Below are 72,089 nucleotides of genomic sequence, written 5' to 3' on the forward strand. Positions count from 1 at the left end.
TGTGCATATTTACTGATAATTGACTGTAGAATTGTGCATATTTACTAATAATAGTGGACTGTAGAATTGTGCATATTTACTGATAATTGTGGACTGTAGAATTGTGCATATTTACTGATAATGATGGACTGTAGAAGTCTGAGTAGACTTTTATGATGGAAATGTTCTGAACTGGGCAGTTTTGTCATTATGGGTGCATGCGTTTTGTTTCATTGTTTACTGGAAAATGTTCAAAAATTTAAAACGCCCTCTAACAACTGTATTGTATTGTACAAGGAATATAATTTAGTACAATCAGGAAGGTGTATCAAAGAGCACATGTATGTTTCATATGCAAGGGGCCTATGATTTGAAAACAGCCCAAAATTAATCTTTATCTGCCACTGGCAAAATGTATTTTCTTTGAATATGGGTTTCAATGCTGTTTCAATGAATGTGAGTTTCAAGGGCAGAGAAGTTTTTAATGTTAAGTCTGTTTTCGTTGTGAGACTGCATTGCTTTGTTTAGCAGATGTCTTAGTGTTTGTGCTGTAAAACGCAAAATAAAACTTTCAAATAAAGTCCAAATCATCATAGAAGTAAAGCAGTATGCACATTAGTGTTTATGGTAAATGGAGTGAAATAGCCAAGTAATGGATCATTGAAAAGGCTGCAGAGGCTCCATTCAACCATAATTTTGTGAGGGGGAAGGGCGGCAAACTCAGACAGGCCCAGCTGAAATATACCTCCCAACTGTCCAGATTTTCAAAAAATGAATAGATTTTTGCTTCTTATTTTTGGTTTGTTCCTCATAAAATTTGTAGTTTTCTGGCAAATCATTTAGGAATTAAGTCATTAAATAATGATACACTGAGGTTCAGACTTCATAACCTTCAAAAAAATGCATGCTAAAAGTAAGACCTGTTATTCTATCAACTGTCTCAGTTTATACAAGAGCAATTTTTAGTACTGTTTATATGTTACCCCAATATATTTGGCCTTGTCCAGATTTATTGCATTAACAGGTTGAGAGGTACATGCAAATAAATTGCTTTATAGAATTAGGCATAGCCAACCTCTCAACTGTCCCCGATTTTGGCTCAAAATGTTGCTCTTCCCCCTAATAATCCCTCCGCAAAATAGCAATTTTGGAAGAAAACATGGAGGGTTTACAATTAAGAAATAACTGTAATAAAGTTATAGATTACTTGAAATGCATGTAGATTCTTTTATTTTGTCAGCTGCTCAAGTTAGCAATACTAATATTAAAGTGTCCCTTCTTTGACAGGTTCCCAGCTGTCAGCACTAAAAATTAAAAGCACTACACCCTCACTCCCCACTGGCCCTTGTTTTCAATTATTAAGGAATTCCCAATATTATTCTAGCATGTCCAAAGGTCAGTTGTCAATCTCCTCTTCGGTCCAGCTGGTGAATCTGGGAATCTTGAGGCAATGTTACAACTGCCTCATGTACACAGACAACCCTCTCCTCCTCCCAACAAATTCCAACACATGTGAGAGATGCAACCATATAGCCAAACTGGAGGCTAAGCTCTCTCAACTCAGTACTGGCATAACCAGTCAGGAGGAGAAGGAAACCACACTCACTACAATTCCAGTCTCACATAGACCTACCATGACAGCAAACCAAACACATAATCACACAAAAACATACTTGGAGGCTCTAAATAAAGATCTGCCAAAGCAGCAGAGACCTCCAAAGCAGACACCCAAGCAACCGCTACCCCAAAACAAAACACGTGCAACACATATCTCACAAAGCCAGTGTGCCGAACAGTCACAGCCCTTAAGACTAAACAACACACCTGATACACTTGTAATAGGTGACTATCGTCAGGCACACTGACGTCCTGCTCACCAGGCTGAACAAGGAGAGGGTCACGGTGAGCAGCCTGTCGGGCGCTAGGATCCGCCACATATCACAAGCACTCAGGTCACTCCAAGGCAAGTACAAATATGACTCAGTTATTGTCCATGCTGGTGTGAATGACCTGAGATGTACCTCCCTGGACTACATGAAAAGAGACATAAAGGAGCTCTCTGAGCATGTAGCCCAGGCCGGTATGACCCTGACCTTGAGTAGCATCTTACCCTCACCAAGAATGATGCCACAATATGAAGACAAGATGATCAATTTCAACAATTGGCTTAAGTACTGGTGTCATTCAAAGGGGATCCAATGCCTGTCAGCTTGGGATGATATGCTCGACAAGCCACGATGCTTCGCTAGGGACGGCTTGCACCCGTCACCCCTGGGCTTTCGGATATTGGCAAAGGCTCTTGCTACCCCCATAGTGCCTTTTTTAGGCAAGGCTCAAAAGACAAACCCACCTCCATAGGTATCACAAGGGATAAGAAACTAAGAGTAATGCTACTCAATGCCAGAAGTCTAAACCTCAAGATGCACGCACTCGAAACTCTCCTTAGCACGGAGAACGTCGATATCTGTGCAGTAACAGAAACCTGGTTCAGGGCTCCCAAGAGCACCCCAGCACTACCAGGTTATACCTCATATCATGCTTTTCGGCCCCAAAACTTTGACCGAACCACAAAAGGAGGGGGAGTATCGATATTCATCAAAGATACCCACACCTCCAGGTTGGTGGCAAAGCACGAAGCATCAGAGACTATCCATGTGCAACTAACAGTGGGTAAAACTGCCTTCCAGTTTATAGCCTGCTACAGACCACCCTCCCAAACCCAGGAACCCCACTCGGCCTTTCTGAGAACACTGGAAAATATGAAGGTCTCTCCAAACACCATTATATTGGGCGACTTCAACTACCCAAACATAGACTGGGAGCATTACTCTAGCTCCAACACCCTAGCCCAAAGGTTCCTAGAATTTATAAACTCAAATGCTATGGAACAACTTGTTACCACTCCCACAAGAGGGGAAAACATACTGGACCTGATCATCACCAACATGGGGACTCTATGCTCCAGACCAGAAGTGTACCCCTCACTGGTAAGATCAGACCATAAACTAATCTCACTGGATATTCACATCCTGACCCCACCCCCTGCCCAGAAAACCACAGTGAAAAACTTCTCTAAAGCAAATTTCACACTCCTCAAAACTGAGGTGGAATCCTTCAAAGCCCCCGGGCCTGTGGAAAATACGCCCAGACCACAGAATCCTTTATAAACGCATTCTATGAACACCTTCAGGAATGCATGGATCATGCGATCCCAAATAAAACCAAGACCCAATCCTCCAAAGGCAGACGTCCTGTCTGGTGGGCCCCAGCCATAAACAAACTATACAATAGAAGGAGGAAGCTACTAAATGATAGAGCAAAATTCCAAAAGGGAAGGCATCACTGATCAGTATTAGCAAAACCTACGGGCACTCATAAAATTGTCTAAGGCCAGCTTCGAGAGAAAAATTGCACAGGACACTAAGGATAATCACAAGGCTTTCTTTAGTTATGTTAGGAACCTGGGTGGTAATTCCCAGATATGCTCAGAATTAGTCCAAAATGACAAAAAATACACTGAACCCACAGACATTGCCAACATCCTAGCTGACAGGTTCAGCGCAAACCCCCACCAAAGGGCAAATATCTATCCCAGCAGAGTGCTGCCCCCCTGACATCTCAGATGCTCAGGTAAGAGCCGCCCTCTCCAAAGCAAAAAACACAGCATCAATGGGACCAGACAGTGTCCCGAGCTGCGTCCTACATGAACTCCAAGAAGAGCTAAACCCAAACATAAAACTACTGTTCAATCTCAGCCTTACTACAGGATATGTGCCCAAAGAGTGGCGTACAGCATCAGTGGTCCCTCTCCATAAAGGTGGTGCCTCAACGGATCCTGGAAACTATCGCCCCATAAGCCTGACTAGCTTGGTCTGCAAAGCTATGGAAAGGATCATCATGGACCTCATAAATAAAGATATTGGGGACCTACAGACACTGGATCCTACCCAGTTCGGCTTTGTTAAGGGCAGATCCTGCCTCTTAAACCTGGTTGATTTCTTTGAAACAGTCACCAAGGCCATTGACGAGGGGAAGGTGGTCCACACAGCCTAGCTGGACCTCACAAAAGCCTTCGATACAATACCCCACTCGGGCATTATAAATAAGCTCACCAGCTTAAATATAAACCTCTATGTCACTAGATGGATTGCAAACTGGCTCAAGGACAGAACCCACATGGTTAGAATTGCTGGAGCCATGTCAGACTCCAAACCAGTTACAAGTGGTGTCCCACAAGGCTCAGTTCTGGGACCTCTCTTGTTCGGTATATATTTCTCGGAGGTACAGGCCAACACGGAAGGACTGTGGCTGACCAAGTTCGCAGATGACTGCAAACTGGGCGCCATAATCGACTCTCCAGCCGACACAAGCATCCTCCAAAAGGGCCTCATATAAACAGACAACTGGTGCCAGAGCCATGGCCTCAAGCTAAATGCCAAAAAGTGTATAGTCATCCCCTTTGGCAAAACAAAGTGCCCACAAATTACCACATAGGTGGTAATCCATTAAGTACAGAAGAAGTAATTAGGGACCTGGGGACCCAAGTTGATAGCAATCTCTCATTTGACAACCACGTGGCCAAAGTGGTTAGAAAAACATTTTATATAGCCCACATAATCATGAAGGGATTCACATCTAGATCAGGGGAGGTCATCGTGCCTCTTTACTCATCCCTCATCAGGCCCATAATTGAGTACAATGCCCTTTTTGGGATGTACCTTACCAGACACCTGCAGCAACTGGAAAGACCCCAAAAGTACCTCACCAAGAGGATCAAAGGGCTCAAACAGATGCCATATGCTGCCCGGTTAAAGAAACTCCAGCTCTACTCAGTGGCATACCGCCTGTTCAGAGGCGATCTGTGCCTGACGTATAAAGCCATGTCCAACCCGGAATTAATGGTCATGCTGCACCTCAGAAAATCCAAATCCCATCGAGCTACGCGCTCGAGAGACTTGAACCTCAGCACTGAAATAAATAGGACATGCTGGAGGGACAGATTCATAACCCAGAGGCTCCCTTTACTCTGGAATAAAATCCCACTTCAGGTTAGGCAGAGTCCCTCATTGACTCTCTTCAAGAAGAATCTTGATGAGTGGATGGGAGATCGTAGGTTTAACACGGGTATCACTTCTGTGTCACTGTTAGACAGAGGCACAGTATACTAACCTCGAAAAAGGGCATAGCAAAATAAATTTAAAATGGGTGGCGAAAGCCAAACACATTCTGGCTAGGCTTATAAATGCCCTAGGGCAGATAGCCTAGTATGAACCTATGAACCTATGTATTGTGTGGCTATTTTATATTTTTGCATCACATTTTTGGTCCATTTTTCATAAAATTGTGTTTTATTTGGCAAATTAGTGACAAATCATTAAAGACTGAAGTTAGAAAATAATGACAGACATTTGAGTTTCAGATTTCATACCCTTCAGAAACTTCATACTAATGCAAGACCTGTTCTATTACCTTTCTAAGTTTATAAGAGCAATATTTAAAATCTGTCCTTATTTTTGGGCCTTTGTCCCACTTCTATGTATGGCTTTGTCCAGATTTCTTGCTCTGAGGTTAAGGGGTATGACAAATGTGTCAGGGCCATCACAGTCAGCCAGAGACATTTCAAATTGTGACATACTTGTTGCATCCCACTCCCCCATGTAGTCACTCTAGATGTGTCCAAGCAAGGCAAGGAGCAGTTATGCAGTGTAAATGTGCAGAGTGTCCCCCCATCCAAGGTAGACACAAGTATTACAGTGGATTTTCATCTGTCATTGATTTTACAGAATGGTCTGGTTTCTGTCATATTTTTGTACTGTTGATTTATGCTTATTACTCAGAAAGTGCCTGTTGCTCTGTGTTTAAGTAGCAATGCTTTAATGACCATAAGGTAAGCTTGTCTGAGATCGTAAGATACAAGTAAGCATACTGTTAAAGAATTGGCAACATTGAAAGCCTTTCTGTTGTTGCCATGCAGAGAATACTTAACTAGATAATGTATAAGCCTTGGGTATTGAAGGACAGGATTACATTATTTTAAAAAGCTCATTACACTTGTTGGAGACTTCCAGTCATCTCTACAGGCTTTACCCGTAAACTAAACAGAATGCCAATCATGTGTGGTCCATAACCTGTACAGTAATCCTTTAAGCAATGTATCTTGAGCTTGTTTCTTGTTTGCTTTTCATTTTTTACTTTGATCATGTTTTCCCCATGAAACAAGTAGATAGTTGTCAGGCAGCAGGTCTTTTTTGGATAAAAAACATTTTTACAAGTGGGGGCATCACAGAGATTTCTACTTTCAGCATGTTACTTGGTACTTTAATAAAGCTGAATATAAATTATAATTAGAACTGCAGTCAAGGAGAAGTGGTTCGAGTGGAGTGCTGCTTGTTTTTCTTATACTTGATTTTGACTGGCATTCCAGTAATGTATTTAAAAAGTAATCTATTTTTTCATGCCTCACAACCTTTTGTTTCCATCTAGATATTAAGTAAGCTGTCATGCAGCCAATGCATTGAAATATTTTTATTCTTCTACACTTATTTTTGTCTCAATTGGACTCTCATAATGACGGTTTGGCACACAGAGCAGCGTATTTAATTAAAGTTAGTTTTTGTGGCTTTGAGCATAGCTCCTCCCCTTTCTAGTTGACCACACCCCTTCCCATTGACCCCACCCATTCAGCTGTCTCCTGCAAGCCCCCCTTTGATTTGAAGTCACCAGCCGCCACTGCTTTACACCCTCTCACCTTTCTTAATTACATTGTTGTGCTTATGAAAAGAACACAAAATGTGTGGTTTTCTGGTAAATTACTGAACATGGAAGTCACTAAATAATGACACAGTTTAGTTTCGGACTTTACATTCTTCTGAAATGCAGGCTAAGCTAACATTAAAACCGCAACTGTTAAGTTTATAAAGGCAGTACTTAAATTCTCTCCCTCCCTATATTTGGGAGTTTACCCCCATTATATTAGGCTTTGTTCAGATTTTGTGCGTTAACACATTGAGAGGTATGTGTCACTGTTAACAACTGTACGCTAAACGTTACGGTTCTAGGTTTGTACCTGTCTTAGCTTAGTGACCGCAATCCACTGTCTCCCGAAAAGCAGACATTACAAATAAAAATAAATCACATTTTGAAAAATACATATCTGCAGACCATGCAAAAACATTACCTTAATCGAAATAAGGCGTAACTACAGATACTCACACCAAACCCCTTACCTTAAGAATACTATTCAACAGTAAGGACTCATTTAGAAACGGCATCACAAATACATACTGGATCTGAAACAGCAATAATCAAAACCAAATGCAAGTAAAGAGATCTGCCACGTGTGCTCCTGCAGAGGACTATAAATACTTTAGGTGTATTCGTTTCCTTTGTCCGAAAAAAGAACACCCCATGAGCGGTCCTCTCCTTAATAAGACTGGATCGACTTTGCTACTTCGAGTGAATAAACCACATCCATATCTTTCAGGGCATTTTTCTGAACACCCTCAGAATAAGTAGTGCGTTTAAATTACGCTTCTTCGTTACTTACATCCTGTAAAAAGGCAGTTAAACAGCCTCCAATTACTTTGTAGGTACAGACTTTATACCACAATCAAAATAGTACACTGCATTCAACCCGTGCACCTGAATCTTTGAAAGAAACTACATAATTTATAGTTTCTAAAGGGACGTAGTCTTAAATTTTAACAATGATGTGACTTGATATAATATTTGTACCTAACAGAAAAGTCTAAGAGCACTTTAATACGTGTTTCGGGTGAGGTTACTATTGCCTTTAAAGCAAATAAGCGAACAAAGGAAGAAAAGGAAAAAAAAAAAAACACTACACCCAGAAGATCTTCAGAGAACCCAGTTATAGAAACGGAAGTGGAAATGACGCCTCTTCATGCCGTGTCAAAGGTTATTAGCTGCCCTTATACTTCCTTTATTGTTGGTGACGGCCATTGAATACTATCGGTGAGGCCAGTTCTTAAGTATTTATCTATTTACATCCGTTGTGGTAGTGTTTATGCGGTATTTCCCGAGTTATAACTTTGTCAGCAAGTTGTACCTGCTGTCAGTAGCAACCATTATTAACTCCCCGTTGCCCTTTTTTCGTATTTTATTTGCTTCCCAAAGTTTAGCTGAGACTGGGTCTAGTAGGAGTGATGGTTAATTTAGGCAGATAGTGCTTGGGTGGATTAGTTTTGTAGGCACTTTTTACAGGATTAGCTGTACTGCATTTGCACTATAATCTAACCAACATTAGGACTGGTGAGACTGATGTTTGGCATGCATCACGAGGGTGTATCATTTGATAAGGTACATAATGTTTTATAGCCCTACCTGAGCTTGCCGTTGTAAGTTCGGGAAGTAGTGAGCTCTTTTGGCGGTTCATAGTTAAAAACCTCCAGTAATATTCAGTGGTACGTTTCCTTTGTCCGAAAAAAGAACACCCCATGAGCGGTCCTCTCCTTAATAAGACTGGATCGATTTTACTTTGTGTTTTAAATCCCGAGCAGCGTAGTTGAACCTGTTTTTTACTGACATTTTGAACTGGTTTAGCTAAGTAATTCGTTTTTGTTGTAGTAGAGGACAATAACTAACTTTTTTTTCAAACTCATTGGTGTCCAATTTTTATGTTTTGCAGTAGTTTTGTGTGGTCTGTAATGCTTACTGATAGCTTTGGGTAGAGGAAAGGTTAGCTAGAAGCAGACCGAGGTAAAGAAACGTGTGCAGTTGGCAAGAATATGGTTAAAAATGGTCATACATGTATGTGAAGTACAAACCCACTGGCCCACGCAGTTACAAAAAAATGCATTACTTAACTTCTAAAACGTCAACATCTACGAATTGTATGTTTTAAGCTTCAGATAGATTTTGGGTGTATGGGTAGAATGTGGTGTACTTGTAGGTGTAATATAAAGACATATATTAAAAGTGGCTGTGGAGGTACTTAATGGATGGAATGTCTAGACCACTCATTATGTAAATTACATAAAGATCCGTTCAAAATGCATTGCTAGCCCATGTTGGTGGGTACCCTCCGCCCATCCAGTATTTGAAATTATGTTTAATGTATTTATTCCAAAAATGTTCCAAAGTATATTGCTGTGATGCACTCCTGCAAAGTATGTGGACAAGTGTGGGGTTTTCATATATAATTTTGAAGGTTTCTTTTATAGTAATGTTTCTGTCCCCAGTTGCTTCGTGTGACAAACTGGTCACTCAGTGGTGAAACCAGTAAAAGTAATTAAACCAGTTCATTTGATTTGTAATGATCTTTGTTAATAATAATGTCTTTATGTTTTGTAACTTTATTGTATGAATGCCATTTAAAGTTTCCCTATGGAACTGATGCACTTTGATTATGCTGATAATGTGGAGAAACACTGGTGCTATCTTTTTACAGTCTATACTAAATGGTTATTTTCTGCATTCAACACTACAGTACCTTGTCTGGACCCTCACTTGTCTCTTCCAAATCTTGCTGAAACTGCTGAATTGTACCATATTAATAGCAGTATAGTGTAACTGTACAGTAAAAAATGTAAACTTGTAGCCTGTATGAATGGCCTGTCTAAATTGCAGTAGCAGTTACTGTACAGGCTATTACAAGCCTAGCCACCAACCAGAGGTCAAAATCAAACCCTGTATCTTGTACCAGTGAAGTAAAGACCTTTGCTGTTAGGCCAACACCTCCCAGAATTTAATAACTGCTTAATAATGGCTTCTTTTTAATGTTTTGCTTTCTTTAAGTGCATTTATCATATTTTCTTGCCCCTTAGAAATGGGAAAGTTTATGAAAGCAGGGAAGGTGGTTTTGGTACTGGCAGGACGATATGCTGGACGTAAGGCTGTCATCGTGAAGGTAAAGAAAATGGTTCATTTTAAGATTGCATAAACAACTAAGAAATTTATTTCAAGATTTTTTTTTTTCTGTTAATTATTGCAGTAGCTATAGCTTTTAACAACTGGAATGCCTGCCATTTGTTTCTTTTTTCTGTATTCACTTGTTGGTTTTGCCTTTGCTACCTTTATAGTAGGTGTGCCACATCCTTACTTGGCATACCTTCTATGCTTTTCATTTGTGATGAAGATAGACTATCCAGAGTGGTTAAAAGGTTTGTCATAAATACATTTGTTTATTGTAGCCCTTTTCCAGTAATCCTCCCACCCCCAAAACACCAATAACATTTTCACTACTATCATTCGCCTGTCATGATTTCCATCAACAGTTTCTCATCTTGTACTGTTCTGCCTTTGTCATCGTGTGGCAGATGCCTTGATTTCTGCTGTGTTTTTGGTGTATTCTTTCATCTCAGTTTGCCTGTTGCTGCTTTAGCATTATTTGCAGTGTTTGTTCTCCTAAGGTTTTCTTAACTGTCTGTGGTACTTATATATATATATATAGAGAGAGAGTTTATTATGCAGTTCTGTTTTCTATTGTTTAAGCAGGAAGTGCTTTTAAAATAACTACTCATAATGCACTGAAGTATGATTGTGTGTGACTGGAATTGTAAAGTTTAGTAATTTTGCTTGAAAATGTCTGCTGTTAAGTAGCTTTAGTTTTGCAACTATTTTTGTGTGTCCTCTTCTCAGACTATTAATTCTGTTTTTCACTGTATCCTGACTGAATAGCAGAAATGGTAAATGCAGGAGCTAACAGTGCACAGTTATGCAATGCTGGTGCTCTCTGTTGACTGCATATCACACTTCTGCACAATTCCTTAAGGGCTAGTTTGTAGCGTACCTTGAAACTATGATTTTCACAGAATGTCCAGATTTTTGCCTCATAGTTTTGGTCTGTTCCTCTTTTTTGACAAAGCACTGGGATGATCTGAGGATTGAAGTCCTTAAATGACATGGCATTTGAGTATCAGACTTCATGTCCTTCAGAAAATGTATGCTAACACAAATCTTAATTTTAACAGTTTTCTAATTATAAGAGCAATATTTAAAATGTGTCCTTGTTTCTCCCCCCCCCCCCCCCATTATGTTAGGCTTTGTCCAGATTTTTTTAGGCTGAGGTTGAGAGGTGGCATGGTATGCAGTGGTGGATTGACGTACACAGTAATGTTCTTGAAGATGTTTAGGTTCGTGGCTATTATTCAGCTTTTGCTCTGCAGCATAATCAGAGATTTACAGACCTGGGAATCGCTGATTGTTGTGTGGTATAGCAACAGAAGACTAAAAAGGTATATCTGCAGACAACCTATGCAAAAAAAAAAAAAATCCATGTACACAGGGTCCAAGAAACGGTGTGCTGTCATAATGCAGCTAAGCAAGGCACGCTATGGTGTATTAGAATAGAGAAACTACAATTTCCAGCTATTTCCTGTGGTGCATACAAGCACATTTGCACAACCACATCCTGTCCACACGTGTTCCTGAGCCAGTAAGAGCAGAAGTCTATACCAAATTTCTTTATTAGTGTAGTATGCTAATGATCCTATTAGGAATCGGCTCTTGATATGTCTGTTGCTCAGTGTGCAGTATAGGAGTGTCACTCCTGCTGGGCTTTTGGGGTGGACAGGTGGTTCACAAATGTGGTGTGTTTGTATTCTTTGCCCTTATTTCTGATCTAAGTGAAGGCCTCTGGACCTTGCAGGATGCAAGTTGTACATGGCATGTACATAATAGGCTTACAGCTTCCCATGCTATTTGTTCAACTTGGCTATTTATTTGAAATGCATTATTTAATGGACATTAGCCAACTTGCATTTACTCTGACTTTTGAGTGATCTAGTCCTTCAAGTTTGGTTTTTAAAGGATTGTAAAGTCTGGTATTACACTTTAAAGAGAGTCATTCTGCTATATTTTAATAATTTTGTGGTCTAAAAATTATCTGTCGTACTACAAGTAATTTTTTATCCTTATGTTAAGCTTCTGGAGAGCTAGAGGTTTGTGATGTGCAGGATATTATTGGATTTGTAATGTAGTATAAACCAGTTTAAATGCAGAAGTTTAGTACCCTTGGTATTGCATGCAAGAACCTGTTGCACGTAGTACTTCTGCATCTACTGTGTTCTCTCTGCTGTTCAGGGAGGCAGTGTGACAGTACGTCTCCAACGCAATTTGTCAATTACAAAACTGCCTGCAAAGCATAGTATCTCAGGAGATGTATTTTTTTCCCCATGTGGTTCTTAGTTTTGGAGGTGTGTGCTAGGTTAATGGCCAGTGTGGCCTTTTTAAGCCTACTTATGCATCCCAAATCTCTGACAAGTTCTGATACCCTTGGCAGTGTAAGCGGTGTCCTGAGAGGTAAACCATTTAAGACTGCCTATTTCCATTAAAGACATAGGTGCCAAACCAGGGATGAATTTCTGGTTCCCCATCTAGCTGTCCAGGCTACTTAAATTGGGTTACGGAAGAACACTGCTTCACAAGGATGGCGGGCCTGTTCCAGAAAAGGGGTAGTTTCTGGGGTATGTACCCTTCTCCCCAGTAGGTCCTGTTTAATCACATGCAAGGTTTGTCTGTAGAACGGATACCTTTGGTGACATTTGTTTTACAGATGTGCAGGAGTTCCATCTGAGTGAAAATACCTTGTATGCCAAGCATAGATCTCTCCTGAACAGCCTGTAGGAGACAGAAGAGAGGGATGGGGCTTTGAGGCATTCTGCATAGGATTGTCACAGGAAAGCCATAACCAGACGCACTCCATTCAACCAAGTGTTATACTCCTGGGGGTTTTATTTACTTCTCTTTAGAATGGGAATCAACACGACCCAAATTTGCAGTCATAGAGATTCTTGGACTTTGTAAAACAAACACCCTAGATGAGAGACTGCATACACCCAGTAGAGAGAAAAGCTTTTTGGACCTGGTACTCACAAATGTAGGAGAATGTTGCTCCCTATCCAGTGTCATGTCCTCTCTGGTGATGTCAGATCACAAAGCTGTGTCCTTTGAAATAAAATTCTGCAATGTCAGATCACAAAGCTGTGTCCTTTGAAATAAAATTCTGCAATGTCAGATCACAAAGCTGTGTCCTTTGAAATAAAATTCTGCAACCCCAGTAAACTCAGTTAACAGTTAGGAACTATTCCAGGGCAAGCTACCTCTTATTATGCGATAATCTCTCAAAATTCCAAACACTTCCAAACCCAGTTAACACAGCAGCCTATGCAGAATTGTTTACAGAAACTCTGTACAGCCATGTCAGTGGTAGAGTAGAGGCTGCTGTACCTCCCAGAAGTAAGCCCAAAAAATAAGCTAAAAACAAACCACCCTTGTGGAATACAAAATTTAAACAAGATTTACAACAAACGAAAAAGTTACAGTTAAATTAGGAATTGTAATACCCAAAAAGATTATCTAGAATAGACAACTAAAATGACTAAATCCAAGAAAGCAAATTTTGAGGTAAAGATAGCTTCACAGGCCAAGGACAGCCATAAGGCTTTTTTTTTCAGTTATGTCAGAAGCCTGAAAGGCAGCACACAACAGTGTGCCAAACTGGTTGTAAATGAAGCCACATTCACAAAGCTGGGATTTACAAAAAGTCTACTGGCTGGCATATTTGGCTCCACCCCAGCCACCTCCCAGAAAATGACATCTAATATGCTCCCAACTATTGGTTGAGGTGGAGGGAGGTAAGTCGTAGCTGCATTCTCTAAGGCAAAGAACTCTGTTTCGATGAGCCTTGGTAATACCCCAGGATGCCTTTTCAGGGCCACTGGAGTCACTATTCAACTAGCCTCCAAAAAGGTTTTGTGCCACATGAATGGTAGATTGCAACAGTTATCCCTCTGCACAAGGACAGGCAGTCTACAGACCCATTAGTGTGGCTAGTCTCATACAAAGCCATGGAATCATGGAAATGATTAAAAGTGACATAGAAAACCTTCCGACATTGGACCCCACCAAGTTTGGTTTCAAGGTTTTTAAATGCTTACTCAACCTGGTGGATGACTTTGAGAAGGTCATTAAGGCAGTAGATGAGGGCAAAGAAGTGTATATTGTTTGCATTGACCCAACTAAGGCATGTAATACAATACCCCATTTCAGTGTTTATGCCTATGTCTGAGAGTTTGTCTACAATGCTGATGTCACATGCTGTATAGCCATCTGGCTCTCTGAGACTCAGGAAGTTAGAATAGGGGTGACCATTTCCATAAAGAGGCTGTGTGCTGGGTCCTTTCCTTTTTTGCCACCTACTTCTTGGAGATCAAGGCTAATGTCAAGGGTCTTTGTGTGACTGTTTGTAGACGCTGGCAAACTAAGTCATAGACTCCACCCCACCCCTAAAGATGCCAGCGTTTTACAGGAAGTTGTAATGCAAACAAGTCAGTGGTGCTTTGGCTTAAAACTCCATGCCAAGAAATGCATTGTGGTACCTTTGGAAAGTCAGGCACTCGGGAGAAACTACCTCATCAGTAAGTATCCCTGGGAGTCGACTAATACCATGACTGGAATGGACCCCATTCGTAAGTCAAAGTACGATTAAAGTTCATGAAATTAGTATTGTTTCATTCTTTGTCTGCCAAAAGTGCTGTTCATAGCACTTCAAAAGATTTGGAGAAATTAAAAAGGGATAGACCCAGTAGTCGGGGATCTGGGGACATGTGTAGATAGAAACCTGATCTTTGAGTAACATATGTCTTAAGGTAGCAGAAAAGCCATTCTGTATTGCTCTGGCATATAAGTGGGGGCATGACATCTAGGTTCAAGGAGGTCCTCATGCTACTGTAGTCATCCCTCATCAGACCCATCATTGAGTATAACGCATCCTTTGGTTTGTACTTGACCAGGCACGTACAACAACTTAGGACATCTACAGGGGTTCCTTTCAAAAAGAACACCAGGAGTAAACACAATGTCTTGTACAGATCACCTCCAAGCCTTCTCTCTATACTGTTTCTTGCAGACTGCTGAGAGGTGATCTGTACCTGGCATAAAAGAGATCCTTGTGTCCTGCTCTGGTAGACCTTTTGCATGTCATCAAAATGAACAGCATCACAGCTACAAGATCCAAGGACCTAAACTTTGCTTACAACCTAAATAGGACTTGTTGAAGGGACATATGTGCATTTCAGAGTTCTGATTCTCTGGAATAAACTTCCTAGCCACGTGAAGAGGGCCTTTCACTAACTCAATTTAGGAGTTTCGTGGACCAGTGAATGGGAAATAGGTGCCAGACTTGGGGGGGGGGGGGTTGTGTCTCTGGACAGAGGTAATCAATAAATCTGTCCTAGCTAACCTACACTCTTTAGAATATCCTCAAAGGCACAGTAACTCATAGGTTCATACTAGGCTATCTGCCCTAGGGCATTTATAAGCCTAGCCAGAGTGTGTTTGGCTTTCGCCACCCATTTTAAATTAATTTTGCTATGCCCTTTTTCGAGGTTAGTATACTGTGCCTCTGTCTAACAGTGACACAGAAGTGATACCCGGGGTAAACCTATGCTCTCCCCATCCACCCATCAAGATTCCTCTTGAAGAGAGTCAATGAGGGACTCTGCCTGACCTGGACTGGGATTTTATTCCAGAGTGAAGGGAGCCTCTGGGTTATGAATCTGTCCCTCCAGCATGTCCTATTTATTTCAGTGCTGTGGCTCAAGTCTCTCGAGCCCGTGGCTCAATGGGATTTGGATTTTCTGAGGTGCAGCATGTCCATTAATTCCAGGTTGGACATGGCTTTATACGTCAGGCACAGATCGCCTCTGAGCAGGCGGTATGCCACTGAGTAGAGCTGGAGTTTCTTTAACCGGGCAGCATATGGCATCTGTTTGAGCCCTTTGATCCTCTTGGTGAGGTACTTTTGGGGTCTTTCCAGTTGCTGCAGGATGTCTGGTAAGGTACATCCCAAAAGGGGCATTGTACTCAATTATGGGCCTGATGAGGGATGAGTAAAGAGGCACGATGACCTCCCCTGATCTAGATGTGGATCCCTTCATGATTAGGTGGGCTATATAAAATGTTTTTCTAACCACTTTGGCCACGTGGTTGTCAAATGAGAGATTGCTATCAACTTGGGTCCCCAGGTCCCTAATTACTTCTGTACTTAATGGATTACCACCTTTGTGGTAATTTGTGGGCACTTTGTTTTTGCCAAAGGGGATGACTATACACTTTTTGGTGTTTAGCTTGAGGCCATGGCTCTGGCACCAGTTGTCTGTTTCTATGAGGCCCTTTTGGAGGATGCTTGTGTCGGCTGGAGAGTCGATTATGGCGCCCAGTTTGCAGTCATCTGCGAACTTGGTCAGCCACAGTCCTTCCGTGTTGGCCTGTACCTCCGAGAAATATATACCGAACAAGAGAGGTCCCAGGACTGAGCCTTGTGGGACGCCACTTGTAACTGGTTTGGAGTCTGACATGGCTCCAGCAATTCTAACCATGTGGGTTCTATCCTTGAGCCAGTTTGCAACCCATCTAGTGACGTAGGGGTTAACTCATGGGATACATTTGAGTCATGTGGCTTTCGCATGGTGTACAGCTTTGAAGGTTTCTGGTTTCATAGTATCTCAATTGTACAGCAGAATTCGTAACTTTCATGTTAAATCTGTTCATTTTTTAATATTTAGTGGGTTTTATAATTTGACACACATTAATGGTTCTTTTAATCGGTTGCAATTTTTAATTTAAAAATATTTAATGTTTTTACCTTAACAGAACCATGATGATGGCACTGCTGACAGACCATACAGTCATGCCTTAGTGGCAGGAATCAACCGATATCCTCGTAAGGTCACCGCCCCAATGGGGAAGAAAAAGATTGCCAAGCGGTCCAAGATTAAGACTTTTGTGAAGGTGTTCAACTATAATCATCTTATGCCAACTAGGTAAGCAAATGTATCTAGCCAGGAGTGTCGCAGCACCACCTCCACTTGCGGTAGGTATGTGTGCAGTTTTATCTGTAGAGCAGACTGTGTGCAGTTTTATCTGTAGAGCAGAACTGTGTGTGAAATCTCCGAATATAAATTTTGTCCAGCTGTATGCAAGTGTGCTGACTGTTAACCGTTTACTTTATTCTTGTTGGGACCTGGCAGTTATTGTATAAAGGTTACATCACACGATGTTATGATCTGTTAAGGTGGTTCACTTGAGTACCATTTAATGAAAGGTGGGACCTTATTTGGGTAGCTGTTAGGCTTACTGTACTCTGAACTTTTTCAGCAGATTTCATAGGTTTAGGTATCATCCTAGATTTTGCATGGGTTTCTGTAATGCACAGTGTCATGCTTGATAAACAGTCCTTATTGTGAAACTCCTGACTACAAATAATAGTAGTCCTCATCATTTGATCACAGAGCTGTCTTCCCCTCTTTAGATAGAGTATTGTCAGAAAGTTGTTTCTTTATATCAGAGTGCTGTGATTAACAGCTTTCTGCTATTGATTTAAGGTGATCTAAAAATAGAAGTTTTGTTTCCATGCGTTGAAATTCTGAAATTTGTTGATGGGGAGCACTAGTTTTCCAGACATTTAAAGAACTGCACTCAGACTCAAAAAAAAATATTTAGTCATGGTTTGGAGTTTCCTACATTTTAACACCACTTTGGGACTATTTACATTATACGTATTTTCTGAGTCTGACCACATGGGGTCTGGCATCTTGAAGTAATTCTGATTGTTTAGTCTGCCTGTAGGCATTCCATAATGCAGTGCTTGTCTGAAAAAAAAAATTAATAATGCATCACGCAGGCCTCTGTCTTCCTAAAACTCCTGTCACTGCACTGATTTTACATGCATACACTGCTGTCTTTCAGTCAGTTTTAAGTAACATTTCATGCCGTTCAATGACTACTTAAAACACAAACAGTGCAAATGCCACAGAACAGACTTTCAAAGTGCTTTTTACTGCTGCTGCTTTTTAGAAAGGCTAAATTGTCTTTTGTGAAGTCTGAATTTGTACTAATTTGACTCGTCTCCCATCCCCATTTTACACCTAACTTCCCTAGCTGTCAAAGTGCTAAGTGTAATTTCAGCTGTTACCTACTGTGATTGACAACCGCAGTGGTGCAGCGGTTAGCGTTGTAATCTCACAGCAAGAGGTTCTCCCGTTCGATTCTCGGCTGGAGCGCCTTCTGTGTGGAGTCTGCATGTCCTCCCTGCGGTCGAGTGACGTTAGACATGCAGGTAGGTGCGAGCGTGAATGGGCGTGCCTTCATTGAAGGTTTGGCGTTGGGCTGGAAACTCTGCACCGTAAAATCCACTGCCAATCATGAGCGGACCGGAGTTTCGCTGAGGTGACCCCTAACCGGGAAAAGCCGAAAGACTTTAAGACCTACTGTGATTGACAGCTCACTGCAGGAGACTTGACTCATGTACTGTTTCCTTGTTCTAGCCTTTACTTTCTGTATGGGTAGGAGAAGGTCCAGGTAGCTGTGCATCACAGCATGGGTGGGTTTTTAGGACGGTAGTGATGTCAGTTTGGGGAGGGAAATAGCCAGAAAACTACCTGTATCCAGTGGCCTTGATGTCATCAGTGAATTGGAGACTTTTCCAGGATTGGACGAAAGTTTTTTGAAAGTGAAGCCAACACAGTACAGTAACGTACTGTTCTAGTGGAGAGAGTCCATTTAAAATATTTTAAATGCTGTATTATTTATTAGGGAGAAAAAAGAGAAGTTGAGCATTTAATAATAGAATCCCCTTGTTGTCTTTTAAGTATAACACATTATTTTGTCTGTAGCTAAGCAGTATCAAAGTGGGTTCAAAGTACAGTGCAGAAAGCGTTGCAAAACATGACTGCTAAAAAGACAAGTTGGTGATCTAGTCTAAAATACCAGTGTTTCTTTTTTAATGGGAATAGTTTCTCGTTGCCCTGCTGCTTCCCAATGCTTATCTATGTGTACTTGCTTTGACCATTCCTCTTTACAGTACAACAGCTGTTGTCATTGAGCAGTACCAATCAGTATGGTCTATGAAGTGGTAGGAGTTCTGAAATGTAGTAATTATTATGCATGCCTGCTTTAGTGTATCCGTGAGTTGGATGACCAGTGAAGCACAGTAGTTTCCTAGTAGCCTTATCCCTTGCTTCATCCATTATTTTATTACAGGACATGTAAAGAATAAAAGTGTTTTATATCTGATAATGAACAGATGCCTTGCTATTGTAGAGGGATTATTGGCCATCATGCTAACAAGTACATCAGTTAAGCTTTCTTTTCTACTGTAATTGCAAGAAATTCTTTTGGCTGTAAAAGCATAGTTATTACTTTTTAAAATGATATATTTCACTACTGACTAGTATTTTGGCTGGCATGTAAAAACATTTTGTTTTGCTGGCGCATAAAAAGACAGCATATTTACTGTCTGAAAGGGTCTGTGTGGGTACTGTCTTGAAACAACTGCTTCCATTTATGCCACTCTGTTCAACAGGCTGCTAGAAACATGCAGGTACGCAGCTGTTGTGATTGAGATGTAACTATAGCTGGACTGAGTGTTGTCGTTCTAAACATTTTACAAGACAATACCCCCTCCCCTAATCTCAGTGATAGAAAGGCTTTTTTTAGATTGAAGCAACATAACTTCAAAAAATCGGCACATAACTGGCCTAGGACTGCTGTAACACCGAGGATTATGGACAGTTTGCAAACGTAACCTGCTTATTATATATTTGAGACATGGATGCCAAGAAGTTTGCTTAGTGTGATAGAGAGGTGAATTGGCAACCCTTTTGAGAACTCGTACTATAGGGCTACAGGTGGAGACCCGATCAAAAGTCTTTGTTGTGCATGGAGATTTGTCTGGAAAGTGTTTTCTGGCTTTGAAAGCTGGTAAAGAAATTGGCAAGTGATATCAAACAGCAGGAGACCTGTTTATGTATTTTGTGTGTAAGAGCAGCAATTTGTTTTGACTTTAATCCTGTAAGATGGCAGGCAGAAACACATTTAAAATCTTATTGTGAAACTGTGCGTACAAAGACCAGAATTCACTTCATTCAGGCAAGGTGCTATTAGGGGAAACAGCTGAAATGGAGGAAAAAGGTTGTGTGTAGTCAACCTTTAACTTTGCTACCCATGGGTCCACTGCTCTGGGTGGAAGTGGTAGAAGGCTTGCTTTCTTTCTGTAGGCTTGATTCAGAAGTATTTTTATGAGGCCAATTGTGTAAGATCTGGACCCTTTAGAAGGCATAAAATGTCTGCCGGTAAGGAAGTACTTTGAGTTTATGCCAGGATTTATGAATGCCAGGAAGTCCGTTCTCTTCATTTCTTAAAACTGTTTGACTATAACTGTAAGGTTAGCCATGGAACAGTGTCATTTACCTTGCAGCCAGTATAATGGTGTTGGTATTATTATGATTTCTATGTGACTGCACTTTTTTTTTTTTTTTTTTCTTTCCCTGAGCTTACTGAGCTGCAGCTGATTGGCTAATGTCAGACAAGTTGATACTAAAGCAATACTGTTTGGGCTTTGTGTTGTGTATACAGTTCAGAGCCCCTATTACAATCTGTCAGTTATTTAAAAAAATATGAGTGGCATGGATTCCTCTAGTATAAATTCACCTCAAAACCTCTTAAATAGTGAAAAATTAAGGGAGTATTTGGATCACAAACAAGTGTAGAAAAGTTGTTCAGCTATTTCTGATAACCCCACAGAGCAAAAATAATCTAGCACGATGACCTAGACAGTAGAGAGTAGAAACAGTTTTATCCAAATGTAGGCGGGGAGTCAACCATGTGTTACAGATGTTTTGGGAGATTTTTATGAAGATGCGTGTAAAGCTGAGGCCATGGAACCAGGGAAAGATGCAAATGAAGATATTTGTGGAAGACTTGGTTATGGTAAGGTTAGAAAAATATTAGCTTTAGCAGTTAATAGCTAAATTAGGAAGAGACTAGCGAAAATGATGAGGTAAAATGGTGAGATCTAATCAATGAGAAAGTCTTTATGAACAGACTGTATTCCTGTGGAAATGTTGAATTTTCGGAGAGAAAAGTGAAAAAGATAATGGAAATTTTTGTTTGGGACGGTGTAACAGTATCTTTGGTGGAGGGTCTGTTTTGGCTGTATCGCCAAAAAGGATAAAGACCCTTCCAGTCTGGCTTCATGCAGATCTGTTTCAGTTTTAAACCATGATCATAAATATTTGTTTTGACTGTGTAATAAAATTACAAAGGTGTTTGACGTGGACCAGTGTTTTATTTGTGGAGGGAACAAACCTTTGACAACATTTAATGCTACAATAATGATACAAAGGAAAGCAGAGTGTAAGAATGCTTTGCTGCTCCTCTTGGGTCTTGATGCAGAGAAAATTTTTGATGTAGTCAGGTGGGTTTTATTGATTAGGGTGTATCTGCAGTCCTTGAGGGTCAGAGGCAAGAGTTAAGGTGGGAAGATTTCTGTCTGACAAGCTGTGCTTGAACATAGGAGCCAGCCAGTGATATCATCTTAACCCATTGTTTTTGCTTCATATTTATAACTACTGATCAAAGAGAATAAAGGATTCACAAATTCAGTCATGTAAATGGCATAGTACTCTTAAAGTTAGCTTTATTTTCAGATGTTATTTTGTACCTGGTAACCTCTCGTGACAGTTTCATATCTATCCAGGATACAGATTAAGTTAAGGTAATATAAAAATTGGGAAAAGGGAAACCATTGGTTTATGGAGATGGGTAGTAAAATACAAGTAGTGAAAATGTGTGTTCTCCTTAGTGGTGTATTTTTATGTACCAGAGACAACATGGGTAGTTGTAAAGAGCTGATGGAATTTATTTTAGAGGGGGGGGGGTTAAATGGGCAAGCTGATTCTCCCATAGAGCAAGGTGGATTAGAATTTCCTGACTTGAACGGGTACTTCAGAACTGTGCAGTTAAGTGGTTATATGTAGAATAAACAAAAGGTTATGAATCTGAGTGGGAAAGAGTGATGGTATAGTTGAGTAGACGAGGTTGTCAAGATAAAGATTAGAATTTTGAGTGCATATTCTTAAGGGAAAATGATAGCAACCATATGTAAAATTGTATTCGTAAAGTAGCAGAAAGTTTTCTAAGAACTAGGGCAGTGAGAAAATAGAAAATGAGTGGCTGGAATTTACTGGAGGATATGAGCAAATAGCTCAGAATGGAAAGGTGGATGAGGCTAAGCAGGCATTTGGAATGCAGGTTAGAGACCATCTTCCTGTTCAGATATTGATGATAAAGTATAGGCAGAGCAATAGGGTAGTGCTAAGTAAAGGACCAGTCCTTGTAGAATTGTTTGAGTCTCGAACGGCAATTGAATTTTAAAAAGGGATCATTGGGTCAGAGAAGGGTGGAAAATATTGAAAAGATAATATGGAAAGCCAGCTTGCAAGGAAAAAAGAAGAAATTTATAAGGCTCCCAAGTATGTAATGGATTCCAAAATGTTTAGGATTTTTTGCATTGACGTGTTTGTGTAGGCATTTTTATACTCCAAGTTTACTTGGAAAGATTTATTTTTTTCTACAGATAGCAAATGTTGGAGGTATGATGTTGAAGACGCAGGTAATTGTGAACATTTTGTGTAATGGGTTGACTGACTGTAAAAAAAAAAATCCCTATAGAATACTTTGACAGAAATATGGGAAAGGGTGGTTGCAACTTAGGAAATTATTCTTTTGATGATATGATATATGGTATCTGATTTGCTTAGACCCATCATGGCCTTACTTTGTTTAATGTTAGCTGTCAAAAAAGCAATCCTTAGAAAATGGAAATTGGAAATCTATTCCCAGCGTAAAGGAAATTGTTGATTTTGTAAAGGAGACAAAAGTGGAAGAGAGATCCTTTTCGGTTCATATGCAGGTATTAGACTAGCTGCCCTTGCAGGCCATTTTAAGCCTGTCAGTTTTCCTTTTTTGTGCTCGAATTAACCGTATCCCATTTGGTTAGAGATTGGCCTTGGCCATCCCATGGTTGATAAGTGGATGTTATCCCTATTGAAAATTGGCTATTATCCCTAATGAGATAACTAAGTGGGATTATGCCATAATTTGAGGGGACCCCTGCACTGGATAACACATTTATGAGCTGTGTCAGTCCATTAGTAGTACAGGGGGCAGTCCTAGGGTAAATTTTCTGCTTCCTATCCATAGATGTGAGTTGTGCTTGAACTTTGTTTTATGTGGATAGGGAATTTGTTCCACAGCAGTGGAATCCTTTAGAAAATGTACCTGTCCCTCCAAATCATTTGTTGGTGTTGCAGAAAAGGTTTAGATCTCTAGATCAAGTACAGTGGATATAAAAAGTTTACACATCCCTGTTAAAAGTAAAAAAAATGAGACCACAGTAAATCATTTCAAAGATTTTCTCACCTTTAACGTGACCTATAACCTGTACAATTCAATTGAAAAACAAATCTGTTGGGGGGGGGGGTAATAAAAAAAACGTACAATGCGCTGGTCGCGCAAGTGTGCACACCCTTAAACTAATACTTTGTTGAAGCACCTTTTGATTTAATTACATCATTCAGTCTTCTTTTGTAGGAGATTTCAAAGCTTTTCTCACCTTTAACGTGACCTATAACCTGTACAATTCAATTGAAAAACAAATCTGTTGGGGGGTGGGGTAATAAAAAAACGTACAATGCGCTGGTCGCGCAAGTGTGCACACCCTTAAATTAATACTTTGTTGAAGCACCTTTTGATTTAATTACATCATTCAGTCTTCCTTTGTAGGAGTCTATCAGCAAGGCACATCTTGTCCTGGCAATATTTGCCCACTCCTCCTCGCAAAAGCGCTCCAAACCTGTCAGATTGTGAGGGCATCTCTTTTTTGTGCACAGCACTCTTCAGGTCACCCCATAGATTTTCTATTTGATTTAGGTCTGGGCTCTGGCTGGGTCATTTTAAATCTTTAATTTTCTTCTGGTGAATCCATTCTTTTGTTGATTTGGATGTATGCTTGGGGTCTTTGTTTTGTTGAAAGGTGAAATTCCTCTTCATCTTAGCAGATGCCTGAAAAGGTTTTGGGCCAAAAGTGACTGGTATTTTGAACTGTTCATTATTTCCTCCACCTTCACTAAAGCCCCAGTTCCAGCTGAAGAAAAGCAACCCCAAAGCATGATACTGCCACCACCATGCTTCACCGTGGGGATGTGTTCTTTTGGTGATGTGAAGTGTTTTTGCGCCAAACGTACCTTTTGGAATTGTGACCAAAAAGTTCACCCTTGGTCTCATCGGACCATAACACATTTTCCCACATGCTTTTGAGAGACTTGATATATTGTTTTGCAAATTTTACCAATGCCTGGATGTTTTTCTGTGTAAGATCAGGCTTCTGTCTTGCAACCCTACCCCATAGTACAAACGTATGGGGAATACAGGAGATTGTTGGCACATGTAGTACACAACCAGTACTTGCCAGAAATTCCTGCTGCTCCTTCTGTGTTGCTGTATGTCTCTTGGCAGCCTCCCTGTCCAGTTTTTGTCTCGTCTTTTCATCAGTTTTGGAGGAACATCTGTTCTTTGCAATGTCATTGTCGTCCCTTATTTTCTCCACGTTTTGATGACTGTCTTCCATGGTATATTCAATGCTGTGTAAAGTTTTTTGTACCCTTCTCCTGACTTGATGCCTTTCAACAATGAGATCCCTTTGCTTTGTAAGCTCTCTGCGAACCATGTCTTTTTCTGTAGCGGGGAACTGAGAAAATTTTACTAGGATAGCTTAACTTTATTTGGGGTTAATAAGAGTCTCTCTAATTGATGGCTGGTTTGTACCCAAGAAGACTGAATGCTGTAATTAAATCAAAAGGTGCTTCAGCAAAGTATTAGTTTAAGGTGTGCACACTTATGCAACCAGCATGTTGTATGTTTTTTATATTTTTTTAATTTATTTATTTTTTCCCCCTAACAGATTGTTTTTTCAATTGAATTGTACAGGTTATAGGTCACGTTAAAGGTGGTAAGTTTTGAAATGATTTATTGTGGTCTCAGGGTTTGTATTTTTTTTTTTTTTTTTTTATCACAAAAACCTGGCATTAACAGGGGTGTGTAAACTTTTTATATCCATTGTATTTCTGATGCAATTTGACTTGTTGGTGTGCATTAAATCCATCAATATTTGGTAGGTGGATGCCTTATATGCCAGACACAAGTCTCCTTTCTGTCTGTAGGATACAGAGTATACATTGACAGGGTTGTGAGTCGGTCCACATGGGACATGTTATGTAGGCCTTGTGTCATTTTAGTAAGCTATCTCTTGATGTTCCAGTTGTTTACTGTGTCTGGTCAGATACATGCCAAAGGGGACATTATATTGGTCAAAGCTACTACAGTCTGACTCTCATTTTTTCTACTTCCCTGTTCTCTTTCTATCTCCCTAGCACTTATTTTTACTACTCCTTTCCTGTGCATGCCTTGCACTTTTTCTGTCTTTTCCCCCATGCTATCTTTTCTTGAGACTATTCTTGCTTGTCTCTCTTACTTTTTCATACCTCTCTATGTAATTTGCTATCCCCCGTAGTATAAGCCATCGATGTTTTAACTGCTTCTTGAGATAAATGTTGTGGCATATTCTTGCTTCTGTAAGTGTGTGTATGTATGTATTTATTTTAAGCTTATCCTTGTATCTGTAAATGATCCTGTTCACACGGGCTGTGCCTGCAAATGGTCCATTGAGATCAGTGCACTACCCTGGTAAACAAATATAAAGTTTTAAATTCCCAAAGGATGCAATAATGTTTTTTTTTTTTTTGGAATTTAGTTTCAGTCCATAATTTTGACACCAGTTATTTAAGACGAACCTTCCCGAACCCTTTGGTAAAAACTCTGTACCCATGAACTGCTACATAGGCGGCAGTCTTCTTAACAACGAATGTGTGATAAGAGTCCTTGGGACCCAGGTGGACAGTAGTCTCTCCTTTGATAGTCACATTGCCACATTAGTCAGGAAATCCTTCTACATAGCACCTCATCACAAAAGGGTTCTCATCCAGGAAAAAGAGAGGTCATTGTTCCCCTCTACTCGACACTCATTAGACCCATTATAGAGTACAACGCCCCTTTTGAAATGTACCACACAAGACATCTGCAGCAGCTGGAAAGGCCACAGAAGTACCTCACAAAGAGAATTACTGGCCTCAGACAGATGCCCTACACTGATAGTCTCAAAAAACTCCAGCTTTACTCTGTAGCATATCTCCTACTCCGAGGTGATCTCTGCCTAACATATAAAGCTATGTCAAACCCAGAGCTGTTGACAATGGCATTTATTCCTAGTTTATTTAACTTTTCTACTATGTTGGAGTGGGGCATTGTGTTTAAAGCTTTGACCAGATTGAGGTATGTGTTGTGTACTGTTTTACCTTCATCCATTTCTTGGTGACCTCTTCAAAAAAATCCACCAGGTTGGGTAAGCATGACCTGCTCTTGAATCCAAACGGATGGGTCCAGTGTTTGGAGGTTCCCCATGTCCTGATTGATTAGTTCCATGATAATTCTTCCTATGGCTTTGCATGTGAGGCTGGTAAGATTTTTATGGGTCTAATTGCTTGGGTCTGTGGAAGGTTATCCCGTATGCAGGGAGATGACTGTTGCTGTTTTCCATCCACTTGGTACAAAACCCGTATTGAGACTGAGATTAGTGTTGGGGGTGGCTAAATCGTGCTTCGTGCTATTTAAGATGCATCTGTTTTTAAAAGCACTTCTAGGACTTGGTCTTGTGTGATAGCTTTGAAACTGGCTTGCCTTAAGCTATCTTGAGGGGCAGGTAAAGGGGTAAAGTTAGAGCTAAATTTATCTGCCAGTAGGCTCACTCTGTCTTTATACTTGGTGTCAGTAGCATCTTTCGTAGCTCAGCAAATTGCTGCATTATGCTTTTGAGATTATGAATGAAAGTAAAAATATCTTGTAATGGCTTGGCTAGCTGTTTTTGCCTCAGACTTGGCTTTTGTGGATTTTAAGCTCCTGTGTTTTTCAGTGACAAGGGCTCTAACATTCTGTGAATTTCTCTGCTTGCTTTTGGTCAAAATTCTTTTCTTTTTGTTATAAAGCTTGTTGATAAAAGGGGGAAGGGAGTGAATGTCATGGAAGTAAATGGTATATGTGGAAACAGTGCATGCAGTGTAATGTTCAGGAGGAGAAGGGTTTAAGGGAAGGCAATTTATATAATCTTGTCGAAATTGTTTGAGTGCATAATGTATACTGCATGGCAAGAACATTGTAAACTTGTGGTGATTTGTCTTCTAATATTGTCTATAAACCCATACTACAATTTAAAGTTTGAAGATTTAATAAAGATGTTAAAGGGGCAATCCCAGAGTCTAAAATTCTGACCAAAAGAAACATGTCCTGATACCTCCAAGTTGTCATCCTCCACCCTACTCCTGATTTCGCTTAACTTTTATGCAGCTAAATTTTGATTCCCTCTGAACACAATTAACATCCCAGGCTGTGCTTCTATCACAACTGGGCACACTTTTCAATCAAAGCCTAAGCACTGGCTTTGTCCTAACATAATGGAAAACTGTTACTGTCATCCTTTTGCATAAATGGGCTGCATCCACAGACCCTGGGAACTATAGACCCATTAGCCTGACCAGCCTTATCTGCAAAGCCATGGAACGAATCCTCATGAATCTTAACAACAAATATATAGGAAATCTCCAAATGCTTGACCCCATCCAGGTTGGCTTTGTCAAGGGGAGACCGTGCCTGTTATACTTGGTGGGCATTTTCGAGAGAGTCACCAAAGCCCTAGACAAGGGCAAATCTGTGCATATGGCCTACCTAGACGTAGCCAAGGCCTTTGACAATCTCCCATTTGGGCATCATTGATACTCACCGAACTGAGTATCAACTAATATATTGTCAGGTGGGTTGCAAACTGGCTCACTGATAGAACTCGTACAAAATAGAGGACTACACCTCCTCTAGCAGACCCACAGCCAGTGGGTGTTGCACAGGGATCGGTTCTGTGACCCTTACTGTTTGGAATCTACTTCTCCAAAGTACAGGCTAAAACTAAAGGACTGTGGCTAACAAAGTTTGCTGATGACTGCAAACTGGGAGGAATCATTGAAGCCCCTAGCAATGTCGACATCCTGCAAAGAAGGTCTTATGCAATTTATTGACTGGTCCCAAAGTCGTGGTCTTAAACTTAATGCAAACAAATGCATCATCATCCCCTTCTGCAAGGGTGATGTTCCTGCAAACTACCACATCAGTAGCAGTACCCCAAGCATGGTGAGAGATTTGGGCACACAGGTCGACAGCAACCTTAACTTCGATCACCATGTTTCCACAGTGATGAGAGGCGTTTTATATTGCTCATCTCCTAAGTAAGGGCATTGCCTCCAGGAAAAGAAGTTACAACCACCCTGTACTCATCCTTCATCAGGTCAATAATAGAGTGCAATTCTCCCTATGGTATGTTCTTTTCCAAACACCTGCAGCAATTGGAGAGACCACAGAGGTTCCTCACAAAGAAAATTCACGGTCTTCAAGATCTGTCTTATACGGACAGACTGAAATCATTGTCACTTTACTGTCGTACAGGCTGCTCAGAGGTGACCTGTGCCTTGTATATCTCTAACCCAGCTTTAATGGAAATGCTGCACATTCTCAAGTCATAATGGCACACGGGTCACTCGTTCAAAGGATCTTAACCTGGTATGGGACATCAATAGAACTTGCTGGCGACAGATTTGTCTCAAAGGTTGTCCACCGTTGGAACAAGCTTCCTATTCATGTTAAACAAAGCTCCTTGTTGGTCCTATTTAAGCGTAATTTGGATAATTGGATGGGTAACTGGAAATTGACCCTGTTGTTCCGCCTCTGTCCCTCTTGGGCAGTGGCAGTAGGTGCTGATTTTAGTGTCTGCTTGAAGCAGACACCCTTAGGAACACAGGTTGAACTTGGCTATGCTTATATGGGCCCTGGAGTTGTTGGCCTAGTAACCTCTTGTGATCCAATGAACAATATTCAATTTCTGTCAAAGCTCCCAGTCCCTGATCACTGGGAAACAATAAGGTTATTACATTTTTGTGTGTGTGTAGTGGGGGTGGTTAGGCAAGACTCTTTACTTTTTATGAACGCTTCAAAAAGCTTATCTTAATTATGCAGCTCTTTTCATTTCCTTTATTTATTCTGCATAGTGTAACTGTGAGCAGTGTAGTCGAGTACAGTTTAGTGAATTCATATTAAATCTTAGAAGTCTATTGACGTATTCCCCTTACTCTGTAGTAAAGCAATCTTAGCATTAGTAAGTTAGCATTAGTAAGTGTAACTGTCACCGGTTGCTGTACTGTACAGCCCCCACTGTGACAGTAAGTATTGGACTTCATTCATAGGTTGGTACTAGGCTATTGGCCCTAGGGCCTATACAAGCCTATCCATAACAGTTCCCTGGCTATTTTACCACAATATTTACTTCCCTGGACCCCTGTCTAGCAGGGCGACTGATGTGATTCCCCAGGGTAAATTTCCTATCTCCCATCCAGTTGTCAAGGTTTCTTTTGAAGAAGCCCAAGGAGGCACTCTGCTTGACATGTATGGGCAGTCTATTCCAGAGTATGGGGAGTCATGGGTCAGGAACCTATTCCTCCAGCATGTTTTGTTCATTGTGATGACAAGGTTTAGATCCCTGGAGTGTGTGGCTCTGATAGATTGGGATTTCTTTTAAGTGTAGCATGTCCAATAGCTCTGGGTTTGGCATGGCCTTGTATGTTAGGCAGAGATCGTCTCTGAGTAGACGATATGCAACAGAGTATAGCTGGTGTTTTTTTAGTCGGTCAGCGTAGGGCATCTGCTTTAGGCCTGTGATTCTTTTAGTGAGGTGTTTCTCCGGCCTTTCCAGTTGTTGCAGATGTCTTCTGAGGTACATACCAAATGGGGTGCTGTACTCTGATTGGTCTAATGAGGGATGAGTTCAGTGGGACAGCGACCTCCTTTTTTCTGGATGAAAAGCACTTTGTGATGAGGTGTGCCACATAGAAGGATTTCCTGACTGTTGTGGCGATGTGGTTATCGAAGGTGAGACCACTGTCCACCTGTGTTCTTAAGTCTCTTATCACACTTTTGTTTTTTTTTTAGTGTACTGCCACCTATGTGGAATTCATGGGTACATGGTTTTCCTAAAGGGGATAACTATACATTTTTTGGCATTGAGCTTGAGCCCATGGCTCTGGCACCAAGCATCTGTTTCTGTAAGGCCTTTTTGTAGAATATCCACATTTGGGGATTCAGTAATGGCTTCCAGTTTGCAGTCATCTGCAAACTTTGTTAGCCAGAGTCCCTTAGTGTTGGCGTGTACTTCAGAGAAGTAGATGCCAAATAAGAACGGTCCCAGGACTGAACCCTGAGGTACTCCACTTTTCACTTGTCTGGAGCTGGATTTGGAGTCTGCTACTTTACAGTGTCGGTTGTCAGTAAGCCAGTTGGCAACCCATCGAGTGATGTACAGATTTATGCCCAGAGTTGGGGATGGTGTCCTTGACGAGGTCCCAGTAGGCTGTGCAGACCACCTTACCCTCGTCCACAGCTCTGGAGACTGATTCGAAGAATCAGTCAGGTTCAGGAAACATGATCAGCCCTTCACGAACCCAAACTGGGTGGGGTCCAGTGTTTGAAGGTTGCCAAGTTCCATGATAATACGTTCCATGGCCTTGCAGATCAGGCTCGTCAGACTGATGGGACGGTAGTTCCCAGGATTCAAAGTGGATCCCCCCTTGTGGAGTGGGATAACTGTAGGTATGCGCTACTCAGTGAGCATGAAGCCTGAGATGAGGCTATAATTAAACATGGCACTTAGGTGAGGTGCCAATTCATTTTGTAGTTCATGTAGTACACAGCCCGGGATGTCGTCTGGTCCCATGGATGCTGTATTCTTAGCTTTGGAGAGTGCGTTTTTTACCTGTGTGGCTGTGATTACCGGAACTTTTGGTATTGAGATGGGCCCTTTAGGGGGTGAGAGGGGGGTGAAGTTGACACTGAATCGATCTGCCAGGATATCAGCAGTGTCCTAGGGATCCGTATATTTAATGCCATTTTATTGTAGCTCAGAGCAGATCTGAGCATTGCCATTTAGATTCTTGACATAGCTATAGAATGCCTTGTTGTTGTCTTTGGAATCTTTGGCAATTTTATTTTTGTAACTAGCTTTGGATGATTTTATGAGGGATCTCTGCTTCATAATGAGGCTAGTAAGGGAGTTTTTTGCATCCTGGGATTTTCCTCATTTCTGCAACAGTTTCTTCCTTTTGTTGTATAGTTTGTTCATGACAGGGAACCACCAGATTGGCTTCCTTTTTTTTGGAGGAGAGCATCTTGGTTCTATTTGGGATGGCACGATTCCTGCACGAGTGGATGTGCTCATACAGTGCTTTAGTGTAGGATTCGGCAGTCGAACTTTCAGTTCCTGTCTGCATGGGTGTGATAGTTTGTCACTTCTGACTTGAGTAGCATGAAGTTGGCCTTGGAGAAGTTTTTTTACGGATGTTTCCTTACTGGGGGGTGGGGATGGGATGTGGATGTCAAAGGTGATTATATGGTCAGACCTAACCAACGAGGGGGTGACCACTGGTGTGGAGCATTGATTTCCCATGTTGGTAGTGACCAGGTCCAGAATATTGGGACCCCTGGTGGGACTATGGATTAGTTGATCCAGGGCGTTAGAATTTATGAATTCCAAGAACTGTTGGACAAAGGTGTTGGTACATGAGTAGTTTTCCCAGTTAATGTCAGGGTAGTTGAAATCACCAAGTAGGAGGGTGTTTGGTTTTACCTTAATATTTTAAAGTATGTTTAGAAAGGTGTAGTGAGAATCTTGTGGCATGGTGGGGGATCTCTAGCAAGCTACAGTTTGGATTGCAGTCTTACCGGTGCACCTGGAGAATTTTGGATGCATTGTGTTGGGCAACTAGCCAGGAGGTGTGAATATCCTTGGTGAATATGGACACTCCTCCACCTTTAGTGTTTCGGTTCTGGTTTGCTGGCCGAAAAGTGTGGTAAGAGTTGTAGTCTGGTATTGCAGGGGTGCTCTCTGGAGCCTTGAACCAGGTCTCGGTTACTGCACAGATATCTATGTTCTCCATTTTTAGGAGTACCTCGAGAGAGTGCATTTAGAGGTTTAGACTTTTAGCATGTCTTCCTATCTCGCCTTCTTTCTTACAATGATGGGTTTGGAGCCAATCCTTGGCTCCGACTCAGCCAAATACATAGCTGAAAGTCTCAAACCTGGCTCGTGGCAAGAAGGTATCCCACAATGCAGTGGTGTAATTCCCCAGATCTTGTTTGCCGTTTTACGAGGTTGGATGCACTCATCTTGGTCGTGGCTAAGTTGTGACAAATTTTCTATTTCATTTTTCTAAAATTGTTTATATTTGCTTATAAATAGCGCATTTCCTATTATATTTAACTTGTTGTGCCTCCTTGCTGCTCTGTGTTATGTAGAGAGTTTTCTTTTTTTTTTCCTTTAGCACGGCTTTTGCCGTCACTTTGTAGACCCTTTTGGTATCCCTTGTAGTGGTTGTTGTTTTGTCTGATAGTTTCTTTATAGCTCGTTTAAGTTGGCTGTTCGCCAAGTTAGAGGGCTTGTAGTGTATTATTGTCTTGTTTAGAAAATAGAACCAGAAGTAAGTAAAATGCCAACAAACAAAGGAGAACACTGCAGCCACTTATCCAAAGTCCGAAAACACGTTGACACTTTAATGTTCAGAAAGTTTATTTAAAACAAACAGCGTTTTCGTCGCTGAACATGAGCAACTTCATCAGAGAAATAAAAGGTTACAAATTGAAGACCTATTTAAAAAGTCCGCTCAACAGGGTTGTGTTAACCAATCCGTTTAGTACTTCAATAATTAACTAATTTACAAGGAGTGGAAATTTTTAAAGCAGCACGTACGAAACTATTGTCAAAAAATGGTCAGCTGTTATGCTAGTAAACCAAAAAACAGTATCATCTACAATTTCAACTGTTCGTTACAAGTTGAAATCAGTACAAACGTGTAAAATTGCACAATGTAGTTGTTCCCTGATGTTAACAGTTGACATCTTTCTAGAATAGTATGAAATGGTCTCTACTGGAACTAGTTAAATAAACTAGTGTCATTGTCTGAGATAGCTCTTTAATTTAAGTATACGAGCTATATTGCAGTTGTCATGGAGTCCTGGATGGAAAAAAGCATTCAATGACAGCTGCCATTCCAATTCACGACATTCCAATGTCAATGAAGTAGGTCCCCCCTTAATGTCATATATAAGTTAGTCTATAGCAAAAAATTGAAAAGAAAAGCTCCTCTCTTTTTCCATAGCTCGATTATGGAACTCCCTACCTCCCTCCATTCGCACCATCGCTAGCCGTCCTACCTTTAAAAAAACATTTCGCTCCTACCTAACATCCAGATGGGAATGCTCCTGCTCCCTCCCCACATAATCATTCTCCACTTCCTCTATCCTTATTACTTTCACCTCCTATATTTTGCTCATAATCCTATCCTAAATATCATCTATCAACCTAAAAAAAAAAAAATGTATATAACTACACTCTATCATTATTTTCGTGGATAATTCTACTGTTTGTAAACTTTACCTTGCTATGAGTTGTATACTATGTAATGTATATCTCTGTAACATGTATTCTTGTTGGAGCTTTTCTCCCCAGGACTCCATTGAAAATGGGTTCACTTGGCCCAATGGACCATCCTGGTTAACCAACAGCAAATAAATAAATAAAATAAAATGGTCCCCTTTAGTATCAATATGCTTCGCCAGGGCGTTGTCACTTTTTTGTTCTTTGATATAGCATAAATATGTTCGTAAATTCTGTCCTTGAATTTACGATCTGTTTTTCCCACATAAAATGCGGAACAGTTTTTACAGACTGCTAAATATACCTTTTGAGTTACAGTCAAGTTTGTGCTTGATCTGATATGTTCTACCTGCTATCTCAAATGAACTACTAATTTTTACATTTTTGCACATCTTACAAAAACCGCATTGAAAACAGCCTCTTATTCTATTATTAGTTCTTAGTTTCAAGGAGGTTCTTTAAATTAGCTCCTCTCTTATAAATATTTGTTAAATTGGGGCCAATCCTTTCCATTAGCAAGTTGTCCTTGAATAATAGATACCAATTCTTATGAAGAATGAATTTAACTTGGTCACTGTCTTTATTGAAAGTAGAAATAAAACTGGACTTGTAAAGATGGGAAGTAGCTCCCAAGTTTACTGAACGTGCATAACTACTGTTAGGGAAATCCAGTTCAGTGTGTTTGTAGACTAAGGGTTATCATCAGTAACTACATGGTTAGTGTTATAAAGTCTCTTGTCCTGTAAAATAGGGTAAAAAATACCCGTCGTACGTTTATTTTTTACTTCTACTACCAGTTCCTGTACTAGTTGATTTGGATACCCTCTATTTGTGAACATGTTCACCAGTTTCTCACATTCCCCTAGAAAGTCATCTTCTAGGGAGCACATCCTCGCTGCTCTAACCAGTTGACCCTTGACAATAGAGCGTTTCTGTTTAAAAGGATGTGCACTAGAAAAATGTAAGAAAGAGTTGCAATAAGTAGGTTTTCTGTAAATAGTTGAACACAAATAGTTATGACCAGGGACTTTGGTTAGTTTAACGTCCAAATACTATTTATGTCAATACTAGTTGTGTCAAATTTGTATGTACATTGGAAAAAAGTAGTAGTGGTATTTAAGTAGTCGACAAAGTGGTCAGCTGCTAGTTGGTCTCCTTTAAAGATGGTAAATATATCATCCAGAAATCTCGTGTAATATACGAGTAAGTTGACCATGTCTAGTTGATCAAACATAAACTATTTTTCCCAATAGGCTACAAACATGTTCGCTAGGCTTGCACCGCATGGTGAGCCCATCGCTACACCATGCTTTTGTAAGTAGTCTTGACCATTAAAGGTGAAAAAGTTATTGGTCAAAATAATATCGATAAGTTCAGAAACTAGTTCAATGTCCTTGCTTGGAGCATTGTTTTCTTTCATCATTAAAGCTGTCCATTCAACTGCTTCCATATGTGGAATGGAAGTGTCAAGATCAACCACATCTATGGTCAAAAAGTTGATCGATGGATAGCCTATTAAGGCTGTCCAAAAATTACCATGAGTCTTTACAGACTTGTGGGATTTGTTTCAGGTATTTTTGGAGAATGGCGTCTACAACTTTAGCACATGGATAAGTTAGGGAGGCTCTGCCATCAATAAGAGGTCTCATTGGTGGATGTAACATATCTTTATGAATTTTTGGAATCCCAAACATAATTGGTAGTTTGGGAAAAGGTATCTTAATGTAATTAAAGGTGTCCGTGTCAATTCTAGTTTCAATAAACAGGTCCCTAAAATAGTTTTTAACTCTGTACAAAGCTATGTTGTATTCGTTGAGTGAAACTTTAGTATAAGCCGGACTGTCATGTACTAGTTCCATTCTTTTATTGTAATCATTTATATCAAAAATGACTAGTCCCCCTTTCTTATCTGGTTTAATGCAACGTACCATTAAAGATCTTAACAAGTCTAGTGCTTGTATTTGTTCCAAACTCACATTGTTAAAACTAGAATCATTACTCTGCTTACGATTAAGTGAAATGTGTCTGATGTCTAATTCACTAATGTTTTCAAACAAATGAAACAAAGGGTGTAAAGGAGGGTTAGAAGTACTCAAGGGCTTAAAGTTAGTATTAGAAAATTTGTTGTTACCCAAAAGAAAGGAAAGGTTTAGTTTCCTTCCAAAACACTTCAAGTCTATTAAAGTTCGAGCGATATTAATATTTTTGCTAGGGACAAAAGAGTTGCCCTTGGCCAACAGGTCAATCAGAACTGGGTCGATAGTGGCAGATGAAAAGTTATAAATGTAAAAATCTCCACTAGAATTTTTTAGTATAACCAGTTTTGGTGAAAAGTACGGCTCCAAAGAGACAGGTAACGCTTCTTCCTGTTGTTCCAACCTTTGTTCCTCTGGTTCCGAGGACGTCGTGGATTTGAAGTGTTCTTGGTGTTCCCTTCTTGATGAAAAACCTGGTCATTTTGAGTGTTATTCAAAGGTTGAACTGGCAATTGCAAATTGTTATTAACATTATTGTTACTGTTGTGTGACCTCAGTCTTTCACCTGTGGTTCTAACCAATTGTATGACTTTAATACAAACATATGGACACTGACAATTGCCAGCTTAATGAACCTTTGAGACACAGTTTTGATTGACCTGTTGGCTAAGGGCAACTCTTTTGTCCCTAGCAAAAATATTAATATCGCTTGAACTTTAATAGACTTGAAGTGTTTTGTAAGGAAACTAAACCTTTCCTTCCTTTTGGGTAGCCACAAATTTTCTAATACTAACTTTAAGCCCTTGAGTACTTTTAACCCTCCTTTACACCCTTTGTTTCGTTTGTTTGAAAACATTAGTGAATTAGACATCAGACACACTTCACTTAATCGTAAGCAGAGTAATAATTCTAGTGTGAGTTTGGAACAAATACAAGCACTACACTTGTTAGGATCTTTAATGGTACATTGTATTAAACCAGATAAGGGAGGGGGACTAGTCATTTTTTGATATAAATGATTACAATAAAAGAATGGAACTAGTACTTGACAGTCTGGCTTATACTAAAGTTTCACTCAACGAATACAACATAACTTGGTACAGAGTTAAAAACTATTTTAGGGACCTGTTTATTGAAACTAGAATTGACATTGACACCTTTAATTACATTAATATACCTTTTCCCAAACTACCAATTATGTTTGGGATATGTGCTAAAGTTGTAGACGCCATTCTCCAAAAATACCTGAAACAAATCCCACAAGTCTGTAAAGACTCATGGTCATTTTTGGACAGCCTTAATAGGCTATCCATCGATCAAGATTTCAACTTTTTGACCATAGATGTGGTTGATCTTTACACTTCCATTCCACATATGGAAGCAGTTGAATGGACAGCTTTAATGATGAAAGAAAAAAATGCTCCAAGCAAGGACATTGAACTAGTTTCTGAACTTATCGATATTATTTTGACCAATAACTTTTTCACCTTTAATGGTCAACACTACTTACAAAAGCATGGTGTAGCGATGGGCTCACCATGCGGTGCGAGCCTAGCGAACATGTTTGTAGCCTATTGGGAAAAATTGTTTGTTTGATCAACTAGACATGGTAAACTTACTTGTATATTACACGAGATTTCTGAATGATATATTTATCATCTTTAAAGGAGACCAACTAGCAGCTGACCACTTTGTCGACTACTTAAATAAAACTACTACTTTTTTCCAATTTACATACAAATTTGACACAACTAGTATTGACTATTTGGACGTTAAACTAACCAAAGTCCCTGGTCATAATTATTTGTGTTCAACTATTTACAGAAAACCTACTTATTGTAACTTTCTTACATTTTTTCTAGTGCACATCCTTTTAAACAGAAACGCTCTATTGTCAAGGGTCAACTGGTTAGAGCAGCGAGGATGTGCTCCCTAGAAGATGACTTTCTAGGGGAATGTGAGAAACTGGTGAACATGTTCGCAAATAGAGGGTATCCAAATCAACTAGTACAGGAACTGGTAGTAGAAGTAAAACATAAACGTATGACAAGTATTTTTTACCCTATTTTACAGGATAAGAGACTTTATAACACTAACCATGTAGTTACTGATGATGACCCTCCGACTACAAACACACTGAACTGGATTTCCTGTAACGGTGGTTATGCACGTTCAGTAAACCTGGGAGCTACTTCGCATCTTTACAAGTCCAGTTTTATTTCTACTTTCAATAAAGACAGTGACCAAGTTAAATTCATTCTTCATAAGAATTGGTGTCTATTATTTCAGGACAACTTGCTAATGGAAAGGATTGGCCTCAATTTAACAACTATTTATAAGAGAGGAGCTAATTTAAAGAACCTCCTTGAAACTAAGAAACTAAGAACTAATAATAGAATAAGAGGCTGTTTTCAATGCGGTTTTTGTAAGATGTGCAAAAATGTAAAAATTAGTAGTTCATTTGAGATAGCAGGTAGAAAATATCAGATCAAGCACAAACTTGACTAACTCAAAACGTATTATATATTTAGCAGTCTGTAAAAACTGTTCCGCATTTTATGTGGGAAAAACAGATCGTAAATTCAAGGACAGAATTTACGAACATATTTATGCTATATCAAAGAACAAAAGTGACAACGCCCTGGCGAAGCATATTGATACTAAAGGGGACCATTCTTTTCAATTTTTTGCTATAGACCAACTTATATATGACATTAGGGGGGGACCTACTTCATTGACATTGGAATGTTGTGAATTGGAATGGCAGCTGTCATTGAATGCTTTTTTCCATCCAGGATTCAATGACAACTGCAATATAGCTTGTATACTTAAATTAAAGAGCTATCTCAGACAATGACACTAGTTTATTTAACTAGTTCCAGTAGAGACCATTTCATACTATTCTAGAAAGATGTCAACTGTTGACATCAGGGAACAACTACATTGTGCAATTTTACACGTTTGTACTGATTTCAACTTGTAACGAACAGTTAATATTGTAGATGACACTGTTTTTTGGTTTACTAGCATAACAACTGACCATTTTTTGACAATAGTTTCGTACATGTTGCTTTAAAAATTTCCACTCCTTGTAAATTAATTATTGAAATACTAAACGGATTGGTTAACACAACCCTGTTGAGCTGACTTTTTAAATATGTCTTCAATTTGTAACCTTTTATTTTTCTGATGAAGTTGCTCATGTTCAGCGACGAAAATGTTTGTTTTAAATAAACTTTCTGAATGTTGAAGTGTCTAATGTGTTTTCGGACTTTGGATTAGTGGCTGCAGTGTTCTCCTTTGTTTGTTAGAAAATAGAACCGTTAGAGTTAGAGGTTCTGTTTTTCTTCCCTTGTGTTTTTCCCGTAGTAACTTTATGGTGTAGCTTTAGCTCTTCATTGGTCTGTAGCTAAATTTTTTATTGTTGCTGTCGCCTTTGGGGTCTTGGGTTAAATATGTCCAAAGACCCAAAAGAGAGAGAACATAAGCCTTCGAGCTTTAAAAAAATGTCAGAAGTGCTCAGAAAAATGTCCATCACAGATGGACATGTTATGTGTGTTTATTGCCTTGGTGCACATGTTATGTGCGTTTATTGCCTTGGTGCCATTCATCTCCAAGAAGACTGCACCTTTTGTTACCCTGTCAGTGCTAGAGTACTTCAGGAAAGGAGAAACAAATTGATTCTGAAAGGGCTCTTAAAGCCTTCTTTTGAGGAAGCCATCCATAGTTCTTCCTCTTATTCGTCTCATTTCTCCAAAAAGGACAAGTCTCAGAAAAGACGTTCACCCGCAACATCGGCTCAGTCGGATCCGCCAGTCAAACTTCCAAAAATTTCCAAGGCCACTACTTCCTCAGCTCCACAGTCCTTGGAGCCGTCGGCAGTCATTTTGGTGATGGGCCTGGTACTTCGGCTCCAAAGCCCTCTGAGCCGCAAGATACCTCCACTCGGAGCCAGTCCATGGACATTTTGCCGGTTTCTCTGACGTTGAGATCTTCAGTCCTTCATAGGTCTCACTCTCCATCCCTATCTTCCAGGTCCACAAGGAGCTTATCAGATGATGACGTGGAATGGGTGGTGCGCCGATTCCTGAAGTCGCCAGCGCTGACTAAATTATTCTCTGTTCCCACTCATTTGGTCTCTGGGCCTACAGTACCCACTGTTGTTCCTCCTCCGAGCCAAGCTGGTCCTTCGGCACCACAGAAGGATACTAGTACACGTCCCCCTAAATCACCGGCTACTGTCTCTGCACCACCCATTCCACAGGACAGCTGAGATCCAGAGCCTCAGGATCCCCCAATGGGCGAGCCCCTCTCCTCCAAGGCCTCCCCAGAATATCCTTCCGAGGAGCCACCTCGGAAGAGGACCTGCAGGAGGAAGCATGTTGACTCCCCAGACGAGTCCTTCACTTCAGACACTGACCTCGATGAGTCGGAAGGGTCCCCACAGTTGTCCTCTGATGTCTCATTTGCAGATATTCTAGAGATCCTCAGGCAAAGAGGCGGCTGGTAGGCCACCACCCCTTCTGATGAGGAGTCAGTGTACCTGAAGGTTTTCGGATCTCAACCTTCAGCCTCCTGGGTTTCTCCGCCTTAAGATGAGCTAATGGACCTGGTTAGTCGAAAGGCGTGAGTCACCTGACACTACGGAACCGGTCCCTCTGAGGCCAAACCAATTTTTGTCAGCTACTTTGGGCAAGGATTTTCTAACCAAGGGGGGGTACCTGTAGATGCTATGGTGGTGGCAGCAGCCACCAAGAAGGAACTTGCAGAGACTTCCTCATCTATTCACTCTCCGAATAAAGACACTCGAACGATGGACAGATAGGGGAAATGTCTTTTCGTTGGCAACTTTCTCACCGCGATCGCTGAACTACTTATCCCACTTTACAAGACTACAAAGAGATCTCCTGAAAGAGCTAGGGGATGCTCTACAAGGTTCATTAGCTGCGGTGGTGAATGAAAAGGTCTCCTCCCAGCTGTCCACCTTAAATTCCATTGTCAACTCCTCCATGAGGCTCATATCCTGCACAGCAGGTGGAGCGAGCAGGGCAGCGGGTTCCAGAGTTTCTCTTAGGAGACACTCCTGGATGCGCTTGTGCAATTTTGCAGAGCCCTATCAGTGTACCTTTGCGCACCTTTCGATGGTTCCTCACTGTTTGGACCCAAAGTAAAAGACACTCTACCCGGATGCGAGCAGGAAGGAAAAACTGTCTCTGCCGTTGTACGCTTTTCTATACCTTCAAGACCTTATCCTAAAGGCCAGAAGAGCGGAAAGATGTGGTTCAAAAGATCCCAGAGAGTTTTCCAGGGCGCACTGGGTGATACCTTCCCCACGGGCCGAGGGGAGGTGGTAACTGTAGACGCAGCCCTGGAGGCAGAGGGGGCCACAAAACCAGGGTGACTGTGATTCCTTTTGCGGACGCCCTTAGCGCTCCTGAAAGGAGGCCCAACTGCTCTGTTCTGGAGGCAGTCGGGGGGGGGGGTGTTTTATCAGTGTACCCAGAAGCTTGGCAATATATTACAAAAAAACAAATTAGTACTAAATATAATATCCAGAGGATACTGCATCCCTTTTTCCAACCCTGTTCCACAGACCAAAACAATCCCAGATGTTCCACCCAATCTAAGGGAACAAGCAACTATAGAGATTCAAAAGTTGCTCCACAAGAGTCATCCAAGAAGTCCCCGCAGACCAAATAGGATTCAAAACTTACTCCAGATTCTTTTTGGTGCCAAAAAAAACAGAGGACTGGAGGCCCATATTAGACCTAAGCAAGTTAAATGAATCCGTCAAAAAGTCTTAAGTTCCGAAAGGTGACACTGCAGTCTATACTTCCCTTTTTAGGGAAAGACGATTGGATGTGCTCGATAGACCTTCAAGATGCTTAATACCACATAAAAATGGGCAGGACATCAAGAAGGTACTTCTGACTGGGAGCCAGCCATTACCAGTTCACAGCTCTGCCCTTTGGTCTCACTACAGCCCCCAGTGTGTTCACCAAATGTATGTCAGTAGTCACGGCTCACCTGAGACGTCTAGGATTCAGTGTGTTTCCCTATCTAGACGACTGGCTCCTATCTGCCACCACCAAGCATCTACTCCTACAAGCCAGGGGTCTAACTTTGGACATATGCAATCAGCTGGGCATTACAGTAAACTTTCAGAAATCTGCCTTGTTGCCCTGTCAACATATTACATTCATAGGCGCAGATCTAGATACCTCCTCCATGGTAGCACGTCTTCTAACAGAAAGAGTTATAGCACTCAGACAGCAGTTACTTCACCTCCTTCCAAGACTAAAGTGAAAGCAAAGATGATTCTAAAATTACTAGGAACAATGGCTTCCACGATTACACTGGTCCCTCTTGCCAGAATGCACATGAGGGTCCTTCAGTGGCTATTGTTCTCCCAATGGTCACTTCAAGAGCTTTCGATGTCTCACTTGATCAGAATAACGGAATCTTGCAAAAACGACTTAAGATAGTGGATACACTCCACTCAGGTGACAGTAGGCAGACCTTTTGTTCCACATCAACCCATAACTACAGTGACCATGGACGCTTCCCAGATAGGGTGTGGGGGAGGGGGGCATTATCTGGGAAGAACAATACAAGGTACATGGCAAGAACACTAGGCTCACTTGCTTATTTATGTTCTAGGGATGAGAGCAGTACTTCTTGCGTTGCAAGCACTTCAAGACTCTTCCCTAGGGGCAATTGCAATACAGTCAGACAATATGTCTGTGGTTTGGTACATAAGCAGGGGGAACCAGATCTTACCCCCTTTGTCGAGAAGCCCTAAAAGTGGCAATGAGCAGTTTCTTCCCAGCGCTTTCTAAATTGCAACATACATTCCGGGGAAGTCCAACATGATAGCAGACAAGCTGAGCAGAGCAATCCTAATGCCTCACAAGTGGTCTCTCAATCACAATGTAGTGCAAATTATTTTCCGAATATGGGGACAGCCTTGCTGCGATCTCTTTGCCACTCCCATGAATGCCAAGTGCAGCAACTACTTTGCCCTAATCCCCCCCTCCGGGGGAGAAACAGAGAGACGCACTTGCTCGCAGTTGGCCCTCGGGACTTCTTTATGCTTTTCCTCTCATACTCAGGGTAATTCAGAAAGCACAATACTCGGCAGCAGGATAATTCTCATTGCTCCTTACTGGCCTCGCCAAGTGTGGTTCCCCTTCCTTTGGCCTCATCTTCAGGAGAAGCATTGGACTGTGGACCCAGTGCCATATCTGCTGACTCATATATGGTCATGGGAGCTTCATCCTTCTCTCCACGCCCTAAAATTGACAGCTTGGCTGCTCCACTTCCCAGTTTAGTCAGGCATCACAATTTCACTCTTACAGTTAGACGTATCCTAATGTCCTCGCATAAAGCTTCCACTAGAAAGCTGCATTCTAGTAAATGGAAGAGGTTTTCTTTTTGGGCTCAAGACAGGAACATCGATCCTTTTCCTGCATCTATTCATTCTATTTTGGAATTTTTTGCCAAAGCTGTTCCAACAAGGCTCAGCTGCAGCAACCATCAGGGTCCTACTCGCTGCAATTTCAAATTTTCACATGGGTGATTCTACTTCCAACTTAATGTCACATAGGTTGTGTAGAGCCTTCTTAATTCATTCACTCAGAATTCAGCTCAGAAAAAGCTGCCTGCTTAATTCCACCATAGGAACAACAGTGCAGCCTGAGCTCATTTTCAGAAAAAACATTTGTAATACCATACAGAAAAATGTTCATAACTCTTTAACTTATAAGAGCTAGACTATAAAAATGTAAACGCGGAAGTTGTTCAGCAGACACTGACCTTTCCAACAGTGTAAATGTTGATAGTGCATATCAAAGTTATTAAATATTTGGCAAGGAATGTTGATATTGTGCATATTTTTTACCTTTTTGGAAAAGCAAAGCACAATCTCTTGGTCAATGTACCATGCAGACCCATACAATTTGAATTTAATTTGTCAGTATGAATGTCAGCTTTAAAATTATACCTTAACTATTATTGTGTGATGCTCCTTTCTTGAGATATTCACAGAAATATGATTAATATATTATTTCTCATAATTGATAAAGCGTAACATCTCATCACCTGTAACCGACAGAGCCTACATATTCGTGTAGAAGCTGTGCATCTGAATGTTAGCTTCAAAATGATGCATCATTTGTGTGATCACCATGCTCCCTTGCAAAGATATGGGCATAATAATAATAAGTATTGGAAATGTATAATTTTCGTAATCATACAAGACTAAAACTGTGATATCTGTACGTGTACAGTGCACAGGCACAGTTCTTTTACCATGTTGTGAGGAGTAACACTGTCTTAAAAATGAGATATTACTTGGCACACTGAATTGCTCCCTTGCAAAGTTATTTACCAAAATATGAAAAAAAAAATCATAATCTCCATAACCTAAGTATGAAACAAACTTTGATATTTGCACGTGTACAACATACAGGCACAATTCTTTTACCATGTTGGAACCAGCAATACTGTCTTCAAAATGAGGTATTACTTGGCACACTGACATGCTCCCTTGCAAAGTTATTTACCAAAATATGAAAAAATCATAATTTCTTCTTCAGAAGCAGTTGTTTTACCGTGTAGACACACATGATTGTAAATATACACATTCTTGGTGTAGCCAACATACTGCTGAATAGGTACATGTAAAAAGAATAAGCAAGGTAAGGACCGCCACTCCACTAATGAAACCAGGACAGGCATGGGACGTCAGTGGCAGGCAAGGCCATCTGATCTGTCTGATAGCTGTGCTAGCTACCCACTCAGACAGCTGATACCACTGCTGTCTTACGACCTCCTTCAGCGTCAGCAGTCTGCCTTACCTATGCCTTTTTGCTTTACATGTGTCCATTCATCAGTGGACCCAAGGAATCAAGTTCTGCATTAGTAAGCCCTTCCTGTCATCTAAACTCTACACATGCCTGATAAAAGCAGAATAAAAAAAAGAAGTATTGCAGGATGGTTACTGACATATTAGATTGTACGTGCTAGAAACAGTTTTTCTTTCTCAGTATGTACACCAGCTTCTTACCACAGTTATTTGCCAAACTCAGAAAAATATATTCTACACAACACATTTCATAATAGTTTTACTTACCATACTGGTCCCTACTTGGTCATGGTGTCTTCCATTCTTTTCACAAGCTGCATGTTACCAATCCTGCATAGCTCTCCTCACGTCATTGTGGAGGTCAGTCAAAAACAATGCAATGCCCTCCTCAGTTAGGTGAACACTATCCCATCTGAACAGTTGAACAACATCTGCGGGGATGCTGTCATGACAGATTGTAGATCCACCGACCCTGTGCATCAAGCCATGCATGAACCCGTTCTGTAAATGTCTGGCTTTGTGCACTGCCCAATGACTGTTTGCTGTTTTCCATATCTGTTGAGGAATTATGTCAGACCACACAAAATGACAATGTGGCCACCACTGCTGCAGGTGTTCAGAAATTGCTGTGATTTGAAATTGTAGCCTTCCGAGTGGTTGACTGATGACATCATTCCCTCCAATGTGCAGCACAAGGATGTCGGGCTCAGGGTAGATGGAACACTTCTCTTCCAACAACTGCAGTACTCCGATCCAATGCATACCTTTTATTGCAATCCAGTGTACCTTCACACTGGATGGGGGGAGGCTCAATTTATACTGGTTTTCAGTTATGGAGGCATGGCTGGCAGCCCAGTGAATGTAGGAATGGCCACATACCCACACTCTCACTTGTCATTCTCCTGCTCGTGAAGCCTTGTCAGTGTCAGAAGGTGGACGAACCTGCACAGGAAAGAAAATGCAAGCAGATTACTACTGATGTTTGACAGATCTATTGGAAGAGTACATATATATGTATATCATAATGCATTACCTGGTTAGACCATCCAAATCTTCACTCCTATCCACAGGGGCATTATTCTGTTAATATGGTACATTAGTGGTGGTGACGCTGCAGAGGTACATACCTACTACGCACACACAGGTCTTGCATTAGTGTGTTCTAATACATGTTAGTGTGGAGTGCAGAGGCATTCATTATCGTTCAGTAGAAATACTATATCACTATAAGTCAGTCAAAATAGTATAACACTTGGATGTTACTGAGCCCTTTCTCCTACCACCTAATTTCCACCCATGACTGACGAAGTGTGGAAACATGCCCAACTACTGAGTATAAATAGAAGTACAGTAATACAAGCAGAAATGGCAAACTTATCTGGTTCATCCACGTAAGAAATAGTCACAAAAGTAATAATTTCAGTTATCGCATCTGACGATCACTCTGGTTACAATAAGACCCATCAGTTTTCCTCAATGTAGTATATGTATATGGTTAACAGATAATAAATTATTCTTGAAAGCTGGATACATAAACAACAAATTATAATAACCATCACCGAAATCTGAGCTACAGATAACCTATACCTGTTGCACCGTGTCTGTATTACTGTTGTCAGCAGTCTGACCATGTATGCACAAGCACTTCCCTGGTACAAAAATGAATTATTTCCCCTACCAACATCTTCATTACTACATGTTATACACATGTCTCTAAATAAAACATTCACCCAAATGACCCCTTCAGGAAAATGTTAAGATACGCACAACCACCAAAATATATATATAATATATAATATGGGTACTGCGGTGGTGCTGCGGTAGCATTGTCGCCTCACAGTTAGACGTTGCACGTTCGATTCTCAGAGCGTCTTCTGTGTCGACATGCATGAATGGGCGTTCCTTTGTTGAGGGTTGTGCGTTAGGCCCGGCAAGCCAGCACGTAAAAATCTACTGCCAATCATTAGCGGACCGGAGTTCCGCTGTGGCGACCCCTAACCGGGAAAAGCCGAAAGACAGTTTTTATATATATATATATATATATATATATATATATATATATATATATATATATATATGTGTGTGTGACTAATATATATATATATATATATATATATATATATATATATATATGTGTGTGTGACTAATATATATATATATATATATATATATATATATATATATATATATATATATATATATATATATATATATATATATGTGTGTGCAAGTACATTATGTACATACATATATATCCATATACACACATGCCTGTTATATTATAGATTGTATACATACATATACACGGCAAGAAAAAAATCAGGGGTTTAGGGGAGGGTAGGCAGTCGATAAAGAATGAGGGGGGTTGCTTGCAATGACTCCAAGCAGAGAAAAAAACACAACCTGGCTTTTGCATTCATCAAAGTGATAACGACTTCTACTTATGTGAATAACAGTGACAGCAGCTGAGACTTTTCCCAGAAAAGTGATAATGACTAACCACTGTATTGTAACTCCACATATTGCTGATGTTATAATGACCTTCCTTTCATTACTGCAAAGGTATGCATGCTGAGACACCGGTGATAATTGCTGCACATAACCTGTTAAGTAGGCATTCATTATATTACATTGTGCAGCTGTTATGCAACACAGATAGGAGAGGACCGGAGTCATTCAGTCAAACAGTATAACACTTGGATATTACTGAGCCCTTCCACACATGACTGACAGAGCCGGGTATATTGCCCAAAATATACGATTGCTCCACGCTGGTACTTTTGTGCAAGTAGTAACATTTATGTCACTGAGCCAAACACTTGAGTATAATCATAAACAGAAATGACAAAGTCAGAAATATGTAAATTACCTAGCTGATCCAAAAGTAGTAAATCATAGAAATGACCAAGTCAGAAATATGTAAATGACCTGGCTGATCCAAAAGTAGTAAATCATTTTATCTTGCCCAATCATCCCTCGAGTTAGGATAAGACACAGCAGTGAAAAAGGCAGCAATATTGACCAAAATATCTGGGTGAGCTATGCCAAAAATCAACAATATAATGTATCTCACGCAGCCTTTCATCCCATCCAAACATGTTGTGGCAGTCTGACCATGTATGCAGAAGCACTTCCCTGATATTCAATGAATTATTTCACCAAGCAACATCTTCATTAGTATGTCCAGGTAGACACATGCACCAAAGTCACTCACTCACCCAACTGACCCCTTCAGTAAAATGTTGAGGTATGCATAATCACCAAAATGAAACATTTGCCCAAACGCCCCTTCAGTAGTATTTCCTAGTATGTGCAATCACCAAAATGAAGTACACCCAAGCAACCCCTTTAATAAAATTCTTGATGTATGCACACACACCTGAATGAAATATTTCCCCAAACTACCCTTCAGTAACATTCCCCAGCATTAATCAGTAGAGAAGACTGTTTCAGTTTATATCATTCAGGAAAACCAGTGCCCTTTCCTCACTAGAAGAAAGTCTACTTGAGCTGCATGTTACCCACTTTTGTATGTGATTTTGTGACTGTCTTTCTGAATCATGCGTTGCCTACCATCAAGTCATTTACCAGACAAAAGTCTAGAATGGGCTATCCTTTATTTCTGTTGCCCCATCCATGTGTACCCGGGGAGTCCTATCGTGCTCTGCCTCTCCAGATGTGTGCATTCGGGTTAGATTGCCGTCAATAATTCTGTCAACGCCAATTCCTGTTCTGCTTTGTGTAGTAGGTCTTACAACTGCTGTCTGAATGTACTGTGTTCCCCTCTATCACAACTCTGCTGTGGGGCATAGGCTGATTATGAATACTGCTCTGTCATTACACTGGAGTCTGCCAAAAATCTGTCACTACTTCTGATGACATCCCTCACTGTATTCTGAAGCCTCTCCCTCATCACAGTTCCCACACCATTTCTAGCCTGTCCTCCTGAATTGCAAACCCGGAATCCAGCACTATGCATAATTAAACTATCTATTTTCATCTTCTTGTATGGTAACATGCTGCTGATGATGACGGGAGAGGTTTCTGAAGAGAGATGAGGAAAAAGTGGAGGAAAATGCAGATATTGCAGTTTGACTTCATTCATAATTATCATAATATAATTTATTTAGTGTGGTAATTTTCTACCCGTTTTATTATCTTGTTAGGCACTAAGTGAAGTTCTGTGTCCCTTTGCAGTAAAAGTTGGGGTTTCCTGAGGGACTGCACAGACTGGGCTTGCTAAATATGTATTGGCAGATTCTTGCTCCCAGCTTTGCATGAAAGCCATGTTCGGTACCTTTGGTGCTCCTTGATCTTGAGAGTCATATTTATTTATTTGTTGTACATAGATAAGACTAGCATATTTAATGTGAAGTTCTTAATAACAAATCTGCCTCCTTTAGACTCTTCCCCCACAGCTGCAACCATGCAATTCTGTCTGAAAGCAATGGAGTTGATGGATCTAGCTAATTCAACAAGTCCATTACGACTCCAGTATACTCACTACTCCCTCAGATATAAAACTTTTAGCAGTAAAGTCAGAATGTATGTAGCTGAAGATTTACTAAGAACCTCTTGCTTTGAAACCATGAAGCTCTGATCTCTTATTTTGACAGCAATGACCCCCCCCCCCCCAGACATTGGCATTTCTTCCAATACTACAGGAATGCATCTTTGCCTCAATGTGTACTTATATTCTGCTCTCTTGTAAGGAATCATTAATAATTGCTATCTTAAAACCAGGCAAAGACCCTGCTGTCCCATTCAGTTATTGGCCATTATGACCAGTATGCTTGCTAAATGTAGATCTGAAAATGTATACTGTATATGTAGGCAGGTACATAATGTAGTATAGTATACCAACCATTTTTAATCCGAAAAAATAATCTGAAAAGGCACATAGCTTGACCTTTCATATGTTTTTTTAACTTGCATAGGATCTGCAATACTGGCATGCAAGTACAAAATGCAAAAAGCTGTTTTTTAAACATCTATATGCCAGACCATTTTAACATAATTTCAAGTATTTAAACACTCTGTATGCCTTACTGACTCTTAATCACTTCTTTGTAACAGAAATTTGAACTGGAAGCCAAAACCAGTATTTAGGAAACAGACACAGACTCATTGCTTATGCCATCAATGTCAAATGTAGTAAGAAAGCTCTTGTCAAAACTGTTAACCACCAGTTAGTAAAACCTCAAATAATACAGAATGCAGTTAATAATATAATTTTAAATAAACTAATATTCCATCAGACCTAGCAATATTTTTATAAATAGAAAGATGGAAGAGCAAGTCATTTGTAGAAACTTCACAATGATTCTAACCATAGGACAGTATCTAATTTATTCAAGTTAATTGCAAATAAAAAAAGGTGTTTCCCTATTTTTCTTTCTATCCTACACACCCTCTCCATGCATTCCTTTACCGTTCGCTCTCTCATATATACAAGCAGGCACTTTTACATTCATACACTGTCTTCATTCACTCCTTTACCGTTCGCTGTGTCATACACACACACAGGCACTTCTAAAATCATACACACACACTCCATGCATTCCTTTACTGTTCACTCTCTCATACGTTCCTTTACTGTTCACTCTCTCTCATACATACAAGCAGGCACTTTTACATTCATACACTGTCTTCATTTACTCCTTTACCGTTCGCTCTCTCATACACACATGCAGGCCACCACTCTCCTATTTGGAACTTTGTGGCCACAGCTTAGCATTGTCTATTTTCCCATCCCAGCCTTATTACCTCAACACTCTGGCCCTTATTCTTAAAGCTCTTAATGTGATGGTTTTCTAAGCCGGTGTTTTCAGCCATGGTTGTAGCTGAGGGGAGGGGGCTCACAGCACATGGTTGCTCAGTTCGCTCCTGCTGCTTCCATCGCCTATATATGACTCCGTCTTAAACGCTTCCTCTGTCAGAAGGAGGCAGATGAACAAGGGGCTTCAAACTTTTTTTTAATCCGAAGGATTACTGCCTCACAGTCCTGCTACTTTTGGAATCCTTTATTAGCTTCAGTCACAAACTTTAGTTCACGGAGTCACTGTCCATTAAAACTGTCTACAGTCCTATACAAACAAGAGGGAGGCAATGATTGGGTAGGTGCTAGTGGGCAGGGCATAGTATGATAAAGAGATTAAGTGAGCGGGCTGCTACGTTTATGTACTACTAGGCTGAATGCTGGGATTTGCCTGCTTGTATACCAGTTATTGTTATTAAAAATCTTAAAGGATAAAGAATGTGAATGTCCTAGCAATGGTGCTGCGTAGTTTTTCATCTTCTAAATATACTAATCAAAAGTGTGTTCCATTGGACTGGGGATGATGGAGCAAGGAAAGTGTTTTGTGAGCTGATACTTATAGCAATGGTAGGCAGCCACAGAACTAAAGAGTAACTAAAACAAATGTTGCTATTTCTGTAAGGACAGATGTTCACATACGTAATGTATATTATTCTGTAGTAATAGTGGCTGTGAAAAGGGATTCAGTTTCTTGTTTATACTACATCAGCTTGCTGTTGAGACTCCAAAATTGAAGTCAAATATGAAGACCATCCAACTCCATGACAAGGTAACTGACAAAGTTCAGTTACTTTTTCAACTTAATTTTCAACACTGGAGATAAAACATGCCTGCAAAGTTACTTACACCCGAGTGCCTTCTCCCAGCGCAACAGCATGTAATTACTACCATCTTACAGCGTGCTCGGTGTTGAGCAAAGAGGCGCCATGAGACAGTAGTTTGGGTTAATGAGTTAAAAGGTGCTTCCTTATTAAGACCTCCCTTTAAAGAGCCCCTTTCTCCTTGGGATCTAAATTTTGTTTTGTCTCATCTCACGTTACCACCTTTTGAGCCCTCTTCATCTTCAGACCTCAAGTTCCTTTCCTGGAAGACCTTATTCCTAGTGGCTATAACTTCTGCTAGAACAGTGTCAGAGTTGCAAGCTCTTTTTGTTAAACCGCCATATTTGATTTTTCATAAGGATGGGTTATCCTTGCGTACTAACCCATCCTTTCTAGCTAAAGTCTCTTCTCCAAACAACGTAAACCAATCTACAGAGCTTCCAGTGTTCTTTCCTAATCATAGCAACAAGGCAGAGTACAAATTACATCAACTGGACATGCATAGGCATCTCAGATTCTATTTGCATGGGACCAAAGACTTCAGAAAATCTGACCAATTGTTCGTATCCTTCCCTGATGCAAAAAAAAGGAAGCTCTGTTTCAAAAACTACTCTTTCCAATTGGCTTTCTAATTGTATTACATTCATCAATAAATCAAATCAGCGATTTACCTTTCAAAGTGAAAGCTCATTCCACTAGAGCAGTGGCTACGTTGTCTGCCTTTCAAGCCAGAATTCCCATGGATGATAATTGTGCAACAGCTACTTGCACTACTCTACATACATTTATCACTCATTACAAAGTGGATTTGGCCTCCATGGACAGGGCATCCTTTGGTTCCACAGTGCTTAAAGGTGTACTTCTGTGAGCCACCCGGGGTAAAGGTGCTAGGGACGCTGTTCCATCATTGTAAGAATAAAGGTGAGATGGGACAACATAAAGAAGTTATGTACTCACCATAACGTTCCATGTTTGTTGTCCATCTTGCTGTTCATTCTTACGAACCCTCCCTCCTTCCCCCTGCCAAAGACTCCTGGTGGATTTTTTACTACTTTCAGGAGTTCTTTGTCTCAGCTTGTTTCTCCTTCCAGTACGTATGGTATAGACTTGGTTATATGTGTATATGTATATTTTTGTAGATATGTATATAGTGTACATATTGTTCAGTAGTAGCATCAAACCAGATCTGGGGAATTATACCACTGCATTGTGGGATACCTTCTTGCTACAAGCCAGGTTTGAGACTTTCAGCTATGTATCCGGCCGAGTCAGAGCCAAGGATCTGCTCTGAACCTGTCATTGTAAGAATGAACAGCGAGATGGACAACAAACGTGGCACGTTATGGGGAGTACATAACTTCTTTTTTTGAAAACTATGTTGTGCTTCTGGCAGTGGTGTACTAAAATTTCAAACTTTCAAAATCTCATTTGTGAAAGTTGCATCCTTTTTCTTTTCTTCTTTTCAGATACTCTGTTGATATTCCCTTGGATAAGACTGTTGTCAACAAAGATATTTTCAGGGATCCAGTACTGAGACGCAAAGCTAGAAGAGAAGCCAAAGTCAAGTTTGAGGAAAGGTGAGTACTTTTTACTGTGTTCAGACCATACGCTTCGATATTGCACATTGTCTTAACTTTAGTATATCTCACAGGTTAAGTATAAACTGTAGAACAAGATAACCAAGAGTAGAATGAGTTGATTCTGTATTAGGTGGCATTTGTGACTAAATTATTGAGCCAAGGATAATGCACATGTGCTTCACTGTAGGGAGGAAGGTGTTCTACACCCATCTGCAAAAGGAAGATCTTCAGGGTGTCTACCTAAAACCTCTGTAATGTGGGTGTTACAAAACCATTGTGCTTTTATAATATTCAGGTATTTGTAATCCACCTTTAGAATAGCATTTTTTTTACAACAGTCCCATGTAATGGCATTCCATATTTGACACTTCAATGTCTCCCACTTAAGCTGTTCATCTTGGTTGAGGTAAATTGTCCACTGCTAGGTTTGAGAAATGAATCCCTGGAGAGGAAGAAAAATGGTCATCGACCACTGTCTGTCAGTAGAACCAGTAAATTTATGAGGTGACAAACTACTGCTTTTATGTCTCCAGACTTTTTTTTACTTTTTTTTTATTTTGCTGGAGTGCTGTTTATCCTTCAGGTGGGCTATTTTTTTGGTTTGGTATAATGGGAAGTATTGTTCATTTTGAGTATTGCTATGAGTGGACAGCAACCACAGCCTGCTCTCTCTCTCTCTCTCTTTGTGTTGGAAGCTTGTTCAGCAAATGTAAATGTCTGATCTTTATTGTATGGACAGTCTATTTTTGAACTGACATTAATATAGCTAAGCTGTTAGACCATCTTCCAGAATTGTTAGAATTCCAGACGTGTACTTATCTCTGTAGCATTAGATCATGTTTTATACGTCATCAGCTCAGTCAAAATGGGTTATACCCATGCAGTAAAGAGAGAGACAAATACTCTTCCTTGTGCTTGCAAAAAAGTACTGAACTCTCCATTTAAAACTTGCCAAATCATATTGTGACTTCTTAATTGTCGACAGTTGACTCTTAACACTAGAATGCCATGGAGGGAATGGCTATACTTTTGTATAAATATTGACAAACTGTTTCTCTGCGTTATTTAAGCAGCAGTATATCCACCTTCTTTACTTTTTCCTATAACTTTTTCTTACTACTACTGTTCCTTTTTTTTTCCCTATCGTGTTTTACCCACTGACATCACTTTTGTCCTTACCCCCCCCCCCCCCCACATACACATGCCCCTTTTCAGCTGACCTCTGCCTTCCCCTTGTGTAGTTGCCTGGATCATTTTTTTTAACCCACTTTACTGTAATTCGAGAGTCTCTTGCATTTGACATTTTTTTTTCTCCTGCCCTTTCCCATTACTCTGTGCCTACAAATGTGCTTTAAGTTCATGTCTACTGTATGTGAAAGGTATATTGTATGTCCTGGGTCATAATCCGTGGTGTTAGTACTTGGTAGTGTGTGGGTTTGGACAGATTTGCTAGTTAGCTCCTTGGCTGCATTTCTTTCTAGATTGTCATGAAAGAAAGTTACAGCTTATGTGCGTTTGCTTAACTGCACCTTTTAGTGTTTTCATTACACGATGGAATGTCATTTTTCACTCCTTGCTAAAATTATACTAAATTTGTCCCATTTTCATTTTGAGTTTAATAATTTAATATAGATTTATTTTTTTCTTTGTAGATACAAGACTGGCAAAAACAAATGGTTCTTCCAGAAGCTCCGATTCTAAGCTCAAAAATTGGCTCTACATTAAATAAACATTTATTTAAAACAAGTCTTGTGTGTGTGCATCAGTGCCATTTAGCTAGTCGTGTCATAATGGTGTGACTCAAGGGAAAAAAGACCTTGCCCACTTGTGTGCTGTGCTTTGATGAAGTTACCTTATCATTCGGAAAATGAGTGATTCTTGTGAAGGCAAATTTTAAGAACTTAAAAGTGGTTGGTTTGTTGCAACTTTATCGGGATACGGGGCACACTAATGCTCCATAATAGCATTCTCAAAAAAAAAAAAAAGCTATTGTTTTTGCAGGGATGGCAGTATGTTTGTTTGTTTATTTATTTATTTATTTTATTTTCTTTGATTGTTGATACGTGGCATGCTTGTATGTTTTTTTTTTTTCCTTTCTCTATTTACACACTTCATTGTGATGTTGCTTTAATGTAAGCTATGAGGCTGCAAGAGTACTTTGATTCACTTGAAGATGGTCAAAGAAGGGCTGTACTTCATGTGAATCGGAAGCCTCTTCCACAGAAGGGGCAGTCTGTAGGACACACGTCTCTCCAGCATGATATATTCTTGTCAGAGATGAGGTTTAGATCTTTGAAGTGGATAACTTTCTTGCAGTTAATTTTGCGAATATGCAGCATTTCCACCGGGGCTGTGTCAGGGAATACTTTGTGAGGCATGGATCACCCCACAGTAATCAGTAAGAAACTAAAAACAGTGATGGTGCTTTTTATCGGTCTGCATGTGGCATGTTGGCTGTTCCATGTATTTTTTGGGTGAGAAACCTCTGTGGATACACCAGCTGCTGCAGGTGCCTGACGAGGTACATGCCAAAGGGTACATTGTCCTCGATTATGGGTCTGATGAGGGCTAAACTGGGTTGGGTCTACAGACTGAAGATTTCCTATGTTGTTATTAATCAGATCCATGATTATTCTTTTCCATAGCCTTGCATATGAGACTAGTCATTTTCCTGGGTCAGTTGATGGTCCCGCCTTGTGCAGTGAGATGTTGTTGCTGTCCTCAAGTGTACTGGGATAAAGCCTGCCTGGAGACTGTGGTTAAATAGAGAACAAAGTGTGTCTGCTCGGTCATGTTTCAGGCTGTTTACTAGGTACCTTAGGATTCCATCAGCACCTGTTAATGTCATGTTTCTAGTTCAAGAGGGCAGTGACTACCTTTTCTTTTGTGTTAACTGGCAAAGGAGTGGTGTAGGGGTTATTTCATGGGGGGGGGTGACTTCAGGTGATGAGGGGGTAAAATTTGAGCTGAATTTATTCGTCCGATTTGCCATTTCTTCTGGCTTGAGTATAGGTAGTACCTTCTGTAGCCAACTTTGTATATTGTTGAGTGGTTTTCCTTAAGATTTCGGACATAACTAAAAAATGCTTTGTGGTTATCCTTTGCTTGAGAGGCTATTTCAGTCTTGTGTTTAGCTATTAAAGACTTTACTAGTTCCCTGATTTGTCTGTTGAGACTGAGGGATTTTCTTTTTCTCTGTTGGGTACCTTTCTACTTACCGCTAGACAGGAATTTCTTCTTTCTATAGACTATTTGTGCCAGGGGTCCACCAGGGTGGCTTGTTTTTCCAGCTAGATCTAGGTTTAGTTCAGTCAGGTACTTCCATTTCTATGTAGTTGTTTAAATGGTTGTATAGGGTATTCATGTGTACTTCTGCATAGGCATCCCTGTTTCGGGGGTTAGGGGGGAGCTTTAAAATGACCTATGCTGTCACATAATAGAAGGTAATTTGCCTTACAAAAATTCTTTAGGGTTTTAGAGTTTAATGTGGGTTCTACTTTAACAGTTATTTCAAAGGAGACTGATTTATGATCCAGTCTTGCCAATGAGGACATTATGCTGGGGTGGGTACAGTGTTCCTCCATGTTTGAGTAGTATGACGAGTATAATTGAACCCCTGTCGGGAGTGCACATTAGCATTGACAAAGTCCAGGAATTTCTGAGCCTGCATGTTAGTGGTCGTATATGTTTCCCAGTTTATGGAGAGGTACTTACCATTCAGCCCAACACACTACTCATGGGCAATTTTAAGTGATTCAAGTAACTTCAGGTATGCAGAATGATTTTCATGGTTGGGAACATCATACAGCTAGTGATGATATGGTGGGATTTTGCCTATGGTCAGCTAGACATGGAGCAGCTCAATCGAATCATCCTGCTTGACCAATCTAAGGTGTGATTGTTTTTTTTTTTATTATTTAAATAGAAACACCTCCTTGTAACTGCAGAGATGTCAGCATTCTCCAAGGAGAGAAGAACTTCCAGGGTGTGCAGTTTCTTACTTAAGACTCCTAGCATTGACTAGCAGTACCTTCAGTGTAGCATTAGAAGAATTTGTTAGGTCTGTTGATTTGACACTGCCTAAAAAATGCACTATGGGATGACTAATGCCTTGGTCAGTATTCAAAAGCTTGTTGGCGACAGGTGCAGACCATCTCTGGCAAAGCAGCATGGTGGGTTGGGAGGGTGGCCTAATGGTTAAGGTGTTTGCCTTACAAACACAAGGTGCAGGGTTTGAATCTCACAAGGGATAATTGGCTAGGCTTAAAATGGCTCGCAAGAGCAGTTAGCCTAGTACTAATCTATGAACCTATGAACCTATGATTGTTCTAGGCTGACAAATACTGGATCCCCTTGGAATGACACCAGTATCCAAGTCGATTATTTTCTGTTTGTATTATGGTATCATTCTTGCTGAGGATATTATGCTGGTCACCATGGGGCTCATACCAGAGTACAACATGTATTCAGAGAGGTCCATCATGTATGTCTTCATTTAGTCAAGGGAGGTACGTCTGGCTGAGTCAGAGTGTCTACTTAATCTGGTGAGTCCTGGCCACTGATAGGCAAGTGACTGACCCTGTGTCTTTCCAACCGGGTGAAGGGGGCCTCCGTATGTCTCGTGATGGAATCTCCTATGACCAAGATGTTTGAATGTGTGGTGGTTTGCCTTAGGGGCTTGCTTGTGGAGGCTGTGTATTTTTATGTGTGGTGGTTGGTGTTGAGCTGGTTTTGTTTGTATGTGGTTTCTGAGGTTAGCATATGGGAGGCCTCTGAGGTTTTGGTAAGTTACTTGTCAGTACCTCCACATATGTGGGTTTATATGTTGAGACCTTATTTAGTGAGGGAAGTGAAGTCTGTTGACCTAGTTGTCATTTGATTTTCCAATATGCGAGTCCTCTCAATTTTCAGTGTTATCTACATTTCTCACATACAGTTTGTTTTAGGATTAAGTGTTGGGTCAGTAGTATGTGTGACAGCTCCTGCCCATGTCCACCAGGTTGGTCACAGAAGGTGGTAGGAAAGTGCCTATCCATAGCTTTAGTTTTTTTACTATGGGTTTAACTGGACTGGGATGATAGCATATGGACGAAAAATGGGCGCTGTACTCTGTGTGAACTGCAGTTATCCAACAAGGCGATCCTACTCTGCGCACAACTCAAATGCTCTTAGAGCAGCAGGGGGAAGGTTGCAGAGTTATTCAAAGGGAAATTTTAACTTGATAGTGTTTGTGTCTATCCAGGGCACTGCTAACCACTGCTGCAGCAGTCTAGTACAAGCACTAGGATTACAAGGCCTACAGCCCAATCAGGAAAACTCAAACTTTCAGCCAGCAGCCCCATAACTCAGATAGGTTTGGTACAGCACACTTCTGCCACAAGATTGCAGCTAGTAAACCCCTTTAATGTAAAAATGCTGTTTTTTGAGCTCAAGTGTAGGAAAACCACACAGTCTAGATACTGTCCTGTACAATTAGTAGATGCAGTGTAATTTAAGTACTGCAGCAGCAGTGGATGCAGTTCAGCTTTGTAACAGGATTCTTATGAAATACAGTAAAAATGATCAGAAATGCAAAATGTTACTTATTTTTGTTCTTTTACAGTGGATGTTTTTTAACATTCAGAGTAGCCAAACCAAGAGCAGTCATATTTTAAGGAATTTCTTTTCCTCGCTCATTTCACCTATTGTAGCTGAAGCTTTTTGCAAGTTTTTTGTTTTCTTTCTTCACAAAGAGAAACACAGCTAGGTGTACTTGCACCCTTTTAAGTTACTTTATTTCCACTTCAGGCACTTAATCCCACTCTGCAAAATCATTTTTCCCCACTTAGTGCCATTTCAAACTTCACCCCCCTCTCACCCCCAAAAGGGCCCACAACAATACCGGAAAAGTGTAGTGTCCCGGAAATCACAGATGCACAGGTGAAAACAGCCCTTTCAAAAGCCAAATGCACAGCATCAGTGGGTCCAGATGGTGTCCCAGGCTGGGTCTTGCATGAACTACAGAACGAACTACCCCCCCCCACCTAAACACACTGTTCAACCTCAGCCTCTCCACAGGCTACGTGCCCATAAAATGGCGCACAGCAACGGTTATTCCGCTCCACAAAGGAGGGGCCACAACTGACCCTGGTAACTAATCACCCCATAAGCCTGACTAGCCTGGTCTGCAAGGCTATGGAGCTCATCATCCTGGAACTCATTAACAAAGACATTGGGAACCTCCAAACACTTGACCCGACCCAGTTAGGCTTTAAGGGCAGATCATGCCTACTAAACCTGGTTGACTTCTTCGAGACAGTCACCAAGGCTGTAGATGTGGGGAAGGTAATTCTCACAGCCTACCTTGACCTCGCCAAGGCTTTTGACACCATTCCCCACTCGGGAATTATAGAAAAACTCACCAGCCTGAACATAAGCCCCTATGTCACGAGATGGGTTGCCAACTGGCTTAGAGCTCACACGATAAGAATAGCGGGCTCCAGGTCTGACTCTAAACCAGTCACAAGTGGTGTCCCACAAGGCTCGGTCATGGGACCCCTACTGTTCGGTATATACTTCTCAGAAGTACAGGCAAACACAGGAGGACTATGGCTAACCAAGTTTGCTGATTACTGCAAACTGGGAGCCATAATTGACCACCGGCTGACACAGACATTCTCCAAAAGGGCCTTACTGAGATGGACACCTGGTATCAAAGTCATGGTCTCAAGCTAAATGCCAAAAAATGCATAGTCATCCTGTTTGGGAAAAACAAAACACCCATGAATTACCACATAGGTGGCAGCCCCCTTAATACAGAAGAGGTAATGAGATCTGGGGACCCAGGTAGATAGTAATCTCTCCTTTGACAATCATATTGCCAAAGTAGTTAGGCTACATAGAAGGATTTCCTATCTAATTACTAAAGGGTTCGCATCTAGAAATAGAGGTTATAGTGCCCCTCTACTAGTCACTCATCAGACCCATCATAGAGTACAATTTTTGGGATGTACCTCACAAGACACTTCCACCAGCTGGAAAGACCACAAAAGCACCAAGAGGATTACTGGTCTCAAACATATGTCCTATGCAGCCCGACTGGAAAAACTCCAGCTGTACTCAGTGGCATATCACTTACTCAGAGGTGATCTCTGCCTGACTTACAAAGCCATGTCCAACTCGGAATTGGTGGACATGCTCCACCTAAATAAATCCAAGTCACTGCGAGCCACTCGCTCTAGTGAGCTAAACCTCGCCACAACAATGAATAGAACATGTTGGAGGGATAGATTCCTGTCACAGAGACTCCCCCATGCTTTGGAACAAAATTCCTAACTACATTAGGCAGAGCCCCTCACTAACACTCTTCAAGAGAAACCCTGACGAGTGGATGGGTAACATAAAATACACCCCTGGGATCACTTCATTGGCTCTTCTTGACAGAGGCTAAGTTAATTAATCAATGGGGCGGCGAAAGCTGACACACTCTGGCTAGGCTTATAAATGCCCTCGGGCAGATAGCCTAGTACATACCTATGAACCTATTTCATTTTTTTTTTTTTACATCTACAGGGCATCTTTTTCTCCAAATAGTAAATGCAGGCCTCCAGTTCATTTTGCTGCCTTTCTCGCCAGGTAAACAAATGACCAGAAGCCCCCCACATCTATTTTGTTGTGAAAAGAAACATGATCATAACTATTATGATCCTGCATATCCCTTCTAACTCGTGTCTACCTCCCTGCCTTTATAGTACATGACGTTTATCTCATCTGTTGAACCTCTATTGCCTGTTAGCGTGTCATACAAGCATTTTCTAGATTGTGTTCCAAATATTATTTTTCAGCCCATTCTGAAGTGTCAGCCTGTCAAACGATAAAGCATTCTTGTTTAATGACATAATGTCTTAAGTCATAACCTTTGATCTGAAGTAGGATATTCATTTGTCTGCAACCTGTGGGTTATGGATCCGATATCGGATCCGAACCGGCATGGTTTTCCAGCTATGGATCCAAGCTCTCAGCTCCTCCCCTCACCCATAATGCCCTGCTCTACTCTCATGACCCCAGATCTCGTTTGCTGTGCATGGTGACTGGATTGGTTTCTAAAGCTCTCAAGCTAAGTGCTAGTTTTCTACTGTTAATATTAGAATTTTGAAGTTTTTTATTGAATTTTTGTGTGAAAGTGTAGGTTTACCCTTTTATATTTTTACTTTTAGAGTTAATCTAAAATTATTTCCCTCCCCTCGCTGTTGGCGTAGTGTGTGTGTGTTGGGCCTGTGTGTGTATATTGTTTAGTTACTTTAGTTTAGTAACTTCTTTATAGATTGGGATGGCTGAACAGCCCAAATCTATATTTTCTAAATGCTCCGAGTGTGGCCACAAGCTTTCCCCAGCTGATGGACACACTCGGTGTGTTAGATGCCTGGGGGTTGAACACCTCACATCTGGATGCTCCATTTGTGCAGGGTTCAACCCCAGGGCACTGAAGGAGCGGAGGTCCAAGCTTGTTTTGGCGGGCCTCTTACCGCCGGACTCGGCTCCGACCTCCGCTCCTTCAGGAGTAACCGGGCCTTCGGTTCTTCCCTCCGTGGCACCCCCTCCTCCTCCTGGGACTCAACCTCCCGTTTCTGGTTCGGAGGAGAGGGATGCTAGGAAAAAGGACCGGAGGGAGAAGCACCACAAGCGGCGGGCCGAGACCTCTGTTTCGGCCCTGCCAGCCAAGCGGGCTTCTCCCCCGGCTCCGTTGTCGGCTCGGTCTCCTCCTTCTCGGCTCCGGTCTCCAGTGTGCTTTTCACCGGGACCTGAGGAGGAGGAGACCCGATCTCCGTCGAGGCTATCGAGGAGGCACTCCAGGCCTACCTCGGTAGCCTCGTCGAGATCTACGTATAGCCTCGGATGCTGATCTGGACGGATGATGAGAAGGTTCATCCAGGCCCAGATGCAGATGGGAGTGCTCTTGCCTCCCCTCTGGGGAGCTCAACACCCTTTTCAAACCTATTGCTCCTTCTCCGACCCGCTATCCGGGTTGGAGCAGCTGAGCCGAGCAGCCGGGCGGGGTGGGTCGGCACCGATAGTACTTGGTACCGGATCCGACCCTGCCCTCGAGTGCATCGGATCCGACCTCTCGGAGCCTGGATCCGAGCCTCGGATCCGGGGATCAGTGCTCGCCGGCGCCCGTCTGTGTCGGAGCGCACTGTCGCCGGATCCGGCGCGGCGCCGGCTCCGATCCACTCTTCTGATCCGAGGGGGAGCCGATTGTCGGATCCTTTGGTCGAGGTCGGCTCCCCTTCGGCGTTTGATGTAGTGGAGAGGGCCCTGTTGAGGGTCTCCGGACCCCCGGCACTTGTTCCGGCTCCGTCCCGCGCTCCCTCTGCACTGGGCCAGGCTTCCACCATCCGGCCCTTGGGACAGCCCGCTTCTGTGCCCCAAGTTGCTCCAATGGAACAAGTTGCTGCTTGCGAGGAGTCCTCTGACAGCCCCCCAGAGGATGTCCCTCGCAAGCATACGTGCAAAAGGAGGCACATTGACTCCCCCGAGTCTCTCACCGAAGACACGGACTTGGAGGAAGGGGAAGGCTCCCCAAGGTCACCCCCCGAGGATGTCTCATTTGGAGACATCATGGAAATGCTCCGTATAAGGGGGGGGGTGGTCTGCCCCCAAGTCTTCCTCGGACGAGTCTGTGTTCTTGGAGGCATTTGAAGCGGGCCCGTCTACCTCTTGGGTGTCCCCCCCCGCCGACCCCCTGGTGGACCTCATTACCACCAGGGCGTGGAAGGAACCGGACACCGTGGAGCCAATTCCTAAGAGGCCCGATAGGATCCTTAGCCCACCGTCCGACCGTGCCCATTGGAGTAAGGGGCCTCCGGTAGATGCCATGTTGACGGCGGCGGCCACCAAGAGGGAACTTGTTCAGGAGAGTCCCTCAGTCCATCCCCCGAGCAAGGAGTCTCGGATGATGGACCGCTTGGGGAAGCGGATGTTTAGTTCAGCGACCTTCTCGGTAAGGGAGCTGAACTACTTGGCACGTGTCATTAGGATGCAGCGAGATCTCATTAAAGAATATGCTGCATCTCCCCCAGAGTCCATGTCGGAGGAGGACAGGGTTCTGCACTCCACCCGTATGGCCACTCTTAGGTCAGTTACTAATACCTCTATGCGGCTACTCTCCCACGCTACGGAAGGCGCCGCTAGAGCTGCGGGGGCAGGCCTAGTCACTAGACGTCAGGCCTGGCTCCGTCACTGCGATTTTTCTGAGCCCTTCAAAGCGTCATTTGCGACGCCTTTGATGGTTCTGCTCTCTTTGGCAAAACCGTTCGCGCGTTGACCCAGAGCGAGAAGGACGGAAGACGCTGTCTGCCGTCGGAATCCGCTTCTCTGCACCCCAGAGGCCCTACTCTAGGAACCAAAAGGGTCAGAAGAAGATGTGGTTCGAAGTCGCAGCAGTCCCAGCCTGCTCCGGACAACCAGTCCTTCCGTGGCAGAGGAGGACAGGGAGGACGCCGCCCTAGAGGCAGAGGGGCTCCCAGAAATTTCGGGTCCAGGGAACCTTTCTCTGAACGGCCCGCGCAGCAACCCTGAGGGGTTGCCCGACTGCTCCACTCTGGAGGCAGTCGGGGGACGTTTTTCGGGGCACCTAGCGGCATGGGAGTCCATAACATCAGACCGCTGGGTTCTCCAAATCATATCCAGAGGATATCGCATCCCTTTCCTTCACCTTCCAAAGTTGAAGTCCCTCCCAGACGTCCCACCCGGTCAGCGGGAGGCCGCTTTGGCAGAAATTGGCCATCTGCTAAAGAAAAGAGCCATCCAGCCCGTCCCAACAGACCAGATCGGATCAGGGTTCTACTCCAGGTTCTTTTAGTGCCAAAGAAGACGGGGGAACTAAGACCAATTCTAGACCTCTCTCTCTTGAATCTGGCAGTCCCCAAAGAAAAATTCCGAATGGTCACTCTGCAATCTATTCTCCCCCTTCTGGGAGAAAATCACTGGATGTGCCCGATAGACCTCAAGGACGCGTACTACCACATCCTGATGGACAGGCGCTCAGGAGGTTCCTCCGCTTCGGCTGGGAGCCAGTCACTACCAGTTCGGGTCCTTCCCTTTGGTCTCACCACAGCCCCAGGGTGTTCACCTTAGTATTAGCAGTGGTAGCGGCCCACCTGTGGCTTCTGCCGCTGCAGGTCTTTCCCTTCCTGCACCACTGGCTTCTTTCCGCCCCAACAAGGCATCTACTTTTATTGGCGAGACTCCTTTCTCCATCTTGCTCCTTTTCTGGGCATTACAATAAATACAAAGAAATCCAACCTGGCCCACACAGCTCTTAGATTTTATAGGGGCCAGGCTAGACACAAGGAGTTTACGAGCCTTCCTCACTGCGGACAGAGTTCAAAATCTGCAGCTCCAGGTGCGGGCCATTCTCCACTCAAGTTCTGTTCCGGCGGAGTTGGTCCTGAGGGCTCTAGGGTCCATGGCATCTGCTATAGCACTTCTTCCTCTTGCCAGGCTCAATATGCGCATTCTACAGTGGACACTCTTAGTACAGTGGTCATACCTTGCTCTCCTCATGCATCATCCCATTGCGATCAGCAAGGCTTGCAAGCGGTCCCTCTTGTGGTGGCTTCACTCCCCGGATCTCCACAGGGGCCGCCCATTTTGTGCTTCTCCCCCTCTCGCCACGGTGACCACGGACGCCTCCCGCCTCGGGTGGGGGGGGCACTTTGCGGGCCGGACCGTCCAAGGCATGTGGTACGATTCAGAGACCTTACTGCATATCAACGTTCTAGAGATGAGAGCAGTGCTCTTAGCGTTGCTAGCACTTCAGGACTTTCTTCCCTTGGGAACAATTGCGATTCAATCGGACAACATGTCTGTGGTCTGGTACATCAACAAGCAAGGGGGAACAAGGTCTTACCCTCTTTGTCGAGAAGCCATGAGAGTTTGGGAATGGGCAATCTCCACCAACCGCTTTCTAATAGCAACGCACATTCCGGTCGGTCCAACATCCTAGCGGACAAGCTCAGTCGCACCATTCTGACCCCTTACGAGTGGTCTCTCAATTGTCAAGTAGCGGAACGCATATTCGCACGGTGGGGAACTCCTTCATGCGATCTTTTTGCCTCTCCCTCAAACACCAAGTGCGACAGTTTTTTCGCTCTGATACCTCCTCCCGGAGGTTCCCCAAGAGACGCTCTGGTGCATGCTTGGCCACCCGGTCTTCTGTATGCTTATCCACCCTTGCCTCTGATGCTCCAAGTTCTTCAGAAAGCCTCTCTGGTGGGTTGCAGAATGATTCTCATTGCTCCGTTCTGGCCTCGACAGATCTGGTTCCCCTTCCTAAGGTCTCACTTGGTGAATCCTCCTTGGATTCTAGATCCCATTCCGGATCTGATATCCATTCCATCCTGCATACCTCCTCCGAATCTGGACAACCTGAAGCTGACCGCTTGGCTGCTCCAGTTCCACTCTTGATCAGGACTCCCGGTATTTCGTCACCTGTTAAGGCAATTCTGGTGGCAGCTCATAAACCGTCCACTAGAAAGGTCTACCGCAGCAAGTGGAAACAGTTTTCTTTGTGGGCGGAGCGGCAAGGCCTGAATCCCTTCACGGTTCCTCTTCCATTAGTGCTTGACTTTCTAACCACTCTTTTTAACGATGGTGCCAGCAGTTCCACAGTCAAAGTACAACTGGCGGCAATTTCTCATTATCACATTGGCCATGACTCTAATCCTCTTATGTCAGCCAAATTGTGTAAAATTTTTCTTAAAGGTACTTTTCTTCTCAGGCCCCCTGTAAAACAAGCGGTTCCTCCTTGGGACCTCTCTTTGGTTCTACAGGCCTTGACCGCCCCCTCTTTCGAGCCAGCGGCTACAGTGGATCTCAAATTCTTGTCCTACAAGACAGCCTTTTTGGTAGCCATTACATCGGCCAAGAGAGTTTCTGAGCTTCAAGCATTATCAGCTAAACCTCCTTACTTGGTATTTCATCCGGACCGTGTCTACCTCAGGACCAACCCGTCCTTTCTTCCTAAAGTCGCTTCTGAAGCAAACATCAATCAATCCATTAACCTCCCTGTTTTCTTCCCTAAATATGAAAACAAAGGTGAATATAAGCTTCACTCATTAGATGTTCACAGGCAACTTAGATTTTATCTAAACAGGACGGCTGGTCATAGGCAATCCGACCAGTTTATTTCCTTTGCAAAATTTAATTTGGGCAAGCCAATTTCTAAAGTTTCTCTGTCCTGCTGGATTTCACAGTGCATCTTATTGGCTTATCAAGCTTCAGGAAGGCCCGCACCGGAGGGTGTTCATGCCCATTCAACCCGGTCAGTATCTACCTCGGCAGCCTTCAAGGCTAGGATTCCTCTAGATGATATTTGTGCAGCAGCCACGTGGGCTTCATCTCATACTTTTATTTCCCACTATAAGTTGGATCTTGCATCTAGGGGTAGAGCATCCTTTGGCTCCGGTGCTCGAATATCCTTCCATGATGGCCGCCCAAGATTCAGGTAGCTGGGGACTCTGTCCCACAGGTTGCAGACAAATGAATATCCTACTTCAGATTTAGAAGTTATGTACTCACCATAACGTTCCATCTGAGTAGGTGTATTCATTTGTCTGCAACCATCCCGCCCTCCTATCCCCCTGGCCTTTCAGTTTCCTGCATATTCTATGTTACCCTTTTCAGGGTGTTGTTGCTTTGGCAAACTCGATCTGAGGTCATGAGGGTAGAGCAGGGCATTATGGGTGAGGGGAGGAGCTGAGAGCTTGGATCCATAGCTGGAAAACCATGCCGGTTCGGATCCGATATCGGATCCATAACCCACAGGTTGCAGACAAATGAATACACCTACTCAGATGGAACGTTATGGTGAGTACATAACTTCTAATTTATCTTTGCTAAGGACTGACTGCTGTAGGCACCAATTTTTCTCACAACCCCCTTGAATGACAGTATGCCCTAGCATTATCTATCATGTTTGTATGTCAAATTCAGCAGTATACATGTGGTGGTGGTAGCCCCCTGAATGTTACTATTTGTATTTGTCACAGTTGTTACCCAGTGTGAGAAGAGTGCTGATTTTTCTGTCAATTCATATGAATGCACCTCAGGTTTGCACCTGTTATTGTAGCAATTGCACTCATATTGGATATCTTTGAACTGTTATTGAAGAATATAGAGGTAATATTCAAAAACCTGCATCTGTGATTGCTTTTGCCAAAAGTACTTGCCCCCTTTATTGCTAGGCTTTTCAGTGACAAATGAGACATAGCCCCATGGGGCCACATCAGCACAACTTGATGCTGATTTTCAGGCCTGTGCAGCCTTTGGAGCTAAGGCTTTGGCTGATAATGGGGCAAAGTTTGTGTTAAATGGCATGTGTTCTGCTTCTCTTGCCCCCTGACTAGGCTGTCATTCCTCCTTCAAAAAGCCTGTAGAAAAGAAAATAGAATGAGAAGGACAGAAAAGAAAAGATAGAATAAACTTAAGGGGAAAAAAGGCCAAACTAAAGGAAAAACCTGGAAACATTCTTCTGCTGCTTCTGTTTAAGGTCTGCCAGATCCCAAAGCCCTCTGCTTTTCAGTTTATATCCAGGATCTGTTGCCCACTGGCACAAGTGTCTGTCCATGTCTGCTATGGCTTTGGATCCTATCAAATCATCAGTGTGGAACATTCCAAGCCCCTGGTTGTCAGCAGCTCTGGTTTCGGGTCTGATCTATTTCTGCCATCATTATGTATCCAGAGTTTTCTCCTGAATCTTCCCCTCATCAGGTTCAGGCTTAGCCTTTCCTGATCCAAGAGATTATCTAGCCTTTGCCTCAACCCATTAAGCTGTCTTCCTTGAGGTCTACTAGGTCCTTCAGGAGTGTTAGCATGAGCTGATCCGAGTCAGACCCTGACACTCCTGAAGGACCAGATGGACCTGGGAATCATTCCCTCACCATCAAACCAAGGAGTTGGGTGTCCTCTCCTTCAGCTTTGACACTTCGCAATGCTCCTTTAGCCTACATCTTTGTGCCAGTGACCATGATTTTGACACAGACCTCTAACTCACCACCCCCCCCCCTTCATTGCTGACCACCTGGCTACTTTTGGCACCGACCTGTGCCTTTATGTTCTCTTCTCTGTTTTTTTCTGAGCAGAGTGCTTCCCAGAGCAGAAGCCCAGTGTTGGGTTCAAATTTCTGGTTGGAGCCATCCCTACCACTAGGTGTTTTGGCTTGGGACAGCTTGGCTGTGGTCTCTACTTTAGACCTGGCTGAAACTACAGTCTTTGTTATATATGTGGATTGAAGAAAGTCCCTCTCCAGTTGGCTGACGTTCAACATTTTACAAAGGATTTTCTCATTCTGAAACTGGAATCTCTGTACTAGTGTCTGATCCTTCCAAGGTGTTACTACAGCATGAGTTGAGCCTGGGAAAGCACACACCGACAGGCTTCAAGCAGTCCCAGATCTGGGACTCCACTGCAGCCTCCTTGTACCAGGAGGTGCACAGGAGCAACCAGTGAAAGAGAAAGCACTGAGATTCCCCTGTTGAGGGCATCTCAAAGAGGCATCACCCAATATATGGCACTAAAGACTTCAAGAAAGACTGCCTTCTGTGGAGATATAGAATTGATGAGGCAATGAAGGTGATGCACTGCCTAAGGCCCTACTCATGAGGAGCCAGTCTTTCTTGAAGTCTTTAGTGCCATATATTGGGTGATGCCTCTGAGATGCCCTCATTGACCTGATGTCTCTGAGGGCTTGGAGAAAAACCTGATGTGGTGGAGCATAGTCCCCACAAAGTGGACAAGGTGTTTGGTACTGTAAGGCTAGGTCTTTTGAGGCAGTGGACCCACAGTTGATGTTATTATAGTCACTGCAGCCACAAAGGACATCTTTGAGAAGTGCGTATTGGTCCGATTTGGGAAGCACATAATATGCTTCAGCCACATTTGCCGTTTGTACACAAGTGTATGGCACGCTTGACTAGACTTCAACAGGACTTGGTTACCAAAATGTCAGTAGCTTCACAGTCTGTGTAGGCCCATAAGATGTTGGTAACTCTTATCCCCAATGTTATTGATGTCTAACATGTCCATGAGGCTGATATCCAACACAGCAGATGGTGTGGCATGCATTGCAGCTCCCTGCCATACATGAATGCTCTTGTGTAACTTTGCAGAATGCTTCAAGACATCCATCCTATTGTCCCTATTAATGGGTTTACTTTGGGTCCAAGATTATGGCTACACTGACCAGGAGGGCAAGACTTAGTCTGCTGTGGGGGGTTGCTTTTTCACTCCTCAGATGACCTGTTCCAGGGACCGGGGGGGGGGGACTTATGAAAAATCACAACAGTTTTTCTGGGATACTCCAAGTGAAGGTGCTGTTGTTGCAGGGGAGGATTCCACTGGATGCTACTCAAAGGTTAGGAATGGTCTGCTAAATCAGGGTATCAGAAGTCTTTTCTCTGACCAGCCTTTCCGGCACTCCTACATGTTTGTCCTGCTGCTGCATTCTGGAGGCAGTTGGGGTACATAGCTCTCCATCCAGGAGCTTGGAAGGCCATCACATCAGACACCTGGGTGTTGAGTCGTTTTCAGTGGGAGTTTCATGGCCAAAGAAAAACAAGGACCTCTGGTCCATCCTGGACATCAGCAAATTGAAACTCTACATAAAGCAGACCAAATTCTGGATGGTGGCTGTGCAGTCCAGTCTACCTCTACTGAGTACTGAGGAAGGACCATTGGATGTACTTAGTAGTCCTTAAAGATGCCTACCACCATATAAAGGTAGCAAAGCATTCCAGGAAGTTGCAGTGCTTTAGGCTGGGAATCAAGTCACCACCAATTTCAAGCACTGCTATTTAGCCTCACCACAAATCTACAGATGTTCACAAAGTGTATGGCAGTGGTAGGATCTTGGCTTAGGCTTCAGGGATTCCATGTCTTCCTTGTACCTGGAAGACTTGCTCTTTAAATGACTTCAAAGGTGGTGTTCAGATTCTGCAAAACCTGTGCTTATCCTTGCACATTAGTCAGTTTTGACAATTTAGTCTGGAAACCTGTTCAAGCTGTGGAAATTATCAGATGTCTTCTGGACACCACCAGTCAGATTGAGAGACTGCCCCTCTTGAGACTGATCTCAGTACACCTTCATGCCAGTCAGCTGATGTTACTTCAGAGGACATCAGCTTCCTTCATTGTTTTTGTGTAATGATCACAGCAATCTCTCATTCCTTTGGCTAGGTTCTTCATGAGGGTTCTCCAGCAGACCTTACTGGTCTAGTGGTCAATTGCAGCTCATCTAATGAACTTTCCTATTTGTATCACTGAGATTTGCCATCTCCACATCTTGGTGTCTGACTTCAGATCAAGTCGCTCATATAGTCTTTTTCCACTCACAGCCCCAGTAACCATAGACGCTTCCCTCTTGGGGTTGGGGGCACATTTCAAAGGGGAGACTACCCAAAGTACCTAGTCCCAGAGAGAGGCCCGTCTGCACATCAGTGTATTGGAGAGGAGTAGTCCTAACATTGCAGACATTTCAGGTCTGCTTCCCCAAGGGCGTAATTGTTATACAAATTGATTTGGCCATAGTTTAGTACATAAACAAGAGAGAATCTGATATTATCTCTGGTGTCGATAGATTGAGAGTAGCAAAGGTTGATGTCATTGCAATGCTTTCTGATAGCAATGCACATACCAGGGAGAGCCTATATTCTAGTGAACAGTTGTAGCAGGAGCATTTTGATGCTTCACAAGTAGTCCTTCAGTGGCTGCCCAGAATTTTTTTAGCTGCTGTGGCTGGCTTTGTTGTTACTTCTTTACAACACCCTTCAACACCAAATACAATAGCTTCTTTGCTCTGATCCCTCCCACGGGACAAGTCACTAAGGGATGCTGTGCTGCATACATACCCTGACTTCTTTGATCAAGTTTCTGCAGAAAGCAGCTCATTGCCAAGTGAGTAATCCTCAAAGCTTCCTTTGGATCCAGACAAGTTTGGTTCCCTTTCCTGTGGGGCGCCTCTGAAGCATCCTTCTTGGGTCCTAGAACTGTTTCCAAATCTGACATCTCATCCATCTGGTCAGCCTTATCTGAATCTGAAATCCCTCAGGTTGACTGCTTGGATGTTCATCGTGCATACAGCTGCAGTCATAACAGATGGGTTATCCTGCCGTCAGGCGGGTCCTCGATCGGCCGAATTCCAAAGTCTAGGTCCGGCGTCTGTTGTCGTCGCTTCTTCCCTGACGTCAGTGCGGCAGGGGTATAAAAGAACCAGCCGACGCCATTTTCTCCAGTCTTTCTTGCCGCGCGGTGCCCGAAGCAGAAGCAGTTCGCAAGTGCCGGTCGGCCAGCTCCTGAGATTTACGTAAAATATTTCAGCCGAAGTCTTCTTGAAAGCTAAGTACCCCATTGGGGAAACTTTTCTTGCCTCAGACCGATGTCAGACAAAGTTAATAATTGCATTTCATGTGGGAAGCAAGTACCGCACAAGGATTTCCATTCCTTCTGCATTCCTTGCTTAGGCCCAGACCACGACGTCTCGGCCTGTCGTTTTTGTGCTAGATTCAACCAACGCACTATTAAGCGTCGGGCGGAGTTCGCCCAACACTATTTTGGTAAAAAGTTTAATTACATTATGTCGTCTGATACTCCGACTCCAGTTTTGAGTAAAAGACGCAAAGATAAGGACCGACATACGAGGTCCGTGACTTCTACCAACGCCACGCTAAAGCTGGCTACAGGTGCTCCGGTTCTCAGCGAGGTGCCTACGCAGCACCTGAGTACTGATGATGCTTCTTTAGCGGTGTCTTCTGTGCCCTAGGTCACAGGCTCCTCGGCCCCCACTCCGACTACAGATACCGACGCCACTCTTGGCGGGGAAACTCAGAGTTTAGACAGGCCTGCCACCTCTCAAGGTGTCTTCAGGTCTTCCTCTTTTTCCATTAAGGCTTTCACAAAATCTAAAGCAGCAATGAAAACTAAAAGACAAGCTCCACAGAGCCCCTCTCAAGGGCCCCATGCCTAAAAAACAGATGCTCAAAATGGCTGAGGATTTGATTACTCTTATCAGGGGTTCTCAACCCCCCTCGGACAAAAGGCCCAGATTGGAGGAAGACTACCCTTCCTCAGACCAAGTCTCTATTACCTCAGAACATTCTGAGGACCAGGAATATTCATATTCCCCTTTTGAAGATTCTGATGCTGAGGAGTCCATTCCCTCGGTCTCCCCCCCTGAGGACTATTCTTTTGGGGAAACCTTACATGAGGGAACACTTTCACTGGGAAGGTCAAGATTACTCAGATTCCAAGAAAAGGCTCAGGGATTTTCTCTTGCTTCCTCAGCACAGGCCTCTGGCTATCCCTCCTGTCTTGGATATATTAGATGATGTGTATACAGAAGCCAGTCTCAACCCTGATTCTTTACCTCCATCTCCTGTTAAACCTGACAGGTATTACCGGGTTCCTGATTCGCACCAATTCCTATGCAAAAACCATGCTGCTGACCCAGAAACTATTTCACAGGGTCCCAAGGGAATTAAGGCCTCTACTGCAAAAAACCCATTACCTTCATTGAGAGATTCCAGAGCTTTAGAAAGGTGGGGGAAAAAGGTATACACCTCGGCCACTTTAACCATGAG

General features: G+C 42.2%; 1 protein-coding gene across 1 annotated transcript; it reads left to right on the forward strand.

The window, feature by feature from the left end:
• Nucleotides 1-7,821: 7,821 nt before the first annotated feature.
• Nucleotides 7,822-54,222, forward strand: RPL27 (ribosomal protein L27). Its single transcript, XM_044054663.1, has 5 exons — nt 7,822-7,953; nt 9,765-9,847; nt 16,594-16,763; nt 52,363-52,473; nt 54,129-54,222. The coding sequence occupies exons 2-5, from the start codon at nt 9,767-9,769 to the stop codon at nt 54,175-54,177; spliced, it is 411 nt and encodes a 136-aa protein (XP_043910598.1). The 5' UTR covers nt 7,822-7,953; nt 9,765-9,766; the 3' UTR covers nt 54,178-54,222.
• The last annotated feature ends 17,867 nt before the right edge of the window (nt 54,223-72,089 follow it).

Source organism: Protopterus annectens, chromosome 13.part0 (genome assembly GCF_019279795.1).
Source record: "Protopterus annectens isolate FY-2018-M chromosome 13.part0, PAN1.0, whole genome shotgun sequence".
NCBI classification, from domain to species: domain Eukaryota; kingdom Metazoa; phylum Chordata; order Ceratodontiformes; family Protopteridae; genus Protopterus; species Protopterus annectens.

Bases quoted from the DNA above. Each gene is read 5' to 3' on its own strand.
- RPL27 (XM_044054663.1), top strand. From the start codon at position 9,767: ATGGGAAAGTTTATGAAAGCAGGGAAGGTGGTTTTGGTACTGGCAGGA. The intron at 9,848-16,593 runs GTAAAGAAAATG...TTACCTTAACAG, and splicing joins GTAAGGCTGTCATCGTGAAG to AACCATGATGATGGCACTGC. The intron at 52,474-54,128 runs GTGAGTACTTTT...TTTTCTTTGTAG, and splicing joins AAAGTCAAGTTTGAGGAAAG to ATACAAGACTGGCAAAAACA.